The sequence below is a fragment of the Vigna umbellata genome, chromosome 9, assembly GCF_029865625.1.
Source record: "Vigna umbellata cultivar VRB3 chromosome 9, Vumbellata_1.0, whole genome shotgun sequence".
NCBI classification, from domain to species: Eukaryota; Viridiplantae; Streptophyta; class Magnoliopsida; order Fabales; family Fabaceae; genus Vigna; species Vigna umbellata.
The window spans coordinates 23,930,998-24,003,086 of record NC_142173.1 but is presented as its reverse complement, the minus strand read 5'-3'; the positions used below and the strand labels follow the sequence as shown (position 1 = coordinate 24,003,086).

At 36.7% G+C, this 72,089-nt stretch overlaps 4 protein-coding genes across 8 annotated transcripts; 1 reads left to right on the top strand and 3 right to left on the bottom strand.

Annotated features, from left to right (window-relative positions):
* Window positions 1-14,774: 14,774 nt before the first annotated feature.
* Window positions 14,775-22,404, bottom strand: LOC124829109 (uncharacterized). Of its 4 annotated transcripts, none has more exons than XM_088098864.1 (4): window positions 18,920-22,403; window positions 18,700-18,769; window positions 16,873-17,243; window positions 14,775-15,562 (listed from the first exon to the last, which is right to left on the bottom strand). In XM_088098864.1, exon 1 carries the CDS (start codon window positions 21,917-21,919, stop codon window positions 19,292-19,294), a length of 2,628 nt encoding a protein of 875 aa, XP_087954990.1. In that variant the 5' UTR covers window positions 21,920-22,403; the 3' UTR covers window positions 14,775-15,562; window positions 16,873-17,243; window positions 18,700-18,769; window positions 18,920-19,291. The 4 variants fall into 4 exon arrangements, with proteins under 4 accessions (XP_087954990.1, XP_047158531.2, XP_047158532.2 ...); XM_047302575.2 differs by lacking the exon at window positions 14,775-15,562 and having other exon boundaries at window positions 16,505-17,243; window positions 18,920-20,085; window positions 20,176-22,404; XM_047302576.2 differs by lacking the exon at window positions 14,775-15,562 and having other exon boundaries at window positions 16,505-17,243; window positions 19,666-22,404.
* A 9,755-nt stretch (window positions 22,405-32,159) lies between these two features.
* LOC148192985 (uncharacterized) lies at window positions 32,160-34,790 on the bottom strand. Its single transcript, XM_088099328.1, has one exon. The coding sequence runs from the start codon at window positions 34,788-34,790 to the stop codon at window positions 32,160-32,162; it is 2,631 nt and encodes an 876-aa protein (XP_087955454.1).
* A 7-nt stretch (window positions 34,791-34,797) lies between these two features.
* On the top strand, window positions 34,798-38,908 carry LOC148192984 (uncharacterized). Of its 2 annotated transcripts, none has more exons than XM_088099599.1 (6): window positions 34,798-37,394; window positions 37,478-37,737; window positions 37,818-38,081; window positions 38,184-38,232; window positions 38,315-38,410; window positions 38,499-38,908. In XM_088099599.1, exon 1 carries the CDS (start codon window positions 36,801-36,803, stop codon window positions 37,284-37,286), a length of 486 nt encoding a protein of 161 aa, XP_087955725.1. In that variant the 5' UTR covers window positions 34,798-36,800; the 3' UTR covers window positions 37,287-37,394; window positions 37,478-37,737; window positions 37,818-38,081; window positions 38,184-38,232; window positions 38,315-38,410; window positions 38,499-38,908. Both variants share the same exon structure in this region, with proteins under 2 accessions (XP_087955725.1, XP_087955726.1).
* A 9,794-nt stretch (window positions 38,909-48,702) lies between these two features.
* LOC148192983 (uncharacterized) lies at window positions 48,703-50,693 on the bottom strand. Its single transcript, XM_088098487.1, has 2 exons — window positions 49,799-50,693; window positions 48,703-49,721 (listed from the first exon to the last, which is right to left on the bottom strand). Exons 1-2 carry the CDS (start codon window positions 50,691-50,693, stop codon window positions 48,703-48,705), a joined length of 1,914 nt encoding a protein of 637 aa, XP_087954613.1.
* Window positions 50,694-72,089: the final 21,396 nt, after the last annotated feature.

Genomic DNA, 72,089 nt, shown 5'->3' with positions numbered 1-72,089 from the left:
TACACAATTACAGATGAATTCAACTTATTATCTCCAGACAGATGGGTAGTTTGAAAGGATTATCTAGTCTTTTGAGGATTTGTTGAAGACTTGTGTGTTTGATCATCTCAGAGGTTGGAGTGAGATCTTGTCGTCGGTGAAATTCACGTACAACAATATCTATCATTCTAGTACTGGTATGGCACCAGAGATGTAGAATACCTTTATGTTGGTACAAGGATGGCGAACCAGTAACTGTGGGTCTTGAGTTATTACGACAAACAATAGAGAAAGTAAAGGTAATACAGTAACAATTGTGAGCAACTCATAGTAGACAAAAGTCTTATACATATCAAAGGAGGAGACCATTAGAGTTCGAGGAAGGAGATCATGTGTTTCTACGAGTAACGCCAACAACGGGAGTTGGAAGAACTATTAGATCGAAGAAGTTATCACAAAAGTTTCTTGGACCATATGAGATTCTCAAATGGATTAGGCTAGTAGCTTACGAGGTGGCACTACCACCTCAATTGTCAAATTTTCACAACGTGTTCCATGTATCACAATTGAGAAAATATGTTTCATGTCCAGATCGTGTGTTAGAAGTAGACGATATCTAAGTTAAAGAAGATTTAACCATGGAGGTGAGACTAGCACGAGTGTTGTATGTGTAGACCAAGCAGCTTTGTGAAAAAATATATTACAAAGGTGAAAGTGTTATGGGATGAAGGAAACTAGGAAGTAACTTCGAAGCTAGAGGAGTATATGAAGAAGGAGTATCCACATCTATTCTTAGGGTAAGTCAATTTTTGAGGATGAAAATTTTTAGAGTTTGGGAGAATGTAAGACTCGGGAAAATTTAAGAATATTTAGAAATAATAATTGTATGAATTTATCCTAATTTAAATAGGTCGAGTGAATGTATGTAATAACTATAGCAATGATTGTTAATTTTTATGATATGGAAGAGCTACCAAAAGAATTAGAACGAGATTATATATTAATTTTTGCGCTATATTTTAGTTGGGGCGTGCTTGCCTAGTAGTGGGAGCACTAGTCCAGGACTTCATGTGTGGTCCATGACTTGGGCCAAGTTAGCCGGGTTCAACCCAATTCATTTAAAAAGGGTGGCAAAGGGTTCCAGACATTAAAAATAAGTTTTTATTAATTAATATTTTTTGTTTTTGTTTATTTTTTTTAAAAAAAAGGCCCTAAGAACCATTAAGTATGTGTATTTTTAGGCTCATGGGCTAGAGGGTGACACTTTTTAGGTCTAGTTTAGGTGTATAAATACTAAATTAATGAAGGTTAGTCTCATAATTAAACCTAGCCACCTTGAGGAAATTTTCAGAGAAAGAGATAAGGCTTTCGGGTTTGTCACGCCAAGGTCTAGAAGTTGAAAGTGTTAGAGGTTGAGTAAGGATAAAGGTTTACTTGAAATAGAGGTAAGGAGAGCTAACTTTCTATGTCTATGTTTAAGAAATTATGTGTGAGTGCATGTCCCTTTTGTTTAGTTTATGTGTCGTGTAGGTGATGGTATGTCTCATGTGAGTCATGTTAATTGTTTTAACTAAATGTCATTGTGCTGCATGTGTTTTGTTGAGTTATGTGCATCCTTGTATTTGTAAATTATTATGAAAGATTTTAGGGTTTTAGGGTTAGTATAACATATTCTCTGGGGTTGTTGAGTTGTGTGTTTAATATTGTGTCACTACAACAAAGTTGTGCATAAATAACGCTTTTTTTAAAAAGCGATATCTATGAATACACAAAACAATAAACAACACTTATTTAAATAAGCGCAGTCTATTCAAATTCTAATAGACATCGCTTTTCTAAAAAAATGTTATCTATATTGTTGAAGTTTTTGAAAAGGTAAAGGATATAAACATCAAATTTGGTAAGCCTTTTGCAAGAGATATAGTCATAAGTGGGTGGAAGAAAAAATCAATATTTTTTTATTTGCCATATTGGAAGTCCTTGTATGTTAGACATTTCCTTGATATGATGCATATTGAAAAAAAAAAGTGTATTTGATAGTGTGATAGGTACATTGTTGAATGTTCCTAGAAAGTCTAAAGATGACATTAGTGCAAGGTTAGACCTACTTTAAATAGGAATTCAAATAGAATTGACACCAATAAATCAAGGTAAACGTCAATATCTACCTCTTGCAACTTATACTCTATCTAGAAAGGAGAAAATTATGCTTTATAAGTTTCTACAAGGAGTTAAAGTTCTAGAGGGATACTCATCAAACATCATAAACCTAGTATCTATGAAAAATCTAAAACTAATAGGGTTAAAGTGTTATGACTGTCATGTTGTCATGGAGCATTTGTTACCAATAGACATACATTCCATTTTGCCTAAAAAGGTAAGATGGACCATAACTAAATTATGCTATTTCTTCAGAGCCATACATGTAGCAAAGTTATTGACACTAGAAAATTGCAAGCACTAGAAAGAAAAATTATCGTAACTTTGTGTGAGCTTGAAATGTATTTCCCACCTTCTTTCTTTGTCATAATGGTTCATTTTAGGCTTAAATGCTTACTTCATCCCTATATTAAGAGGTGAATTTCTGTTTAGTACCCGATTTTAAAAATGAATCTATTGAGTCCCAAAGTTATAAACATTGTATAAATGAAGTCTCCTCCGTTCAAATTAGCATAAACAGAGTTAAGTCTGTGTTGACCTGGATGCACTTTTTTTCTCTTTACTCTACTGTTGCTGCCATTTTTCTATCTCTCTTTTACACGATTTATGCGAGATTAGATTGATTTACACGATTCTCTCTTCTCTCCCAGAAATGACCATGCCAGAAGATGGGAGTAGATCATCCCACCTAGCACCAAGCTTCCGAAGCAGCCCCTGAAGTGCATTATTTGCAGAGGTCTAGCTTTGATGCAAAATCCCCACACCACCTTCACTGTCATTATCATCATTAATTATTGACCAAGAACTGGAAAAAGGGCGAAATTGAGCCTACAATTTCGATCAGCAAAAACTGGACGTCGATTTTTGTAAGGCTTGAGCCTACAATTTCGCCCCGACTTCGGGGGTCCGACGCCCGGGCAGGCTAACCCGCCCGGGCGACGGGCGTCGATTTTTCCACGCCCAAGCTCCGTCTGGTCGCCCAAGCTTCGTGCGGTTCCTTCTTTTGGTGCTTTTCTAGGCCTTTATGAGCTCTATATCCTTAGCACTTCATCTCTGCTTCCTGTATTAACTCATTTTCTATCAAAACAAAGGGAATTAGTCATAAAATCATCAAATTAAACCTCAACTCTCTTCTTCAAACAATTTAATGGAAAAGCATGAATCCAATTCTAAGTCAAAAAGGGTGTATTTAATATCAAAATTACATCACAGATAACGGTATTTTAAACCGTTATCACAACCCCAAACTTAGAACTTTGCTTGTCCTCAAGCAAACAAAATGTAACTTAGCTCTCAACAAATATCACAGTGGTTCAGCAGTTTTTCAAAATCTTTTTCTAAGACAAGTAATCACTTAAATCAGCTCATCATAGTAATATCAGTCAAGATGCACAGATGCTTTCTCTCAAATAACTTAAAGTGGTACTCAAACAGTTCAACAGATGCTATCCTTAAGAGCAATCAATCAACCAAGCAGAGATGTAATCAGAAATTCAAAGAACTATTCCTCACCAAGGGAAGTGTTTCATTTAAGTACTCAAAAGTGTATCACTCAAGCATTCAAAAGTATCTCACTCCCTTATAGGTGGATAGTGTTGGTGCCTTTTTCACTCTGCTATCACACTGTCACACAAATTAAATTTTCTTTTCATTTAACCACAATCAAACAGAAGGGCTTTTCATGGCTTGTAGCTTGGCTAGGCTAAGAAGGAAATTGTTTTTTTTTCTGGTCAACAAAATTCCTTGAGTTAAGAGAGACATTTATGAATTTATTAATTACTCACAGGTTCTCTTTTCAAGAAGATCTTTCCCAACCTTTTTCCCTTGTAGTGAGCTCTATTTTCTTTTCTTTTTATTTTTCCTTTTTCCTTTCATTTTCTTTTCTTTTGATTTTTTTCTTTTTCTTTTTCTGTTGCTTTTCAATTGCTCACTACTTAGAAAAGTGGGGTCGCTTACCAGCAACCCCAAACTTGAACCTTTTTCAATACCTCACAAATATTCTCAACTCAACTCAAGGTAAAGAATTTAAAACAAGGTTCTCAAAACATGCTTAAGGCTCAAGGTTCAAAAGGTAGAGCGATTGGTTTTCTTTTCAGTGGAAAATTTATGAAGGCTAAAAGAATAAGGGAAAACAAAAGATGGCCTTGATCATATGAAACCTGCAAGCAAGTAGTTCAATCACAGAAAATTTGGGCAAAATCATTTATGCTTCCGGAGTAATAGCAATTATTCACAACAACTTTTAAGCCCAAAACTCACACAGGTAAACTCTCAAGTTCCAGAATTCAGAAAAACATCCTCCTTAGTATCTCAATTAAGTTTTACCTCAAGCACCTGTTTCACACATTAGAAGCAACCACCTGTGTGTTTTCACATCATGCATCATCTCAACCTCAATTCAAACAATAAGCATCAAAAAGTAACTCTCATCAAAACATAACATCAGAAGAACTAAACCACTATAATAAGATAGAGCAAAATACATCACTACAGAAAAAAAAACAATAAAAGCGGGAATATTAAAAGAGTTCAACAATAAACAAAATAAAAAAACAATAAAATAAAAGCAAGGAAAAGTAAAGAGAAATCCTGTCGGAACAAAGAAGTGTCCATCGGTAGACGCCAAATACAATCACTCCATAATCATCAGAGTCCTCCTCCTCATCAGCAGCATCTCTACCTACTACTCCAACATCTGCATGTGTCGGATCCTCTGGATATGCCACCCTGGCTGCAAACTCCTCCTGTGAAATGAACTCCCTATCAGGAAAGGCGGACGTGAGTGTCCTCAGCAGCTCTTGCTCTCCTCTGTAAAAAGCCATCATCTGGGCCTCCATTAGGGACATATACATGTCCCGCATCTGAAACGGGGCGGCTTCATGGGCAAGCCCCTATGCTAGTGGTGGTGCCCTCCTGTGCAACCTGGGAGCCTGCTGTGGTGGCCTAGCTATGGCTTGCTCCTCTGTAGAGAGTAGTAAGTGAAATAGGCCTCATCCAGCTCCTTCCTTAGCTACTCTAATGGTGGCACTAACACATCAACACCCATAATCTCACACAAATGTGTGATCAGAGAGGGGTGTCCTAGAGGGGTCCTGCTGCTCACAACACGTGCACAACTCTTGATTTCCTCAGCAATAATTGCCCCTAAGTTGACCTCCCTTCCACTCAAAATACAATATAAAAGGATACCCCTCTGAGTGGTGATATCAGACATATAGGAGCAGGGGTGGATGTTGGCCTGGAGAAGGTTATCCAATATTTGGCCAGTGGTATCAAAGATGCCCTCTTGATGTGGATAGGTACATCAGATCTGCTCCTCTCAAAGTACCCTCCAGGCACACATAGGGTCCTCTCTACATCCTCATAATCTACCCCTTCAGCCATAGCCCGGTCATACTGACACCACTCTTCTTCCCAATCAGTGCCCAAAAAAGTGTTGATGGTGTTAGTATCAAAGGAAATTTTCTTGCCCCTCACATAACTAGTATAAGTCTCATGCTCTCCTCCTAATGCCTTAGCATTAGCGTAGAAATCTTTCACAATAGGGATGCTACCAGGAGTAGGGTAAGTGGCTAGGTTCCCCCAGCCTCTGGCGCTGACCTCCCTTCCAAACTAGGGGGCCAAAGTAGGGATCATTCCCACCCTACATCCCATTAGCACCTTCTTGACGTTCACTGAGGGGAAATACCTCTCGTGGGCAGCCATTCTGAACTGGTGAGAGTAATACTGTTATTTTTCTTTTCTCTTGTTGCCTGCAATCTTTAGTCTCCTTCCTGATGAGGATGTCATTCATGCACACAGAGATTCACAAACAAAGTTAGAAAACATCGAACATTAGTTCCAAAAATATAACAGCCTAGTACCACTGTTCCCAGGACAATTACGGAACCATCAGTACCATCTACATAGGACCCCAGAGCCAGAAAAAGAGAAAAACCCATGTGTTGTTACAGACGTCCGTCGCCCGAGCGGCCTAGGGTGCTCGGGGGGCGAGCGGTGCTTCCAAGCGTGGGTTGCTTCCATTTTTCACTTTCCAATTCAGTTTCTAATCAATCTCAGGCAAAACTAACACACTTTAATCGGTCCAAACAGAGGCAAAACAGTTTTACACAGCCCCCATCAACAAAATCAATCAATTTCATCCCTATTCAACAAACCCTTTTTTCAAGAACATGCATCATTACATCAATTTAAAGCTTTAGGACTTATGACTTACTTGATTGGAGGCAAAAATCAGAGGAAATGCTCAAATAATGGAGGGAAAACTGTGATCCTAGCTGCCACCACTTCAAAACCCCAAACTTGGATCCTTGGGTGGTGCAAAAATGGTGAAATCTTAGGGTTTTGGTGAAATTGAAAGGGGGAAAGTGGAGAATGCTCTTGGGAGAGGTGTTTTGAGGAGCTAGGTTGTGGGAAATTAGAGAATGGAGGCTTGGGCGAAACCCTTAGGATTAAAAAGAGTGAAAACGGACCAAGCCCGCTCAAGCTTCAGGCTTTAAAAAAATCTGTAGCGTCGTCGCCCGGGCGAGCTAAGTAGGGCGCCTGGGCGGCGAGCGGTACTTTTCCCCCACTTAATTTAAACTGGTTTGGGTTTTGCCCTGCCCTAAGTTCTCATATTCAGCCTAAAAGTTTTTAGTTTCTTTTTCCTAGTCCTCACAATAACACTCAGATCAATTAATTAATCTCTCCTCACCCCTCAAACATTCAACTATTACAGAGTAGACACACTAGAATCACACACAAACAAAAAGAGAAAAAAATAAAAAAAATAAAAGTTTGTAGGAACATTGGGTTGCCTCCAAGCAAGTGCTTCTTTAACGTCACTAGCTTAACCCAGAGTAACCACAAAATAAACAGAAAACAATTGACAATAAAAAATTAAAAATAAAATAAACAAATAAAAGTCTGTAAAACACTGGGTTGTCTCCCAGCAAGCGCTTCTTTAACGTCACTAGCTTGACCCAATAAGCTCATGTCACATCTTTAATTTTGGTGTCATCTTTTCCTTTTCCACACCAATTGATCTTCAGCAACTTCCTGTTCACCTTTTTAGTTCTCCTTGAAATTGGAGATTCAATCTCTTTTAGTCCATCAGCTCTGAGTTCTTTAACAACCCAAAACTATTTGTTAAACCTCACTAGTAGTCCTGGTTTCAGTTCTTCATGTTTCTCCAAAGAATCTTGATGAACACTTACTCCTTTGTTGTCTTTTTCTTCTTGTTGTACCTGTGACAAAAAACAATTTTTACCTTCCTTACCTAGTTTGGCAACTTTAGTACTGGTCTCTGGAGTACCTCGCCTTGAAGTCCTAAGACTAGTCTTCTTCACCTGGACTGGCTGCTCAACATTGAAGACATTGAAAATCACCTCCTCTTCTTGGTCTTTAAGTGCTATAGTTCCATCATCCACATTAATGATTACCTTGGCCGTTTTCATGAACGACCTCCCAAGAATAATAGGGATCTCCAAATCTTTCCCCATCTCCATTATCACAAAATCTACCAGGAATCTGAGATTTTCAATTTCAATCATTACATCTTCCACTGCACCATAAGGCTTTTTGGTGGATCCATTAGCCATAAACAGAGTCATCTTTGCAGGTTTGACTTCAAAACCACCAATCTTTTCAAGAACAGATAAGGGCATCAAATTAATATTGGACCCTAAATCAATTAGGGCTTTCCCTATTTTATGATTCCCAATAGTACAAGGAATGGTAAAACATCCTGGATCTTCATCCTTAGGAGGGAGTGTCTTTTGTAAAATCACACTGCATTCTTTTTGTACCTCTGTTGTTTCCTCATTTAAATATTTCTTTCTTGTGAGGAGTTCCTTAAAAAATTTAGCATATTCAGGAATCTGTTGAAGTGCTTCAGTCATAGGAATTTGTGTTCCTAATTTTCTGGAAATTTCTTCAATGCACCCTAATTGTTTTTCTTTTTCTTTTCTGGAGCACTCTTCAGGGTGATTGAGATTTTTCTCTCCTTTTTCTTTTTTTCTCTCAACCTCTGCTTTTTTCTCTCTCTCACTCTCCTTTCTTTCTCTTTCTTTTTCTTTTTCAATCAAATTTTCTTTTTCTTTTCTCTCAATTTTTTCTCATCTTTTTCTTTTTTTTCACTCTCTTCTTTTTCTTCTTCACTGAAACTCTCCTTTTCTTTCTCTCTCATCTTTCATACTCACAATGGCCTTACATTCTTCTTTGGGGTTAACTTCAGTATTAGCCCCAAGACTTTTGATAGGCATTTCTTCCAACTTCTTGGCCATTTAACCAACCTGCATCTCCAAGTTTCTTATAGCAGCTTCAGTGCTTTTCTGAGTGGAAAGAGATGCCTACATGAATTGTTGGAGGGTCTCCTCAAGATTTGTAGTTCTGTCAGATAGAGAGGGTTGTTGTTGTCACTATTGTTGTTGCTGTTGTGGTGGTCTATTTAATTGTCCACCAGTTTGCCCAAATTGGCTTTGTCCTGTGCTTGGATGGGATTTCCACCCTTGATTGTAGTTGTTGGTACAAAACCGGTTGCCCATGTAGTTCACATTCTCATTGAGATTCTCGGGCACTGCACATTAACCATTAATATGACCACATAGCTCACAAAGTTGTTGTTGAACTTGTGAAACATTATGGCACTCCTTCGATGGTTGAGAAAGTTTTTTTGTCAAAATCTCCAACTGTTGAGTGATAATTTTATTTTGAGCAAGCAAGGCATCATAAGACTGTAGCTTTAAGACTCCCTTAGGTTGTGAGGAAGTTTTTCTTTCATTGTGCATATCATTGGTAACCATGTTGTCAATTAACTCATAAGTTTCCTCTAGAGTCTTGCATTTGATATTGCCTCCAGTTGAGGCATCCAGCATCAATTTGGTTTATGAACACAGACCTCCATGGAAAAGAATGACTATTGTTGCTTAATCAAAACCATGAGTAGGTGTCTTTCTCAGCAAGCTTTTGTATCTATCCCATGCTTGCCCTAATGATTCCTCAATGCCTTGGTTGAAAGAAGAGATTTCCTGCTTCCCTTTGTTGATCTTTGACTGTGGGAAGTATTTATTCAAAAATTTGGCATGCACATCTTCCCACCTAGTAAAGCTGTTTTCAGGAAAAGAGTTTAGCCACAATTTAGCGTTTCCTCCCAGTGAAAAAGGAAACAAACTCAGTCTTATAATGTCATCTGGCACTTCATTCAGCTTCACAGTGTTGCATATCTCATTAAAAGTGGTCAAATGCTCATATGGACTTTCATTAGACAGTCCATTGAACTGGTTGCTTTTTACTAGATGGATCAATGCATGCTTCATCTCCATGCTTATGGCGTTGACCATTGGCTTTGCAATGCTGTTAAAATGGTACAGGCCAACAAGAGTTGCATAATTTGCCAAAGTATGTTTGCCCTCATTGTTGTTCATGCTTTCCTGATCAGATTGTAGGACCTGTGAAATTCTTTCTAGAGAAGGTACTCTAGCAAGTCTCTTTCTCCGTGACCTCCTACTAGTCTCAAGTCCTTCAAGAAGAGGTTCAAAACTTTTGTTGCTCCTTGTTCTTACTATATCCTGCATAAACCAAACAAAACCCTAGAGAATATTGTTAGCACAAAAATAAAAAAAATATACGAAAATAAAATAAAATAAAATAAAATAAAATAAGGTAAAATAGAATAAAGCCAAAATTAATTAAGAATCACACAAATAGACTAGTTTAAACCGTGAGTCCTTGACAACGGCACCAAAAACTTGTTAACAGATTGGCAAGTGTACCAAATCGCACAAGTAATATAAAAAGGTAAGACCAAGTATCGTATCCCAGAGGACTCTCGGCACTAAACAGTCGTGTGATAACTTAATTAATTAAGACTTAAAATAAACGAGATCATTGGTTTGAGATGCAAAAAAATAGAAAATAAAATATGAATGCAAATTGATCAATAGGAGAGTAACACAGAGATGAACGGGTGTTGTTTAATATGAGATGAATATGTTGTTGGGGTTAGACTTCACCAAGTTCCCTCTCATGTATATAAGAATTCCTCTTTATGCATTAATGTTAACGTCACTCACTAAAGTACCTAGAACCCAATCCCTTGGCGCAATAAACCTGCCTTAATTCCTAGTTCGTGCAATTCCTAGCGTTCCTAGAAAATTAAGTCTGAAGATCAAGAGCTTAAGACAACCAAGTACTCATACCCTCATCCTTGAGAAATATTACCCTTGGGAGAATTCAACAAAAACCTGAATTGTAAAGAACCTCCCGACACTCATGCAATTCATAAATCATGTAACCAAATGAGTTAAATAGAGCAAGCATCAAAACAAATGAATTCCCTAACAATTAATGAATAAAGCATATATGATTAAGAATCAATTCAAATACATGAGAGTTCACAAGGTTACATCATTCCCCAACAACAAATAGAATTTAGTTCCCCATAGACATGGAGGAACTAGATGTACAATGGAAAAACATGAGATAGTAAAACCTTAAGAGTAGAAGAGGAAGCTTCCGCCTCTAGATCCGCCTTCAGAGAGTAGAAGAGTGTGTTGTTGTGTTGCTCCAGCCAGAGATACCAAACCTAGAGCGCTAGGGTGCTTTAAAAAGAGTTGGAACAGAGTAGAAATAGGGCCCGGTCCAAAAGAGTCGAAACAGAGCAAAAACTGGGTCAGATCAGCAACGCGCGACGCTCGAGCGCCTCATTTGGGCGCCCGGGCGGTGGACGTCAATTTCCGTAAGGCTTGAGCCTTCAATTTTTCCCGGGCTTCGGGGGTCTGACGGCCGGGTGGGCGTCGATTTTTCCACGCCCAAGCCTCCTACAAGTCGCCCAAGCTTCGTGCAGTTCCCTCTTTTGGTACTTTCTAGGCCTTTCTGAGCTCTATATCCTTAGCACTTCATCTCTGCTTCCTGTATTAACTCATTTTCTATCAAAACAAAGGGAATTAGTCATAAAATCATCAAATTCAACCTCAACTCTCTTATTCAAACAACTTAATGAAAAAACATGAATCCAAGCAAGTTTCTAAGTCAAAAATGATGTATTTAGTATCAAAATTACATCACAGATAACGGTATTTTAAACCATTATCAGGTAGACATCAGTATAATGTAAGATTTGAAGAAGTTGTTTGACATGTAAGAATATAAGTGTGATTCATATATATGTATACTTTTAGTTATATTGTTTTTGCTTATAAATATGCTTTAAACTTATGTATTGACTAAGGTTTTACAAACTTATCGAGCTTAAAGGGGATCCATGGTTTTGAAGTCTAAGTTAAACAATATTAAGTGGACACCAATAAAGGTACATTACAATTGTTTATTTCAAGTGATTAATGTAGTCTTCATGTTTCTATGTTTAGCATACTTGAGTGGTTACATTGCTTGCATGGCTATTGAATATGTTGAGCCCTTTTGGCTGATTAAGGGTTGTTAACACTTCAACAAGTACACCGAATCGTATCAAGTAATAATAATTGGTTAGACCAAGTATCGTTTTCCTAGAGACTCACGGCCTAAACATTCATATGGTTTCTTGATTAATTAGGACTTGTAAACGAAATCATTGTGTTTATATTACGAAAAATAAATATACATGCAAGTGTTGATCAATTGGATTGAAAGATGCAAAGGTGATTGATAAAAAATATGGAATGATTATGTTGTTGGGGTTTCCAACTTATCCTATCAACTCTCATGTATTTATGAATTCATCTTTCTTCATTAATGTTAATGCCACTTTCTAATTTCCCTTAAATCCGATGTCTCAGTGAAGAAAGCCTAATCATAATTACTAGTTCACAATGTCTTGTCTCCCTAGCAATTAATCATGCATTACATTCTCACATAAGCTTAAAGGCAACCAACCCTCCTATCCCTATGTCTAGGTAATATTGCTTTTAGGAGAATTTCCCCAGTTCTAGATTTACCTATATGTGCCCATATCGATAACATCAATGATCATGCAATTGAATGAGTTAAACAAAGCATGCATAGAGTATAGAGGAAAAACCCTAACAATTAATGAAGTAAAGCATATATAATCAAGAATCAATTCAATACATGAGAGTTTCAAAGGATTACATCGTTTTTCCAACAACAATGGAGGTTTAGTTCACCAAAGACATGGTCAAACTAGATGAAAATAATGAAAACATGAAGATCGGAGCTTCCGCATCCAAAATCCGCCTCTAAGGGGTGAAAGGAGTGTATTGTCGCCTCTTTCTGTCCAAAGATATGAACTTTAGGTCGACTAAACCCTTATATAGTTTATAAAAATAACAGAAAATTGGCCCAGGCCCAAGTTGACAGCGTTCAGCGCTGGAAATTGCGCTCAACGGTAGGTGCGACACTCAGAATGACGCTCAGCGATGGCACCCAAGCGTGAAATAGTGTACTCAACAGCAGACTCTATCGCTCATTGGTAAAAATGCCACTCAGTGGTGACTGCGATACTTGGATTAGCCCTTAGCGATGACACTTAAGCATCAGACAGAGAACTCAATAACAAGTTTGGCGCTCAGCGATGGCTGCGATTCTTCTTTTGTGCAATTTTCCTTCCTTTCCTGAGTCCAACTCCTTGCTACTTCAAATTCTTCATCCAATTCATCTTAATTTCTATCAAAACAAGGAAAAACAAGCATAAAACCCATCCAACTCTCTTATTTCCACAACTTAAGCAAAAGCATGATTTCAAGCTAGTTTCTAAATCATAAAGGGTGTTTTTAATGTCAAAATTAAGTATAAAAATAACGGATTTTCAACCGTTATCAAGGGTCTATTTTCCTTACGTGAGTTGTGTGGCAGTGTAGAGTTGTGAAGGATATAATTAACTAGTGTCATAGGTGTTGAATTTTTTTGGTATCTAAAGGTTGTTTTAGCAACATGGTTATGTGTATTAAGGCTTCCTTTTATATAGACTTTAAAGTGAATTAAGGCTTGTGCTAGTGGGGTCTTTGAGGCATGGTTCTTTGCTTAATTGGTGTTATGCAAATAAATAAAAGGATAATTACATTTCTTCTTGTTGTAATGTGTGTTTTTGAATTTGTATTTTTTGGTCCAATCTATGCCTCCCATTCATGAATATACATATATTCATACCAATTATATTAATGTTTTCTATTTTTGGTTTTTGAGTGTGCAAAACAACCCAACGACAATGGTTGCGTGGGTATTACATTTGTCGTTATATCAAGAAAATTATGACATACTGTGAAGGAGGGACAATCACAACAAATATAAGTTATCTTGATTATATACATAATTAATTGTAGTAGAATGTTAATTGACTAAATTTATGTTGTTTTCCTTTGTTGTAGTATTTTCCTAGTTGTAGATGTCAAGAATATTTTGAAAATCAAATCATTGAAGTTAGAGAAGATTAGTGTTTTTGTGTCATTAGTAACTGCTTATAGGGTAGTATGTTATGATTGTATATATGTTTAGATAACCATGTCATAGTTATATATATGCTTATAAGTTAGTACTCTGCGTGATTATGTATTCATACACTAAAGTAATGAGAATTCGTTTTTTAAAAAACTGTGTGTATTGAACCATAGTAATGAGATTGTACATATATATGCTTATAGGCAATATTACTATGAACAATTAGGTATTCATACACTAAAGTATTGAGAATTCATTTTTGAGAAAACTGTGTTTATTAAACCAATATATATGCAAGTTTGATAAAATTGGGTTTATTAAAAAATTAAATAAATTATTTAAAAAAATGAACAATAGACAATGCTTATTTAGAAAAGCGCTCTCTATAAAGAAATAAAAATAAATTAAAAGAAATTTGAATAATAAATCGCACTTATTTGGAAAATTGTTGTCTATTGAAAAATTAAAAAAATAAATTGGATCATAAACCGTGTTTATTTGGAAAAACACTATATTAGTGTTATCAATAGACAACGCTTTGTAAAATAAGCGCTATCTATTGACAGACACCAACCAATAGACAATGTTGTTTCAAATATTCAAATAAGCGTCGTCTATTGACAGACACCAATAAATAATGTTTTTCCAAATAAACGTTCTCTATTGATGCTTATAGATAACAATTTTTTTAAAAGTACTATATATTAACAGGCAGTACTTAATATCGTCTAAAAATTGTTTTCTATGAAAAGAAAAATGTTATCTTTGCACTTTTTTTGTAATAGTGCGTTTATTATTGTGTGTATGAACATGATTGTCTTGCATACATGATTTACAGTGTGCCACTAGAATTGTCGTGTTCTTAGTTTAATCACCTTCATGAGATGTTTGGTATTCTTTTCCTACTTATTGGATTATTATGACGCCGCTGCATTACCATATACTTGACCTGTGTACTATTATGCTACTGTGACGTTGCTGCATTAAAGCAAACTTAAGTTGTAAAGTAATAATAATTGAGTGATAAAATATGTAGCTTGACCCGATATACAAATAACTCATTCACTGTACATTCTTCAAAATAGACATTGAGTTATAATAATAATTGAATGATTCTTGTATTTGAAATAGATATTGAGGTCAAATTAAAATACATATTCTCTCCCTCCAAAAAGCTTAACCAAGCATTTTATAGTTCAAAAAAGCCCATTTACAAGACTACAAAGCTATTCCATGTATCAGAAAAAGGCCCTTTTCACCACTTTCAATTGAAAGTAAAACAAAAATTAATCATAGAATTTGAACATCGAAAATGGAATTGCAGATCACATTTATATAGTTATATTCAACACAAGACAACATAATATAATTAATCCAATAGATATGTGTCATACATGTTAAACAAAGCCTTCCGAACAAGAACCATGGCCATCTCCTCTGCTATCATATGTAAGCTTTAGTTAGCAGCCAAACCAAGTAGATATCACATATCCATTGTAACATCGATCCCTAGATTAATCTTCCACAATGGATTTACTTGCTATTCACCAGCATTGACCAATATTGGCACATAATTGTCATACTTAAACCAAATTAATAACACAATTGTTTCAGTCAATAGCTGTACCAGTAGCCAGTAAAGGCCTTCGAACGGGACATCACATTTCAAAAGATTCAGATTTTAGAGATGGTCTTGCAGGCTGAGGACCAATCATAAATAACCTTATTCAACTATTAGTGAGAACCAAAAAATAGTTGAAAGAAAAAAAAAATGAACCCAAACGACACTAAATAATTATAAAGTTTTGTTGTTCGCCAACTGCAGGCTGATATTGCAAGTTCACTCGAACAATCTCCACGAGGGCATAGGCCGAACTTATGAAAGCAGAAAAAATGAGATGATCAGTCCAGCATGTCCTAGACTATTGAGTATGCGAGAGAAGTCACAGAAATGGTCATAATTTGTTTGGTTCTAACGTTGCAGAATCTATTCGGAGAACAATCCTGTGCAGGCAATCAATGTTTTGACAACAACTGGTGCTGCTTTCACCTAGGCATCATAATGTCAACACTAGGTATATTAGTTAACCTTCTACTGAAGTATTTAGTAGAGTAACTAATGATTAGTTGTCATTTTCAATCAACCAATAAATCAAGAAAAAACTACCCTATACAACTGCGGATACAACTCCCTTAATTACAGTTGTACAATTAATCAGAATAGTTGCCCAGCTAATTTAGGAAACAACCACATATTAGAGTCTTCTAATCTTGGCCCCATATCCAACAAATCCCAACCACAGTATGATGGCTGAGCACAGATAGCACAAATGCCTCACTATGAAAGAGTGCGAAATAAATTGAGACGTGTGATTAAGAAAGGGGTTGAGGGTAAACAAATAATTCAATTATTTTTCTACAAAATCTCCCAAAATGAAGAAGCTGGGCGAACCTAAAGACAACATTTCTTTTATAACTTATTCCTTTAGTATTCTAGCAAGTATTGCCAATTCAGCATGCCAATGACAGAAGTTTCCTTTTCCTCCTGCTAAATATCGAACTACATTCCAGGTTCAACACAAGAAAGGCTTCAACACAAGCACATTTCTGTGTAATGCTCTTAGTAGCATGCTCTTTCACTAACAAACATGGTGAACATCTTCAAATATAATTGAAGGTTTAAATATATTTTTGGTATGAATCACTTTAATTTTGGTTTTGATCCGTATACTTTAAAAATTAAGTTGTTGGTACTTATAGTTTCAAAAATTTCGTTTTGGTCCCTACTACAAATGGTATGCCAAAACAGTCTTGTATGGTACAACCATTTTGGACCAATGTCTGGTTTACTCGAGAGAATTAAACCTAAGTAGAAAAAACTATAAGAATAGAAAACAAAACAGAATAAAACTAGGCACCAAGGTCTTGTTGGGTGAACTTCTAATAAGCAGTTATGAGTGAAGAAAATAAAGGTAAGCGAACTGAATTTCTACAAGTTAAAATAAAATAATGAACCCAGTTTTTGGAAAAGTTGGATGCGAGAGCTTCTATACAAATTGTGGCGCACAAGTTTATTTTTCTTATGGAATATGGAAGAAGTTTAATCCCATTTTTCTTCACCAATAAATTTTAATTGAGAAGTTTATCCAAACTAGATGCAAACCTAAACTTGTAAAACTATAAGGACCACAAATCAAACTTATTAAGTATAGGGACCAAAACCAAAATCAAGACAAATGATAGAGCCAAAAATATTAAGACCATAATTGAATTGTTCCAAAAGAAGTCAGAAAGAAGCTCAATAATATTTGACTCCACCATCCCATAAGGCTTTTTCTGGACATTCCCTTTCTTTCTTACCTTTTCTTTACCATTTCATGACAGTTACTTTGTTGCATCATGGTCACTCCAGATTCCAGCTATTTTATCTTGGAAGCTTCTTCCTCTTCTCTTTTTTTCTTTTGAATTTAAGTTTCTCAAACATATCACTTGAAGCCCACACCAAGTTTCACCTCTTTGACCTTGCAATATTAGGAGGGACTGTAGCCTCTAGCTCAATTCCAAACCTCTAAGCAGTACCCCATAATTCCAAGTATTCTCGTTTGATTCTAAACTTTTTCCTTTCATGATAATCATTCATTTAATGCACTCTCCTCCGATGAGCAAATGAGCATCAAGATTATCTCCATGGCTTTGGCCTCATTTTTCTCAGTTTCCTTGTCTTCATTTATCTGTAATGCAGAAAGGCCAAAGTGAAACTTAGTTCTGATATATGCCTTGGACTTCTATTAGATATTGCAAATCTGTTGCGAATTTTACTTTTAGACAGGAAGTATTCAAGTTGATCTCAAAACTTTTACTATACTGGATAAGTTACAAATTAACCACAAGATCTTTCATCATTTGCTAATCCAGAAATTTAATATAGCCTCAGTGATAAGATATAGACTTGAACTCAATTAAGAACAGATTAATGTAAAAGGGAGTACTAATTTTAGACAACAGAAAAATGTTGAGGACGTATTATTCTGACCCATTGGTAATCCTTAACATGTTATCAATTCTAAAGAAAGAGACAATATAGATTTTAAGGGAGACAGACAACTGTGAAGAAGATAATATTTTCAATGCATTGTGAACTGAGGACAATGGTTAGTGCCTAATATGTGCAGCTCACTGCAAAGTTCAAAGTAAAAATCCTGTTTAGACAGATTTCAGTGAATATGGCTTTGTGTAGAGGGAGCATGTGAGCCACATATAGCAGAGACAATTATTTAGAGCTTAAAAAACAATTTTTAAAAAGAAAAGGACAACCTGGTACTCTAAGCTATAAAGCTCGTGAAGGGAAGGAATGGCCAGACACATCATGGATTGAAGGCAGCCTTACCTAGCATTTGCAGCAGACTAATTCCATGAATTGAACCTATGACCCCCTAGTCACACTTCAACAACTCTAACTGTTGCACCAAGGCTACCCTTTCTCTTAAAAGGTTACTTAACATAAACTATCTCACATCAAGATTAGAAGCATAGCTAGCAAATTAGGTCAAAAGCATCTATAAAAGTCAAATCCAAATAGGTCAAAACATCAATAGAGGCAAGAACCCAAACAAAGCATGAGAAAATGGAAAATCCTCATGCTAAAAACAAAAAGCATATCAACAATAAATCCTTTTTGTTCTCTCTCTCTCTTTTTCACACACATGCACACACTCTTCCAGGAAGGTCTTTTCTTAATTTACATTGGCGAGATTTCTCTACAGCATCATAATGTGCATATTTTGATATATTTATGGTGAAAAAAATACAATTATAAGAAACTCTCATTTTTATCGTGTTAACTCCCACCTAATCTTTCGTTTGCCTTTCCCTGGCTCTGTAACGAACCAATGTGACAATTAAGATGCAAAAATTTGTTGTTCATTGATTACCAGATAAACTCTTTCCTCACCAAGGAAACCAAAGAAGCCCATTTTTTCAGTATCTCATTCGATCAGAAATTTTTTAACAGTGTCAGATCATTTTAGTATTTTTTTTCCTATCAAACACTAATAATAAGAAAAATCAATATCTTTTTTTTATATTTACATGCAATAATTTAGTAACAAGACAAGTAATAAACAGAGCAGGCACATGAGCTTCACCAAGACATTCAAGAGAAATATAAAATCATAGCTGGGCTTTCACCTTATGATTAAGCTTTTGAGAGATGTGCTTCTTAACAATGTTCAGTTTTAATTCCCAGATCAACACAAGCCTGAAAATAAAAATGAAACCAATCAAATCTTAAATCCGGACAGCGTGCAATACAAACTCAGCACCACATACTACAAACAAGACACAAACATACACAAGGAAGATTTGATATCACAACTCTCTAGAAGAAAAATAGATTTACTACACTTACAAAAAAACTCTCCAATCTCCATCACCGGCAGTTCAGTAGATTCAATCATATTTTAGACTGACAATGTTCTCAAGGCCTCGATCATAGAATCAAATTATGCTTCCTTTGCAGCCCTCTAAAAATTGGCTGTTATTATCCATTATAGAGAAACACGCATAAAACCCTCCAGAATGGGTAGTAATAACCAATGCATTTATCTTCAAAAGGGGTGATCAATCCCTCAATGGTTTCTTACAGTATATGACACTGTATTTTGATCATTTGTTTCATGTAATGCTCAAGTAGTCAATGAATGAGTCCAATGTACTGTTCTCACGATTACATAAAATCATGGCAGATTTCAAGGATTACTAGAAAGATGAAATAATAAGTTCACAAAGCAATGAATTGATTTTCAATTAACTCTACTCTATTTTCAATCTTCTGAGGTTTATTTCTTGAAAAATAGTCAAATGTGATGTACATGAGGAAATCCATAAAAAGGCCCTTCTCATATGTTTCTCTCACAAGTTCAATGTTATCTCGTTTCAAACGGTAAGCTTGATCCAGTATTCTATATGAGATTTCATCAAAACCAAAGGAAAACTCCGACAACTTTTGACCCCATAGTAATGCCTTCTCTGGCATCCCCTGCTTGCAAAATTGTGACAACAACATATTGGTTGTAATCACATTTGGAACAAAACCGATCTTAAGTAATTTGGCAGTAAGAATCATAGCTCGATCTAATATATCACTACAAATACCATTCATCATAGTGTTGTATGTCACTGTATCTGGAACAATGCCAGCGGAGATGAGCTCATCCAAAATGATAACAGCTTGATTCATTTTTCGCATTCTGCAGTAGCCATGCATTTGTGTATTATAGGTTGTGATATCTGGGTCAAGCCCACATGAGTACATTTTATTAACCATCTGACCTGCGCCAACCATGTCAAATGCCTTGCAGTACCCTCCTATTAATATGTTAAATGTGAAAATATCAGGCGGCAAACCAATCCGTTGCATGTCAAGAAATGTATCAGTTGCAAACTTCATTTGTCCCCGTCTACAATAACCATCAATGATGATATTGAAGGTGAAGGTGTCAGAAAGAATGCCTTTTTGCCTCATCTCTTTCTCCAACTTCAATGCTTCAGTCATCCTCCCACAATTGCAGAGGCCTCTAATCAAAGAATTGTAAGCAAAATTATTAGGAACAAAACCCATAGCGGACATTTCTAAGAACACTTCATGTGCCTCCTCGACATTACCTGCTTTTGAAAGCCCGTCAATTAAGGCTGTAAAGGCAACAGCATCTGGATACATACCCCTTTCTTTCATTTCCTTCCAGAGAAACTGAGCTCCATCCAAATCATTCATCTTGAAATATCCATCCAAAAGCACCGTGTAAGCCACTTTGTTGATGGGAAACCCCTTCTCTAGCATCCCATACAAAAGTATCCTGGCTTCTTGCAAGCATCCTTTCCTACACAAACTCATAAGCAAAGAATTACAAGTGGACGATGAAGGAGTGAAACCGCCCAAGACCATAATACGATAGGTTTCAAAAGCTTTGTCTTCTAAACCTGCCCTGCTATAGGCACCTATTACTGAGTTAAAGGCGACAACACTAAGAGTTAGTCCCTTTTCAAGCAGTTCTTGCAATAATGCCATGGCCTCATCAATTCTGCCAGTCCAACATAGCACAGACACAGTTACATCACACAGTGAACAATCTGGAAACAATCCCAATACAATCAAATCTTTCAACAACCTGTTCCAATCATCTTTTCTCCCATACTTATAATATCCCCCAACCAAAATATTAAAAGTCACACAATCAGGAGAAACACCCTTAGTCCTCATCTTCTCATAAAGCAAGCTAGCCTGACTAACTTCCCGTGCCTTGAAATACCCATCCATCAGTGTATTATACATAGCTGCATTTGGCGCAATTCCCATATCCTGAATCTCATCAAAGAGCTTCTGCGCCCTCCTCACATTCCCTTCCCGGCAAAGTGCATGCATAATGGTATTAAACGTAGCAAGACTCGGTTCAAGGCCACTTCTAACCATGAAATTTAGCCAATCAAACGCAACCGAAGTCCTCCCCCTCACACAGCACGCGTTAATAAGAATGTTAAACGCAAAAACATCAGGACTACACATAAACTTAGGCATCAAATGTAACAAACTCTCCGCAATCGCAATCTTCTGTTGTCTACAAAACCCATACAACATCACATTAAACGTGATATTCGAAGGGCGAGGCCCTCTGTGGATCATATCCTTGAACACCTTCCACACACTACCATAATCACCAAGCCTAAGCAACAACCTCATGAGAATAGTCAGCGAAGACAAACCAGGCCTAACTCCCACATCCCTCATCTTACGCAAAACCTCCAACGCCTCAAAACTCATCCCCAAATTCAGAAACCCCCGCAAAAGCGTATTCAAGACAGAAAAATCAGACTCATAAATAGCATGATTCTTCCACATAAACTCAAATATTTCGTTGGCTCTCCCAGCCCCAACCCTGGCAATGAGCCAGGAGACCACGTCCTGCGCGAGCAGGTGAAGCCCCTTCGCCGCCAGAACATGCGCCGCGACGCAGCTCAAGCGAACGGTCTCCTCGGAATTGTTCCCGAAGGCTAGCTTGAAGAAGGCAAACGCGGCTTGGCGGGTGTCTAAGAAGGTCATAATCTTGACGAGAAGGAAGGGGCAGAAGCGGAGGGAGAAGGCCTTGAGGGCGAAACCCTGGTCGGTTTTGATGGCGGTGGATAGGCCCAGGACGACTAGGCGACGTTCATGTGCGGTGATTGTGTTGAGGGGTTTGAAGGTGGAGTCGGCGAGAGGGAGAAACTGAGAGAGATAGTGAGAGGTGTGAGAGGGTGATTTGGAAGTGGAATAGTGGGAATGAGAGAAGGAGAGGATGATTAGGGAGAGGGGATTGAGAGAGGGCTCGCTTGAGAGAGAGAGGAGGGGACGAGAAATGTGGAACTTCGGCGACATTGAGAAGTCGCAGATGGAGATAAAGATGGGAGCGCCGCCACATAACACGGCAGCCAGGTCGTCCGAGCTTAGCTCAGGTCAGCTCAACAATGCTCTCCTTCCAAGTAAAAAAACATCGTTTTTTTTTCTTTTTTTTTTATCTCTAATGCCCGTAAAATTTAGGTTTAATAAAATTCTAATTAACTTTATAAATTTGAAATATTTTTAACTGAATTTCAATTTAGGTATCTGAAATATATTTTTTTTAGTATTTTGTTAGTTGAATTTGTTGCTTTTTTATTTTTTTTTATCTTTAATTAATTGGCTAACTAGAGTTTTTTCTTTTCAATTATTTCAAATTTATGACTAGTTGATTCAGTGTGTTAAGTTGGACTAGAAAGGAAATGAGTGGATTAATTGTTGAAATGGAGAAGAGAAGAGAAGTAACGTCACATCAAATCATTTAGTTGACAACAAAAAATAAATGAAAGAGTACTTAAGCAAAATTAAAAAGTATTTTGAACACTCACTGAAATGATTTTTTTTACGTTGCTCGTTGTTCTGCAGAACTTGTTCGTGGACAGTCAAAATTCTCATGAACTCTTCCAACAACATCTTCTCCAAATCTTTGGACCTTTAAGAACAATTAATTGAGCTCTCAATAAAGAGGAATAGGGATGGCAATACGGGACGAGCCCGTCTGTTAGCTTGTTAGAAAAAATTGTGGGGGTGGGCTAAAATTCAGTCCACTTAGGCTCGTCCCACGTAACCCCAAACACACAAGAGGCAACAATGAGAAAAGGTGGATTAACCCACGTTGTCCGTATTCACTCTTTCAATTGAATCCTTAAAATCCAACAACACCAATAACAACTCATTATTTTGTGTTTCTTCTCTTCTCTCAATCTAGTCCAAAGTAACTTGTTCGTGTTACTTCTCTTGTCTCATTCTAGTCTAAAAATGACCTACATCAGGGTGTTCACTATCATGCAAGTGTTGCCTCGTGTCAACACCAACACTATCATCTTCACTACTCACAACAAACAAGGTACTCCAATCTTCGTCAAGTTTCTATTTTTATTTGTGGTTTTAGTTTTGTGACATGTATTCTTTGTTTTGTGTGATTGTTTTGCTTTGGCATTTTATTTTTGTGATATGCATTCTTGGACATGTGCAATATTTCTTGTTTGAGTTTTATGGATTTGGCTCTCTGCAATTGTCTTTAGCTAGCGAGTTATTTATGTTATTAGCAAGCGTGAATCCAAGTCTCACATTGGATAAAAATGAGAAAATAGAGTACTATATAGAGGTGAAAGACTCATTAATCCATTGTCTTAAGATTTTGGGTAGAGAGTGATATTAATCCCTTATATGGTTGGGCTCATATTTGAATAACACATGGCTCTTTAGGTGATGGTTGTAACTTATTCTAGATGCATAAATACCATATTATGAAAAAAATTGTATATATTATTCCATCGTATAAGGAGAGAGTACATGTCTTAACAAAAGGACGCACACCATCTAATAATAAGCCTAATGGTTAATATAATTCTTCCCGAATTATAGCAGGAATGTGTTGCACATTTTACGTAAGATGTCACATCTCTGAGCCCAATATTATACGTTCTTTCAGTATTCGTATTTTATATAACTATTTAATAATGTATTCACAGATAATAATGATAAAGAAGAAAGATTTGTATACATAGCAGACTAAACCTTAATTTTAAAAGTTATTTGATTTTGTTTCTCTTAGTAGTTGGTCACCACTGAGAAGTGTTTGCCAACACAGTGCTGATACCAAAGTGAGTGAGTGAAGAATCTAGCAAAAATGTTAATAGTAAATATGCATATGTACTGGGAGAAATGCTTATTTCAAGTATTTGTTAATAGAATAGATGAACTGGTTCTGTGAGAGGTTAATTATAATGTACTAATGCAATCAACAATTTTCATGCTAGTTTACGAGCTTCCATAAAAACTCATGGCTGAGAAGTTCGAGAAAAGAAACACAGAGAAATTTTTAAAATAGGTGATGAACCAACTACAAGAAAGTATAATATTATATTTAAACAAACAACACAGATTCAATTTTATAATTAAATTAAAAAATTAAAATTATATTTTTTAAAAAAATTCAAAAATAAATTTTGTAGAACAAATTTAAAATATTTTTTAATTTAAAAAAGAAAAGTCTATTTAAGAAAGATTTATTCTGAAAAAAATTGATTAAATTAATTTCAATTCGTTTCATATTCACAGAGGATTCATTGAATTTTGAGAAATAATGGATGAATTATTGTGAGCGATAATAGAGAATTGTTTTGTTACTCCTTATTAGAAGTAACTCTTGTTATGATTGTAATATTCATGAATGAAAAACAAATAAGGGAATACGTGGGAAAAAAACGTAAAAGTAAGATGAAATACAAAGAAAAACTTTAAATGGTAAAGAAAATGAACGCTTGTCATTAGGAAATGTTGGAATCAATGTTTTCAGAATTCGTTTTGAATGAAATTGGTTATGAATAGAATTAATTTTAAAGTGACAAAATGATTATATTTAATTAAGAGTATGTTATTGCAAAAATAATTTAGTGGTAAAATTCATCATGAAATTTTAATTAATGATATATAAACACTTTATTATTCTAACTACTTTATTTCAATTAGACCGTATTACTTATCACATTCAAACCTTTCTCTTTTATGTTTGTGGATGTGAATTAAAGTATAATTATTTATCAGTCTTCTCTTAAATTGTTTTATCCATGTAAAAGTTATGAATTTGTAATGTAATTGATTGTTAATTTTTACATGATTCTACATTGAACATAAATTTCTTAAATTATTACAGTAGCATTATTCTACATTAGTTCCAAATAGAGATTCTATAAAAATTACAAAACTATAACGGAAAAAGATTAATTATAAGTAGAATCTATATTTTTTTATGTAAGTTATTTTTTCATTGGATTTAAAATACATATATATTTTACATATATATTATATTGATTAAGTTGAATTATCTATAAAAATATTAAATATAAACTACATTCTACATTAATTATAATTATAACTAATATAAAAATTATACATTCTAGTTAATCATACCAATGCATAAAATAATTTTCTTTAATGTTTAACCTCTAAAGTGAAAATTTGTGGTCTCAAATATAATTTAAATTTTGAAATAATCATAAATAACATTCAAAGATAATAAAACACTAAAGTTATGTTATTTAGGAGGAATGTATCAATCATTAAGCACACCATTATCATTTTATTTTTGAGTCATGTTTATATAAGCAAGATAGATCTCCTTTGTAAGATAACTTAAAAAGATTAATTGAATATTCTCTCCTTTTTTTAGGTAAGTACTCAGCCTTAAAATCTTATCTTGAGTTTTCAAAATTCAAAATTATGATTTGCACTTGTCTTTCTTATAGAGAAAATGTTCTTTATATCTCTTTCCTTTCATTTTTGTGATTTATTTTTTCTTGTTCTAAATAATCAAACATTCAAACTTATATAATCAATTCGTGAAATTGGTGTCCAATGACAAGATTCAAGGATTTTGTATGTGTTTAGTTTTAGGTCTAAATTCTATATTGAATTGTTAAGAATGTTCTTCTTTCTTTCCATCAGTGCTGATTTGTTTAGAGTTTTTAAACTCCTACTATTAGGTCGAGATCGATACAAAGTCATCCATAGACATTCAAGCAACTTTAATCACCTAAATCACTTGTTCTTGGTCTTTATGGATTAATCTATTGAGGTACATTTATTTCAACTCATTAATTTTGTTTTATTCCATGTTTACATAAATTCTCACTAGTGCAAAATTTGTCTTTCACGTCACCTAATAGACGTCCGTCCACGAAAATACCAACGTAAATAATTGACCAGTGACATTTTCATAAATAAGTTTGATTTTAGACGTCCGTTGTGGAGGGCCCCCGACGTGTATAATATTATAGACGTCGGGGCCCCTCCACAACAGATGTTTAATCGGCTGACAGGGTAGTTGAAGAGTTAACTTTTTCAGCCACTTAAACGTCCGTTGGAGGGGGCCCGATGTCTATAATATTATACACGTCGGGGCCCCTCCACAACGGACGTTTAAGCGGCTGACAGGGTAGTTGAAGAGTTAATTGTTTCAGCCACGTAAACGTCCGTTGGAGGGGCCCCGACGTGTATAATATTATAGACGTCGGACCCCTCCACAACGGACGTTTAAGCGGCTGACAGGGTAGTTGAAGAGTTAACTTTTTCAGCCACTTAAACGTCCGTTGGAGGGGCCCCGACGTGTATAATATTATAGACGTCGGGGCCCCTCCACAACGGACATGTAAGCGGCTAACAGGATGGTTGAAGAGTTAACTTTTTCAGCCACTTAAACGTCTATTGGAGGGCCCCGACGTGTATAAAATTATACACGTCGAGGCCCCTCCACAACGGACGTTTAAGCGGCTGACAGGGTCGTTGAAGAGTTAATTGTTTCAACCACTTAAACATCCGTTGGACGGGCCCCGACGTGTATAATATTATAGACATCGGGGCTCCTCCACAACGGACGTTTAAGCGGCTCACAGGGTAGTTGAAGAGTTAATTGTTTCAGCCTCTTAAACGTCCGTTGTGGCGGGCCCCGACGTCTATAATATTATACACGTCGGGGCCCCTCCAACGGACGTCTAAAAGCCCCCGCGAATATCAATATTTAAATCCAAAACACGTCATATTAGTTATGTCCCCGACGTCTATAATATTATAAACGTCGGGGCCCTCCAGTACCGGACGTCTAGTTCCATTTATACTAAAATGGCAAACCCGCGAGGATTTACGCTAACTGTTCATCGTCTTCCCCGCGATTTCACTCTGCGTCATTGCATTTCCAAGTGCGTTTTCTCTCTTTTGGACCGTTTAAATTTACTTTTAATCCGATTAAATTGTTCTGTGATGAAATATCTTTGATTTGAACCGATTAAAAATCGTTTTCGGTGTGTTTTTGTGCAGTTTCTTGCGTGTTATTGGGCGGCGTTTTTGAATGTTTTTGGCCTACGTTTTAGGTCATGCACTCCTCGATTTCCCTCCATTTCTTTTGGAATCTGCTTTTCAGGTTAGCTTCTTCGTTGATAATTTTTTTGTATGCATGTTATTGGGTTTTGTGTATGCATGTTTTTGACTTTAAGGTCTGCATGTGTTATTGGCTTTTGAATATGCATGTATTAGTTGTGTTATTATAATTGTCATGTTAGATTATAAGTATCAAATCATTGAGTGACACTTAGCTCCCGTTTGAAATTTAACACAAACGATTAATCTTTTAATCGTTTGTGTTAAATTTTGAATTGTTCGATTGGACAGTTTGAGAAAATTAATTTTCATAATTTGCAATAACATGTAAGTTGGAGTTTATGGATAAGATTGATAAAATTTCAGTTCAGTATTTGTGTTGTTCTCCGGATGCATATTTGATTGTGGTCATCGTTGACTACTCGCATTTCGTGTATTTCGGAGACCAATGCGAAATGCTGCCGAAATCTTATCAAATTTATGATGTAGACTTCTTTTCACGTGTCTTAGCAAATTATGAAAAATAATTTTTTTGAATTGGTAGGGCCTAACCTTGTGAGAGTTAAAAACTTAAACTGATGATTTTACGAACATAGAATGGATCGAAGCTGGATGAATGAACGTCGCATCAGTGAAGAATATGATAAGGATGTTTTGGAGTTCTTGCAAATTGAACAAAATGCTAAGTCTGTGAACGAGACATATTTTTGTCCTTGTGTGCATTGTCTTAATCAAATACGGCAAGACTTAGGCAATGTGCGTGACCATCTATTCATGTTCGGCATCATGAGGACTTATACCTTTTGGACTTTGCATGGAGAAGTATTGGACCAGCCTACCACGTCACGAGGAACAAATTATGTGGAAGAATGGATGAGTGATCATTTAAAGCAAAAAACATGCATGGACATGATGATGACGATTCTCTTGATATACTTGAGACAACATCTGTTGCATCTAGACCCATTGAAGACCCAATTGATGACGTTGCCGATGTCATCTAGGCAATTCGTAGTGATCACAATGAAGGGATTTGGGAGAAAATAATATCTTAATAGGTTGTGATAGTTTTTGTATTGACTTTATATTTATGTTCATCATAATTGAATTATTACTAACCTTGTATAATTTTTCAGGTATGTCGGCCTTAGACTCAAGATCGGGACAAACCAGACGTGGTCGAGGCGTCACTGTTAACTCTTTGGCAAGTGTACCAAATCGTTCAAAGTAATAAAACCGGTAAGACCGGATATCGTTTCCCAAGAGACTCGTGTCACCAAACAATCGTATAATTTCCAACTAACTTAGACTAAAGAATGCTTCATAATTTGTGTTTTTATGCAAATAAAGTAAACATGAAACATAATTAATAAAAGTGATCTTAGATACTCAAACACTTGGAAATGGAAAGATTAGAAATGCTATGGAATGGTATTGTTGGGGGTATGATTTCACCTACTTCACTCTTATGTAAAGAAAATCACTTCCTCTTCATTCAAAAGCCAATGTCAATCTACTAAATTACTCAAACCCAATTCCTTGGTAGAGAGAGCCTAGACTTCCTTATTAGACTCCAATTCCTTGGAAAACCTAACAATTATTTCTGCATTAAGAATTGAGATCTTAAGACAACCAAAAGTCCTAGCTCTATCCCTAGATACTATTTCCTTTAGGTGTTTAATCCAAGTCCAGATTTACCCAACATTTTCCAATATCAAGCAAACCCTAAAATCATGTAATGGGTAGCAATTTCACAACAAGCATTAAGAAAAGGAATTAAACACTAACAATCAATGAAAGAGGCATAAATTCATTCAAAACATAGTATTTTACATAAGATTTCAGTGGCTACATCAATCCCCCAACAATAATGAAACTAGCTCTCCATGAATGGAGAGCTCAAGCTTACAACAATGGTGGAAATGGGAGAAGGAAGAAGACCCAAGGATGAAGAAGGACTGTTTCCACAGCTCCTAGCTCGCCTCCAAGAGCTCCAATTGAGAGAAATCGTGTCTGGGCAGCAAAAGATCCCTTCCCCTTCGCGTTTTAGGGTTAAATAAGCTGTCTGCCACATCAGTAAAAATCGCGCCCGGGCGCCCTCTGTCAGTTGCGCCCGAGCGCGAAGCTCTCGTAAAAATTCAAAACTGGCGAAAAGTCGCGCCCGGGCGCCCTCTCTGTTTCGCGCCCGGGCGCGAGCCTCTCGCATCTGGACGAGCGCCCTATTCTGGCTTGGACGAGCGTCCTCTGCCTGGGACGAGCGTCCTATCATGGACGAACGTCCTCTCCTCTGGACGAGCTTTCTGGACGAACGTCCTCTGCCTGGCTGGACGAGCGTCCACTTCTGCCTGGCTGGACGAGCGTCTGCTTCTTGGACGAGCGCCCGCTTCTGGGACGAGCGCCCTCGGACAAGCGTCCTCCTGGACGAGCGTCCTCCTTCCTGGACGAACGTCCACTGTCCTGGGACGAGCGTCATCCTTCCTAGACGAACGTCCACTGTCCTGGGACGAGCGTTCGCTCGTGCTTCCACTCTGGACGAGCGTCCGTTCTTCTGCCTTCTGGACGAGCGTCCGCTCTCCTGGGACGAGCGTTCTTGCACTGCTGATGGCATTTCTTCGTGCTAATTTCTTGGTCCAGTTCTATCGTTTGGAGAGTCTTCCAAGCTCATTTTTAGCTACAAAATAAGGGATTATTGATGAAAGTACATCAAGGTAGCCAAAAACACAAATATATAGAAAACAAGACAAAACAAGAGGACTAAGCAAGTTATAAGTTAGAAAGGAGTTGATTTTGCTACTAAAATGATGCTTAAAATATGGTAAAATTTAGCATTATCAAATACCCTCAAACTTACAACTTTGCTTGTCCTCAAGCAAAAGTACTTCTCCTAGCAAACAATTCAATCACAATGGTCTAGCTGGTCAAGCATAGTTTCAATCAAATAAACAAAATCAATCATGCTTGCTCAACTTATAAATCACATTCAAGAGACAATATAGTCTTAACAAGCTAAACTTCAATCATGGTGCTCACAAATTAAAAGTCACAAGATAGATGCAAATGATAGATCAACAAACATGGCAAGATGTTTTCAATGAGTGCATGGAACCAATCCTCACCAAGGAAAGTGTTTCACTCAAGCACAATGGTGTATAAGGATGTGTGTCTAACTCTCAAATATCACAATGTTACACAAATAAACTTTGCCTTTCGTTTCAACAATTTCAAACACATTACAAGCAAGTTACATCACAAGGACTTTTTGAAGCTTGTATTGTGGCTGGGCTAAGAAGAAAAATTGGTTTTTCTCAACAACAAAGTACCTTGAGATAAGAGACCAAACAATTTAATTCATGATACAACATAGTATCTCTTTTTCTCCAAAATTGAATAAACCACTCTCAACCTATTTCCCAACTCTTGGTCATTGAATTCATGTTTTTGTTTTTCTTCCTCTTTCTTCCTTTTCTTTCTTTTTAACTCAACTTATTGTTTTCTCAATGCTCCCCTTTTTACACTCCCCCAAACTTAGACCATTCTCCTCACTCTAATATATATGATCATCTCAACTCAAGGTAAGGAGGTTAAGGATTTTTCAATAAGCTTAAGGTTTCGGGAATGAGAAAGTTTTCTTTAAGGTTCAAAGGTTATACATTGGCTTTTAGGTTCAAAATGTAGAAGAGGTGGAAGAACAAGATGGCCTTGATCATTTGTAACAAGCAAGCAAATAGTTCAAATAGAGAAACTTAGGCAAAATCAACTGTGATTCCAAAGTAATAACATTCAGCAATAAACTCTGAGGCACAACATCTCACAGGTTTACTCAAAGTTCCAAAGTTTGATAAACATCATGCCAAGAATATTGATCACAATTAAAACCAAGCATCTATCTAAACAGATACAAGCAACCACAATCTCTGTTCAACAAGCTCAACCACATAATCTAAATCAGATTTTCAAAACAATTCTCATAGATAAAGAGCAAGCACAAGAGATTTGCATTCATTTCAAGCTTAACATATGATTCACTCAAATCACCAGACCAATTGCACAAGAACTATCCACAAGGCAAGTCAAAAAGAAATCAAAAACACAAATACTGAAAGCAAATAAGAACTGGAAATTAAAACTGAAAAACCGAATTAAAATTGGCTCTTTGCATCTCCAGCAGTGTAGGACACTAGCTTCACTTTCATCTGAAACATCTTCCTCCAACAGTAGAGTATACTCCGCAACTGCTCCACCTCCCCCATCAGTAGGGGCCTGGCCCCCAGGCCATGCTACACGAGCAGCAAAATTTTCAAGTCATAGGTTGGCCAATGGTGGTTTCAAACTTGTTAAGTCCTTAGGAAGATCTTATCCTGTAACAACAAAGCTCAAAGCAAACTTAGTATCTCATAGTCAACAACTGGAGAGAAGAATCCATAAAACAAACTAAAAGAAATATGCAAAAGAAAGCAAAAAAAAAACAAAACAATGAAAGCCAAAACAAACAAAGACAAAAGTACAAGAACAAAGAGGGAAATCTTAGAATTAAGCTTCCCAAAGGTACAACAACACAAAAAGGAATAACAACACATCAAAAGGAGTGTGTGAAAGAGTGCAAAAGAATGGGAAACTCATCATAAATCAAGAAAACAAAAGTGCAGAACCAGAATTTTTGGTGCTGGGCGCCCCTGGTGCAGCTCACGCCCGGGCGCCCCTGGTGCAGGGGGGCTTGGGCGCCACTCAGTCAATCTGGTGCAGAGGCCACTGGTGCAGCTCACGCCCGGGCGCCCCTGGTGCAGGGGGGCTTGGGCGCCACTCAGTCAATCTGGTGCAGAGGCCACTGGTGCAGCTCGCGCCCGGGCGCCCCTCAGCAGGGGGGGCTTGGGCGCCATATCAGTTTTCTGCATAATGCAGATTTCTGCGAAATTGGCCACTCACCATGTGATTTTTGGTTCTAGACCTTCATTCAATGCACTTACACACAAACCAAGCTACAAATAACATAAAACTTATACAAACCACAAAAACAACATTACAACTCAAAAATCACAACAATTCAAAACTACACAAACATGCAAAACATAAGCTACTAATACACAAAACACAAAAATCACACAACCACAAGTAAAAAGGGTAAGAAAATTGGGTTGCCTCCCAAAAGCGCTTGTTTAACGTCATTAGCTTGACATCATTAAGCTCAAGTTTGATTCTTGATGTTGCAGTGTCTCTTCTTGTCATGACACCAACATCCTCTCAGTAATTTCCTAGTCACCAACTTGACTCTCCTAGAATATGGAGCCTCGATCTCAAGTACTCCATTTATCTTGATGTTCTTGATGACCCATAACCTATTCTTGAATTTCACTGGTTTGCCATGTTTGGGCTCATCGCTTGCTTTCACAGAATTTTGGTGAACTAGTTCTTCTTCCTTTTCTTCTTCCTCTCCCTTTACTCTTGGGGATAAACAGCTGAGGCTCCTCTTGACCAACTTGGCAGCTTGCTCTGTTAGACTAGTGATTGATAAAATTTCATCAGTGGCTTCAATACTAGTCTCTTTTTCATGATTTTGCTGCTCAACCCCAAAGACGTTGAAAGTTACTTCCTCATCTTGGTCCTTTAATTTCACTGTTCCTTCTTCCACATGAATGACAACCTTTGCTGTCTTCATGAAAGGTCTTCCAAGTATGAGTGGTATCTCTGCATCTTCTTCCATGTCCATAACTACAAAATCCACCGGGAATTGGAGTTTATCTATTTTGACCACCACATCTTCCACGACACCATACGGATACTTGATGGATCTGTCCGCCAGCTGCAGCATCATTTTTGTAGGCTTGACTTCAAGACCACCAATCTTCTGAAGCATAGATAGGGGTATCAGATTGATACTAGCCCCCAAGTCAATGAGAGCCTTCCCTATATCATGGTCTCCAATGGTGCACGAGATGGTGAAACTTCCCGGATCTTTAAATTTTGGAGGGAGAGTCTTCTGCATGATGGCAGTACAATTTCCCTGCACTTCAATTGTTTCCTCATCTAAATACCTCTTTTTCTTGTTGAGGAATTGCTTCATGTGCTTTGCATAGGCGGGAATTTGTTGCAATGCTTCAGTAAAGGGTATGGTGATCTCAAGCTGGTTGAAGATATCCATAAACCGCCCCAATTGCTTCTCTTTCTCCTTTCTTGAGTAGATTTGTGGATAGGGAAGAGGCTTCTCAACTTCCTTTCCTTTTCTTCTCTCATCTCCCTCTTCTTTCTTTTTCTCTCCTCTAACATTTTCCTTTTCTTCTGACTCATCTTCTTTCAATTTATTATTCTCTCCACTAACTTGTTCCATCTCATAATCTTTCTTTGCTTTTTCCTCCATCTCTCTCTGAGCTAATACCTTTCCACTTCTAGTACTGATTACATTGCATTCTTCCTTCGGATTAGTTTCAGTATTGGCTCCAAAACTCTTATTAGACTTTTCCTCTAGCTTCTTGGCCAGTTGACCAACTTGTATCTCCAAATTCCTGATGGAAGCTTCCGTGCTTTTATGGTTGGAGATGGACACTTGCATAAACTGCTGAAGAGTATCCTCCAACTTTGAGGTCCTGTCTAATAAAGAGGAATGTTGTTGATATTGTTGTTGTGGTGGTCTATTTGATGGCCCAGCTTGTTCTTGACCCATGCTTGGGTGAGGTCTCCACCCTTGGTTGTAGTTACCTTGTCTACCTTGATTACCCATATAGTTCACCTCTTCTTGGGACTTTGCTTGCATGGCACACTGACCATTCACATGATCTCCACCACATAACTCACAACCTTGATGTTGAGCTTGAGAAACATTTTGGAGCTCTTTTGGCAACTGAGAGAGTTTGTTCATGAGAGCTTCAAGTTGTTGAGTCATTATCTTGTTTTGAGCTAACAAGGCGTCCTGAGATTGTAGTTGAAAAACACCTTTTTGTTGGAGTTGAGCCCTTTCATTTTGCACTTCATTGTCATTAGAAGCCATATTCTCTATCAGCTCATGGGCTTCGTCTGGAGTCTTCCAGCGGATATTTCCTCCTGCTGAGGCATCCAACATCAATTTGGTTTGGGATCTCAATCCTCCCAAAAACATGTTGAGAACGGTAGGCTCATCAAACCCATGAGTGGGTGTCTTTCTCAGTAGCCCTTTGAATCTGTCCCAGGCTTGACTCAGAGTCTCATTGACATCCTGCTGAAAAGATGAAATCTCCTGTTTCCCTTTGTTAACCTTGGACTGTGGAAAGAATTTGTTGAGGAATTTTGCCACAACATCTTCCCAAGTAGTAAAGCTATTTTCAGGGAAAGAATTCAGCCACATCTTCGCATTACCTCCCAAGGAGAATGGAAATAAGCTGAGCCTTATCGCTTCATCCGGCACTTGATGAATCTTTACAGTGTTGCAAATTTCCAAGAAAGTTGCCAAATGATTATAAGGGTTCTCGTGTGATAGGCCATTGAACTGATTACTCTGCACCAGATGGATGAGAGCAGGCTTCATTTCCATGTTCACAGCATTTACCCGTGGTCGAGCAATACTATTAAAGTGGAGCGGTCCTGCGAAAGTAGAGTAATCTTCCAAGGTGCGCCTTGCTTGTCTATCACCATTGTCATTCATATTGTCACCCATATCCCCCATTTCCTGATCAGCTGTAGGAGAGTTTGGTAGCTCAGTGGTTACAGGTGTAGGAGAAATGTCTCTTGAAGTCCTGTTTTCTCTTCTTCTTTTGCTATTGTTTCTTCTTACTGTCTTTTCAACTTCAGGATCCAATAGAAGAGGTTCAAGTGATGGTGTGCTTCTAGTACGAATTTTTGTCTGCATTCACTAAAAACAACAATACTAGAGCACAAGATTAACTTTAAGATTAATAAAAACAAATTTATTCACAGTATAAAGAATATAAGAATAAAGCCTAAGTTGGTTAAGAATTACACAACAGTAAAGTACTAACACCGAGTCCCCGGCAACGGCGCCAAAAACTTGTTAACTCTTTGGCAAGTGTACCAAATCGTTCAAAGTAATAAAACCGGTAAGACCGGATATCGTTTCCCAAGAGACTCGTGTCACCAAACAATCGTATAATTTCCAACTAACTTAGACTAAAGAATGCTTCATAATTTGTGTTTTTATGCAAATAAAGTAAACATGAAACATAATTAATAAAAGTGATCTTAGATACTCAAACACTTGGAAATGGAAAGATTAGAAATGCTATGGAATGGTATTGTTGGGGGTATGATTTCACCTACTTCACTCTTATGTAAAGAAAATCACTTCCTCTTCATTCAAAAGCCAATGTCAATCTACTAAATTACTCAAACCCAATTCCTTGGTAGAGAGAGCCTAGACTTCCTTATTAGACTCCAATTCCTTGGAAAACCTAACAATTATTTCTGCATTAAGAATTGAGATCTTAAGACAACCAAAAGTCCTAGCTCTATCCCTAGATACTATTTCCTTTAGGTGTTTAATCCAAGTCCAGATTTACCCAACATTTTCCAATATCAAGCAAACCCTAAAATCATGTAATGGGTAGCAATTTCACAACAAGCATTAAGAAAAGGAATTAAACACTAACAATCAATGAAAGAGGCATAAATTCATTCAAAACATAGTATTTTACATAAGATTTCAGTGGCTACATCAATCCCCCAACAATAATGAAACTAGCTCTCCATGAATGGAGAGCTCAAGCTTACAACAATGGTGGAAATGGGAGAAGGAAGAAGACCCAAGGATGAAGAAGGACTGTTTCCACAGCTCCTAGCTCGCCTCCAAGAGCTCCAATTGAGAGAAATCGTGTCTGGGCAGCAAAAGATCCCTTCCCCTTCGCGTTTTAGGGTTAAATAAGCTGTCTGCCACATCAGTAAAAATCGCGCCCGGGCGCCCTCTGTCAGTTGCGCCCGAGCGCGAAGCTCTCGTAAAAATTCAAAACTGGCGAAAAGTCGCGCCCGGGCGCCCTCTCTGTTTCGCGCCCGGGCGCGAGCCTCTCGCATCTGGACGAGCGCCCTATTCTGGCTTGGACGAGCGTCCTCTGCCTGGGACGAGCGTCCTATCATGGACGAACGTCCTCTCCTCTGGACGAGCTTTCTGGACGAACGTCCTCTGCCTGGCTGGACGAGCGTCCACTTCTGCCTGGCTGGACGAGCGTCTGCTTCTTGGACGAGCGCCCGCTTCTGGGACGAGCGCCCTCGGACAAGCGTCCTCCTTCCGGGATGAACGTCCACTGTCCTGGGACGAGCGTCATCCTTCCTAGACGAACGTCCACTGTCCTGGGACGAGCGTTCGCTCGTGCTTCCACTCTGGACGAGCGTCCGTTCTTCTGCCTTCTGGACGAGCGTCCGCTCTCCTGGGACGAGCGTTCTTGCACTGCTGATGGCATTTCTTCGTGCTAATTTCTTGGTCCAGTTCTATCGTTTGGAGAGTCTTCCAAGCTCATTTTTAGCTACAAAATAAGGGATTATTGATGAAAGTACATCAAGGTAGCCAAAAACACAAATATATAGAAAACAAGACAAAACAAGAGGACTAAGCAAGTTATAAGTTAGAAAGGAGTTGATTTTGCTACTAAAATGATGCTTAAAATATGGTAAAATTTAGCATTATCAGTCACACAATTGACCGATGTGACATCCGGACGCGTCGATGGGCAGAGAAGACATGGCCTTGATCTCACAAAGAATTGTAAGTTCAAATTCTAAACATTGTTTGATTGTGTATCTATCAAAGCATGTCTTCTAAGTAACTTGGTTTTTTTATGTGCAAGATGAGTTGGTTGAGCAGCAGACTCAAGGAACATTTGTTGGCCAAGGTAGGGACGACATTCTAACAATGGCCATTGGAAAGCCCGAGCACCCAGGACGTGTACGTGGAGTTCCTGGGGCGATTGGTCTTCGTGACTACTTTGGCCCTACACAGAAAACCACTCAATCAATGAGTCAGGAGGCATTGAGGCAGATGGATCTTCAGTGGGAGGAAAGACTTAACCAAAGCATGAGATCAATGGAGCCACGATTCATGGAGCAGCTACAAGAACAAAAAGAAATACAAAGAGCGCTTGAAGAGAAGCTGCATTTCATGACGCAGGGCAACACGGGGCCCGCTGAAACTCCCACGTCACCTCGTGTTAGCACTAGAGGATCATGCTCTACTGTAGAACCTACTCAATATAGCAGTCAATATGAGCTGTTGGTTGATAGGGATCCCCCATGCATTGTGGCTGTCGGACGAGTGCTTGAGGGAGGGCAGACTATTCATGGTGTTCCCATATTACCCCATCACGTGCGTGTGACGATTGACGAGATTCGGGATCCCTAGGCTCAGGTGCCTGTACCCACTCTAGAAATTAATTTTGTGGGGGAGGCCATAGGATCATTTATAGCCTGGCCTAGAGCATTGATCATGTCACACATCGCTATTCCACAGGTATAATGTCTTTGTTATTAGTATTTCTATGTTAACTTTAAAAATATTTGTTGATAACTCTTTGATGAAATTCTTATCTTCAGTTCACACGTCCTCAGAAGCAGCCGATTCATGATAAAGTCATACATGAAAATGATGACATGGCTGAAGTGGAGGATGATCCTCTATCAAAGCTAATGACAAGATTACCCAGGTTGAAGAGAGCACCATTAGAACTATACTGGGATTTGAGAGTATTTGGCCTGTCCCCCCATGTGCCAGTATATATCACATTGCCTGATGCATTGGAGGTGATTGGGGGAGACAGGATGTTGAATATTTCCATCATTCAACTGTGGTGCATGTAAGATAGTTAATTTTGTCTTCCATATTTCTTTTTGTTTGATTCCTATAGTTTCTAACAACTTAACTTTGTTGTTTTAGGTACATTGACACAATCGTTGTAGACCAAGGTCGGTCTTCCATGTACGGATTTGTTGAACCTCAGACCATTCAACCTTCTGGTAACACACTTGAAAACAGACAACATTATTTGCAAACATGGATGGATGAGTCAAAAAGAGACGTATACATTGTGCTATACATTGATGGGTAGGTGATGGTCATCATTCCCAAACAATATAAAATTATATGGTTTTGTTCGTTGCACAGGAAGATGAAAAATGATTTGAGAACCATGCTTCAAGGGTAAGTGTTTCTCCAAAAATGACTTTGAATTTGATGTTCACCTTAAACTTTTATGATAAATATAGTTATGATAATTTTACTTTGTGTTTTCAATCTGTACAGAGTTATTGGTAAATCTCGAGGTCAACTAGTTCAAATTTTATATCCAAAGGTTGTAAGTCATTTATAGTTCTAATTCAGTTTCTAAGTTATTGAATGATCTAAATTCTTGACTATTTAGTTTGTCATTTTAGTGTAACCAGCAGCAAGATTCATGGGAATGTGGCTTCTATGTCATGTGTTGGATTAAGACCATCATTCGAGTTGTCATTACAGATGAATGGAATGAGGTAATGATGCATACCTTGAATACATTACAAATCAAATTCATCTTTAAACATATATGAAACCATAATGAATCTTTCTTCAATTTTGCAGCGCTTCAAGAGTACATCTCCTATACCAAAGGACACAATTAGCCAGATAAGGCAGGAGTGAACAGTTTATCTTCTGCAAAGATGGAGTTAGGAACAAACCCCTAATCCCTAAACAACCCGTTTCAGGCATATAGACGTCGGGGGGTGTCCCTCGGACGTCTATATGGACGTCGGGAGTGTGCCTCGGACGTCTATATAGACGTCGGGCTTGACCACAACGGACGTCTATATAGACGTCCGAGGCACACCCTCGACGTCTGACTAACTTCACCCACAAAGACGTCGGTTATAGATCGAACGTCAAAAAGCCAAAAGAACATACGTCTAAAGCCCTTTCTGCACTATTGTCTATCAATTGGTTTGAGTTCTAAACTGATTTTATCGTGAGTTCTTGTTTTTCATTAAATTTAAGTCATATTTGAATTATCCCATTTGTCTTTGTTCATAAGTTGATCATTATTAGTTTTCATTTTATTTGGATACTTTTCATATTTAATTTTTAAAATTCCTAGTTTTTCTCTTTTCCATTGTTTTTCTTACAAGTTTTCTTTACATTGGGAACTACATTTAGATTTTAAAATTTTAATTTAGTTTTCCAATTAAAGTTTTTGATTGATTCATTCTTCTCCTTTATCTCATTACTTTTCTAGGTTAATTTTCTTATTTAATTCTTAATTCAAGGGTTGAGATTTAATTATTTATGATTCCAAATGTTCATATCTCAATGTTATTTTAATTGTAATTGATTTTTCTAATGAAACTCTTTCAATTACACTTTCTAATGAAACTCCTTTATCTCATTACTTTCCTAGGTTAATTTTCTTATTTGATTCTTAATTCAAGGGTTGAGATTTAATTATTTATGATTCCAAATGTTCATATCTCAATGTTATTTTAATTGTAATTGATTTTTCTAATGAAACTCTTTTAATTACACTTTGAATTGAATTTAGGATTATGTAATTGTTTTTCTTTAATCGAATCCATAACTCTAATTTGAATTGAATTTGGTGGATCAATTCCTATTTGTTATTTGGAATTTGAATGTTTGAGAAAGTCATATAGGTATGATTTTTTTTAAATAGTCCTAAAATTCAATGATACATAATTAACTATAATTAACTAGGTAGAAATTAGAGCATTTTGTAAAATTTAATCTTAAACATTAGAGTAAGAAAAGCTTATACAACTCACAAACTTAATTTTGAAATTGAAATTGAAAATGATGTTCATATAAGTGTTCCTTGTGAGTATGGTGTAGGTTAATATTTATCACATTATAAAGAAAAATGCATATGCCTATGTAGCTAAAGTGATTCCATCATGAACTCTCTTATACTTCTCATGACATTTGGGAGGAGACAGTGGAGGAACATCATCTTGCCTCGCCCTAAAAGTTGTTGTGTCCACCTCTTATAGCTTACACTTCTTTTTTGTTAACTTCTTTATCACTAAATTATACCCCTATATACAAGATTATCAGTACCACATTTTCAATTATATTTCTTGTGTTCTTTTTATATAATCAATTACATTGATATGCTACAAAAGTTATTAAGAATGATTGATAATAAACTAAAATTGTATAATTAAACAAACCATTCATTTTGCATTAGTATGAATCTTAACAAAATTTCCTTATCAGTTTCATGTTTTTGTTGTATGATGCATCAATAGTCCTAAAGCCTAGATGGGTCAATATGTTAGAATCAAATGATACATCACCCCATTAAGCGTAAATGGATACAAGTTTTGATTATAACAATACAACATTATATATTATTATATGCTTTACACTGCTTTCAAATGATACATCCTAATAAAGTCCTATAGTAAAGTGAACAAAGGCGGAAGATAGAATTTGAAAATATTACATGGTACAAAATAACCATCAAAGGATACAGGTTTTGAAGAATAAACCATTAGACAATACATGTTTTGAAGAAATAAACAATCAGATGATACACATATTGTAGTTATTAGACAATATGAGTTTGTGCTTGATCAGATGATACATGTTATACTAATAAGATTATATGAAATATTATACATATCAGAAGATACAAGTTTAACATGTGAAGTTTGAACTAATAAGATAATATGAATGTTAGTTAATAAGTTTACCTTGATATGTCTACAAGATTTCATACATTACATTTATCAATTGACATTATATTTTGATCTTTGCATATTAAAGAAGCTGATAAGCATTAGCGATTAAAATGTTTCTTAGAAAAAAAATGATCTGATTAGCAAAGATATCGTGTTGAGTTACTATAATTATTCATTGTCAAGGGTCATTTATCTCTATATATGAAAACGATCTATGTACTCTGATTCATGACTTATATTAAATATGATATGATCTTATCTACAAAAGAGTACGATCGGTTCTGAATTTGAATTCTCAAGAGGTACAACAAAAATAAATCAAAGAAGTATGTGAAATAAGACAAGGATGTGAGATGCCACAATTTAGCATATTGATAAGTCAAATGAATATTCACCATAAATATATTAATATTTTATAAGAATCAAATTTCTAATCCAAGAATTAAGATAATTCTCTCTCAAAGAATGCAAATACATATAATATGACTAAAAAGTGTCTACATGCCCTAAAGACATATATAAGAATAAATGTTTAAGTTGCCTGAGAAACTCCAGAAGAAAGCCTAAAGACATTGAGTCCAAAAATAACTTGAAAATTTAAAAACAAAAATGAATTATTTGTAATTAAAAGAAAATTATAAATACTTTTAATAGTATAAATTATTGTATAATTGTTCTCCAAGCCATGATCTTTATGTCATTTGAATTCCGATCTTCATGAAACATCATGAGCCTCGATAAGATTTTGTTCTTCCAAGTGTTTGCTTTTTAACCTTATCATATGTGTTTTAAATTGCAATTAATGGTTCTTCCTCAAGTTCTTCTTGTATAAGTTCTAGAGATAGTCCTCTATCACACTTCCTCAAATGAATCAAAATTCAATCATGAAGGACTTTAAGAAGTTATGGTCAAATTCTCTAAAAGAGGGACAAGATGATGAGTCCTTAACCCATGCCAAAGACAGGTGCCCAACAAAATAGATTGGTGCCCAATGCATGTGACGAACTCAATAGCTCAAAGTTTTTGGATTCTGCATCAACTTAGCCAATGAAGGATTGATTTGGACCATTTAAAGATAGTTACACAAGACAAGATAAAGAACAACCACAAAAAACACCTTTAACCAAAGCTTTGATGACCAAATAATAAGAGTTTGCCTTATATCTTTCAAAGAGCAAGGTCTTAGTGTTTAAATTACTTAAAAAATCCCCTAAGAAGGTTTGCATTGGACATTAAGATAATGAAGTTAACTAGATGTGAAGGTATGTGAGGGTGCATTTCATAAGACCTCAATGAGGTAGAAGGGAGTATAACTTCAAGATAATGAAAGGAATTATAACTTAAGGAAACAAAGAACAAATTTAACAAAGTATAAGCTGAATTAAATGAAACAAAAGATGAAAGGGAAGAAAATGGATATGGAAGCAAGTGGTCATGCCACTATAGATACTAAGCCACCAAAAATAAGTGGTGGTGTTGCCACTTGAACCTTAGTTCAAGATCAGACTCAGGAACCTTAGTTCATGCCAAAGGCTAAAATATAAATGTATTCTCTTAATTTTCCAATCTCTTTTAATCGATGGAAAGACTATTTTAAATAGGTAAATAGAGGGGTGTCCTAGTAATTACAATAAAAGGTAATGTTCTAAAAACTAGGCAACTAAAAATTCGGGCAACTAAAGGTGAGGTATGTTGATCCTTATCCTCCAAGGGTGAGAGACAATATTCAATTTTCCAAAAGTTTCATGCTCTTACTTAGGGATAACAACAGGTTAGATCGTATATGACTAGTGTCTACCCATTACTCGTCCTATCTAAAAACATCTTCCTCCTTACTTGCCTTATTACTCACATATGTATTAGTAAAAAAAATATCTACGAGTTTTTTATACTTACGGTTACCTATGAATACTTGTGGATATTTTTATATTTTATTTTAAATAAAATTATTTTAAAAAAATAATTAAAATAAAAAATTGAATAAAAAAATTAATTTTAAAGTACACTTCAAATCAAATTGTTTACTAAATTATTAATACAATAAAAATTTGAATGAGTTGGCCTAAAATATAAATTTCAAAAGAATTAATATTTTTTTAAAAATAACTTCGATTTGATAGACATAAATAAAAAATATAATTATATGAAGTCAAATTTTAAACAATACTTTGATAATTAATATTTGTTTCACTACTAACTTTATTTTGATGACTTAATTTTAAACAAAAGAATATTACAATGAAAGTCACTAATATTCAAGAAAAAAAATAAAAATAAAAATAATTATGAACAAGTAGTGAGTATCTATGAATTAGATACCATAATACTTGTATCTGTCTCATCATCAAATGAGTAATTAAATATTTATATTTATTACTTACGGTATCTATTAAGAAAATCCATTTAGTATCCGTCATGGATTTATTCGGAAATATATGTTGGTAAGTGTACTGTAGGATACCTAACCCTCCAACGGTCAACCAATAACAACCACTGAGGGTTATTGTAATGACGTTCGACCACACAGCTTGGTCGATCACTTGATGACCGACCGTAATAGATTACGATCACGTGGCGCTCTCGACCATTTGAGGCTCGACAGCCGCATAAGCGATGTCACGACATGAGACATACGTCCGACACGTCATCCACTTAGATCGACACGAATGATGATCGACATACAGAGGCTCGACAGCCGCATAAGCGGTGTCGCGACATGAGACATACGTCCGACACGTTATCCACTTAGGTCGACACGAATGATGATCGACATACAGAATGTGACACCGTGATCTAGCAGTTAATCAGTTACACACCTTGACTGAATAACGCCGCGAATCACGACCATATATCGTGGAAATAATTGACTCAGTGTCAGCGCACAATTCGACGGTTACAACTTCCACTTCAGTAACGGACCGAATTTTCAGGTAAACGGTTTATTATGTTAATTTAAATATACGAAGCACACCAGAAAAAAGGTACGTTTTTCCCCTAAGAGAAAATTGATTGAGATTTTCATATTTCGAACAACACCCCTGTTGACTTGAGCGTCGGAGTGCCTTTGCAGGTACCCAGCCCACTTTGCTTACGGGGATCAGAGAAGAGAGAGGGAAATACAACACAGTGGAACCAGCGCAAGAGAGAAGCGGAGCAAGGTTGTTAGGTTCGTATCTTGGTCTCCACACCCCTACTGAAACATTTTGGCGCCCACCGTGGGGCCCGAGATTACTATCCCAACAACGACCACCGGACCAATGGAAAATTCTGATACGCACGATTTGATCAGGCAATTGCAAGCGCAACTTGAGGCACAGGCACGAACCATGCAGGAGATTCAGCGTAAACACGCAGAGGAAATGGCGGCACTGCGAGCACAGATCCCAACGCCAGAGTTATCTGCTTCCAACAGACAGGAGGATAACGATGCCAGCCATCATGGGGAAGCCTCCCAACGGGCCGGTGGAGGAAGGAGGGGGCCTCCTCCAATGCGCCTCACTAACCTGCTTCCATTCACAGAAGTCATCATACAAGCAAACATGCCGGACAAGCCTCCTCCAACTCTGGAACGCTTCAATGGCTCCGAAGATCCTGATGACCATCTACGCAATTTTATAGATGCCATGGCGTTCTATACCGATAGCGAACGCGTCGTACAATGCTCTGCTAGGACGACCTTGCCTGAATGCGTTCGGGGCGATAGTATCTACTCCCCACCTCACCATGAAGTTTCCGACAATGTTATGTCGCCGGGCTGAAAGTCACCCCTTTTGTTCCATCCAAAAGGACAAAAGGAGTCGAGGCAGCAGCAGTTGACTTAGACCCCCGGACCAATGTAGACGAACGTCTTCATCCGCAAGGCGAAGTCAAACTCCTATCCCTGACGAATGACGCGTCTAAAACCACCAGCATTGGCGGAGACCTGCCCTTGGGCGAGGAACACGCCCTAGGTCATATACTGCGAACCAATGCAGACTTATTCGCATGGACAGCCGCTGACATGCCAGGAATCCATCCAGGTGTTATGGCTCACAAGTTGTCAATCTTCCGGGAGGCACGACCAGTCGCCCAGAAGAAGCGAAGGTTCGGAGAGGAAAAGCGTCAAGCCATCCAGGTTGAGGTCGACAAGTTGGTGAACGCCCGATTCATCAGGGAGTTAACATACACTACGTGGCTGTCAAACGTAGTTATGGTCAAGAAGTCGAACGGTCAATGGCGGATGTGTGTCGATTTCACTGACCTTAACAAGGCATGCCCTAAAGACTCGTATCCCCTGCCCAGCATCGATCGCCTCGTAGATGGAGCTTCGGGTCATGTCGTATTAAGTTTTCTCGACGCTTACTCGGGGTACAACCAGATCCCTATGTATCACCCCGATCAAAGCAAAACAGCCTTCATCACCGAACGCGCCAATTACTGCTACGAAGTAATGCCGTTTGGATTGAAAAATGCCGGGGCCACTTACCAACGCCTCATGGATAAAGTCTTCCATCATCAGATAGGACGTTGTATGGACGTGTATGTTGACGACATGGTCATTCGCAGCAATTCTGTGGAGCAGCACCTGTAGGATTTGAAGGAGGTCTTCGGCCAACTCCGACGGTACAGCATGCGCCTCAATCCTTCCAAATGTACTTTCGGCGTCCCCGCAGGAAAGTTCTTAGGATTCATGCTCACACGTCGAGGCATCGAGGCCAACCCCGACAAGTGCAGGGCGGTACTAGACATGTCTTCTCCAAAGACTCTGAGGGAGGTACAACGTCTAGTGGGCCGTCTCACCGCCCTATCCAGGTTTATTCCAAAGCTGGCTGAACACATCAAACCCATCCTTAGAAATTTGAAAAAGGGTTCCCCGCAACACTGGAACGATGATTGTGAAACTGCATTCAACACCGTCAAACACATCTTAACCAGTCCTCCAGTTATGGCTCGGCCGGACGAGGGATCCGACTTGCAGCTGTATATCTCAGCTTCCCAGCATGCCGTTAGTGCAGCCTTGGTACAGGAAACACCCTCCCTCAAGTTAATATACTTTACCAGTCGTACATTGCACGGGGCAGAGGAGCGATATTCTCGAATTGAGAAGTTCGCATTGGCCCTTCTCACCGCCTCTAGACGACTTCGCCCGTACTTCCAGAGCCATCAGGTGGTAGTCCGCACAGATCACCCCATAGCCAAGATCCTCCGCAAACCAGACTTGGCAGGAAGAATGGTCGCCTGGTCAGTCGAACTATCTGAGTTCGGACTCCGTTACGAGCCACGGGGGTCTATCAAGGGCCTACATTTGGCAGATTTCGCATCTGAGCTAATCCCTGCCCAACAAGACTCAACGACAACGTGGCTACTCAGTGTCGACGGCTCTTCCGACAAAAAGGGGGGAGGTGCCGGCATCGTCCTAGAAGGACCTGATGGTTCAGTTATAGAACAAGCCATCATATTCAACTTTCCAGTTAGCAACAACCAGGCCGAGTACGAAGCCCTGATCGCCGGATTATCCTTGGCCAAAGAGTTCTCGGTCGAGTATTTAGAGTGTCGGATGGACTCGAAGTTGGTCGTCAGCCATGTGAATGGAGTCTATCAAGTCAAGGACAATCAGCTGTTACGTTACTTCCACACGGTTCAGACCTTACTCCGAGATTTTGCTGAAATTAATATCCTCCATGTACCCAGGGAGCAAAACGCAAGAGCAGACCTTTTGTCTAAATTAACTCATTGTAAAGAGCGAACACAGTTATCCTCCGTCATTCGGATGACACTCGACCGTCCTGTGGTGGAAGCTTTCGTCACCAATGTGTCAACACCTATGACAGACTGGCGACAGAACATCAAACATCTCATGGAGCGGCAGGAGAAAGGAGATAACATCATCGTGGCTGATTCCAAACGCATTGCGCGTTTTTTGTGTATAGGTGACGATCTATATCGTCGCGGCCATAGCACTCCTCTGCTGAAATGCATCTCAGAAGAGGAGGCGGACTATATACTGCGTGAATTGCACACCGGAATATGTGGCTTCCACTCTGGCAAACGCACCCTGAGAGCACGTGTACTCCGTGCAGGGTACTACTGGCCTACGCTCGACCACGATTGTGAGGCTTTCGTCAAGAAGTGTTTCTCCTGTCAAGCACATGGTCACGACATACGTGCACCTCCCGAAGATTTGCATAATATTGTTTCTCCTTGGCCGTTCGCCCAATGGGGTCTCGACATAGTGGGACCTCTACCGATCGCCAAAGCGCAAAACAAGTTCCTCTTAGTGGCGGTCGATTATTTCACAAAATGGATAGAAGATGAGCCACTGTCTGTCATCAGCGCCCAACGAGTGCAGAAATTCATTTGGCGTCTCATCTGTCGTTTCGGTCTCCCTCAGAAGATCATTACCGACAATGGTCGCCAATTCATCGAACGCAAGTTGGAGGATTTCCTTAGCAATTTAGGCATTAAGCATGTCACCTCATCAGTCGAGCATCCTCAAACAAACGGCCAAGCCGAGGCCGCAAACAAAGCAGTTCTAACAGAGCTAAAAAAGCGACTCGGTGACGCCAAGAGTTTATGGGTGGAGGAGCTACCAGAAGTCCTTTGGGCATACAGATGCACTCCCCATGGATCTACCGGGGACACGCCATTCAACTTAACCTACGGCACGGATGCCATGCTCCCAGTCGAGGTAGGCGAGCCCTCATTAAGACGCCAAATCACTGATATGTCGCTTAATGAAGAGCAGTTACGGACGAATCTCGACGTCCTTCCTGAACGTCGAGAGGTTGCCACCATCCGCGCTGAGGCCCGGAAGCGCATGCTATCTCGACGATACAATACCAAGGTCAAGCCCATAGCCTTCAAAAGTGGCGATTTGGTGTGGCGAAAGCGGGGAGAGGCTCGGAAGAATCGAGCCCATGGCAAGCTTGCAGCTAACTGGGAAGGACCCTTTCGGGTTGCAGAGAACATGTTGAACGGCGCATATCGCCTCCAGCTTCTGGATGGACAACCAGTCCCCAATACCTGGAACGCCACCCACCTCAAACATTACTTTAGCTAACGTCCATGTCTTGTTCATTCTTTTTTCAGTTATCAAATAAAGCTTACATTACATCATGTTATTGTTCAGATTCATTTATTACTGTGCTAATGTCGAGTCCCAGGCTTGTCGTACCGGACCCTTCTACACACAAAGGGGTTAAGAGCACACTCACTGGTAGATGTTCACCCTTGAACACCCAGTCCGTTCGGGATACACCCCCATTGGTCGATGTTCACCCTTGAACACCCAATGTGCTTGGGATACACTCACTGGTAGATGTTCGCCCTTGAACACCCAGTCCGTTCGGGATACACCCCCATTGGTCGATGTTCACCCTTGAACACCCAATGTGCTTGGGATACACTCACTGGTAGATGTTCGCCCTTGAACACCCAGTCCGTTCGGGATACACTCCCACTGGTCGATGTTCACCCTTGAACACCCAGTCCGTTCGGGATACACCCCCATTGGTCGATGTTCACCCTTGAACACCCAATGTGCTTGGGATACACTCACTGGTAGATGTTCGCCCTTGAACACCCAGTCCGTTCGGGATACACTCTCACTGGTAGATGTTCGCCCTTGAACACCCAGTCCGTTCGGGATACACTTCCACTGGTCGATGTTCACCCTTGAACACCCAATGTGCTTGGGATACACTCACTGGTAGATGTTCGCCCTTGAACACCATACACTCCCACTGGTAGATGTTCACCCTTGAACACCCAGTCCGTTCGGGATACACTCCCATTGGTCGATGTTCACCCTTGAACACCCAATGTGCTTGGGATACACTCCCTCGGGTAGATGTTCAACCTTGAACATACGGTATTTCCTCACTCGACTATCGCACTCGACTGTTCCACGACACGTTATCAGTGTACTCGACACTCACACTTAACGATCACTACAATAAGTGACCGAATCACCTGAGTTAAAAAACAAACTACAATATCGCCAAACATGCCAAACGCCTTCTATTTCAACGTCAAGCATTCATGTGTTATCAAATTTCACGATCATAGTCATCAACAAAATATCCAAGTATGTATGTACAAATCCTTACTACATCCTAATCTATTACAATTTTAGATGTATCGCCTTCAACAGCTTCAGCACTCTCCTTAGCGGGCTCGTTCACCTCCTTTGCTCTTTCGGGCTCGTTGTTGGCGACCACCTCTTCATCCTCTTCCCCCTCGAGGACAGCGTCCTCCGGAATTTCTTTCAACGGCTTCAGGTGACCTTCATGCACATCCTTACGGACATCAAATTCAGCTCCCTTGGTCGATACCTGAAGCAAGTGCCCGACTTGCCTCAAAGCCTTCCTGAAGCCCTTCTTATGTTCATCCATGACCGCATCCTTCAGCTCCTCGATTAACTCCTTATGCTCAAAGATTTCTACCTTCAGCGCATTTCTCTCTCGGGCCACTATCATCATCGAGTTCTTCGCTTGATCCAGATCCCTCGCCATCTGATCGCGTTCTTGTTGGAGGACCACCCCAGCTTCCCGAGTCTTATTCCACCGTGCCTCACCCTCCTTCCACAGTTCTTCAGCACGCTTCTGCCTGGCCTCACAGCCAGCATGGACCTCGGCAAGCTCTTTCAGTTGGGCACGCACCTTTTCTAACTCAGACCGCATCTGACCCCTATCCGAAGCATACGCCAGATGCCAAGCCAGCGCTTGTGCTCGTGTATTCATCTCCAGCAAGCTGTCAGCAATTTGTTGCTCGCTCATATTCTCGATCACCTTCTTCTCTGAAGCATCCAGGTTGAGGTCCACTCTATGACCCGGCATGAAGGCGCGATCCCATATACCCAGCGGAAGGGGACGCTCAGTGTCTTCAACCACCTCCTTACTTTTCTTTGACGCCTCGCGGTTGGGGTCGACTGTCTTGGCTTTCCTTTTGCGCACAAGGGGCACATCAACTTGTGTTGTCTCCCCAACCGACGCCACTACGACTGGAGGTGGACCAGCTGGTGGCACCTGGGAGCGTTGTCGCTCAACGGACGACCCCGGCCGATTACCTTCATCCCTCTCGCTATCAATGGTCTCAAACCAACTGCGACCACTACCTTTCCTCCCCATGATCTCTGCAAACACAAACATCCATCCACACTGGTCAGCAACAACAGAACAATTTACAAATGTAGTAGGTAAAGACACATACCAAACACCCTCGCCCCCGCGTCATCGAACTCGAGGCAATCTATAATCTGACGTGAAGAGAAGGGGCGTGGCAACGAGGTCAACACACTCAAAGCCTCCAACTCTTCAATCGTCATCTTATCCTCCGGCCACGAGGTAAATTTCAGAGGCTCCTGTGTCCAATATAAGGGAAATCTGGGATTCCCCTCACCATCAAAAAAGAACCGTCGACCAGCATCGGTGATCGACACCTTAAAAAATTTTTCCTTAAAACCCCTATACGATTGCAGGTAAAGCTCTAACATTGCGTTACCTGGTTCTGAAATCAGTGACACCCACCCCTTCGTCGCAAGCGGGCGACATCTAAAGAAGTACAAAAACAAGCCTACAGTAGGCCTAATTCCTAACACCCGACACAACACCCCGAAGGCCTGTACATATCCCCAACTATTGGGATGCAGTTGGCTAGGTGCAACATTCAGGGTTCGCAAAACATCCATTTGGAAAGTGGTGAACGGCAATCTTACATACAAATCGTAGAATAACGCAGCATAACAGTAAAAGAAGTCATCAGCAGCATTCTCCCTCCCATGACAAACCCTCTCATCCTCCCGACACGCTACCAGTTTCACACAAGTTTGATACCCTAGGGTCCTCAACACACAACTATTCTCAATCCAATCCATAAGGATAGCCCTACTCCTAAATTGACTCCTCAGTTCCTTTACCTCACGCGCCGCCCAGGCGTATTCATCTCCGCTAATCAGAGATATCATGCGTCCCCCTGGACCCTCACCACATACGTTTCCATATACAAAGGTTCTCTCCCCATACGGTACTGTGGTAATTGCGGCACATTCCACCGTAGATGACGGCCCCGGCGTTTCGCCCCCAGTATCCTGCCCCCTCCCTTCCATGATCAACAGTAAGTACACTAAGACGAAAGAGATTTTAGGGTTACCTGGTTGATTCTCGTAGTAACGCAGGCACTGAGACTGACGGAAGAAGAAGCACTCTCGCTTGCGGTACACCCTCTCAATGTCTGACCTTCCGCAAAAGTGACACTAAACCCCTTCTGAATCGTGCTGAAGAAGCCAACACCGTTTAATCGTCAGGCGCCGTCGGATTCTTTTTGATCTAACGGCTACTAATTCGCGTCTCCTCACTTCCCTAAAGGAGCGGGAAAACCCTAAAATTCGTAACGCCATGCCCAGCTGTCATCCACGTTTTATCCACGTCTCCTCGTTTTCTCTACGACTCCTCGTCTACTCCACTTCCCCTCGATTCTTCAAACAATACTCAAAGTCCTTCGTAACTTTGTCACCCATTTACTCGGACTTGGGGGGCATGTACTGTAGGATACCTAACCCTCCAACGGTCAACCAATAACAACCACTGAGGGTTACTGTAATGACGTTCGACCACACAGCTTGGTCGATCACTTGATGACCGACCGTAATAGATTACGACCACGTGGCGCTCTCGACCATTTGAGGCTCGACAGCCGCATAAGCGATGTCACGACATGAGACATACGTCCGACACGTCATCCACTTAGATCGACACGAATGATGATCGACATACAGAGGCTCGACAGCCGCATAAGCGGTGTCGCGACATGAGACATACGTCCGACACGTTATCCACTTAGGTCGACACGAATGATGATCGACATACAGAATGTGACACCGTGATCTAGCAGTTAATCAGTTACACACCTTGACTGAATAACGCCGCAAATCACGACCATATATCGTGGAAATAATTGACTCAGTGTCAGCGCACAATTCGACGGTTACAACTTCCACTTCAGTAACGGACCGAATTTTCAGGTAAACGGTTTATTATGTTAATTTAAATATACGAAGCACACCAGAAAAAAGGTACGTTTTTCCCCTAAGAGAAAATTGATTGAGATTTTCATATTTCGAACAACACCCCTGTTGACTTGAGCGTCGGAGTGCCTTTGCAGGTACCCAGCCCACTTTGCTTACGGGGATCAGAGAAGAGAGAGGGAAATACAACACAGTGGAACCAGCGCAAGAGAGAAGCGGAGCAAGGTTGTTAGGTTCGTATCTTGGTCTCCACACCCCTACTGAAACAGTAAGAATTTTTTTTTAATCCATACTCTCGCTCTCCATGCATTTTGTGAACCTAATCTAATATTCAAAATGTGTTTTCCTTTCTCCCTCGTGCCCGTGCGGTTCCAAATTCTTTTGTAAGCAAAATCAATTTTTTTTAAAAAAAAAAACGTTTTTCTATCTTCATGCATGTGTATCCTCTCCCTCCCCATATATAAATAAATATGGGCCTAAATATGAGTTTTGATAAGATTCATCATCTCAATTAAAAAAGATTAAGCTAAAACAAAGAAAATTGAATCTAGTTTTTTTTTTAAATTCATCAAATTTGCTTTGACTTCAAAAAAAAAATAATAGAACGTTGTATAAAATTTCAAATCCAACAAATTGTATTCTCATTTTGAAATATAAAAAAAATGTTAGAATTCAATGCAACTAAAACTAACCAAAATTAATATCTAAAAAAAAGTTAAAACCAAAATAGTAAGTAAAGGCTATATTAACTGAAAATTCAAGATTAAAACAATTATGTACATGAAATTAAATTCATTGCTACTAAAAGAAAATTATCTAAAATCGAAGTTAAAGCATATTATAAATCTTTTTAATGTAAAATAAAGAATTAAATGTGCATAAAAAATAATTTTTTATCTAATTCTCGCAAAAAAAAAAATCGACAAAATCTCCTCAAACACAACATAGATCAACATGTTAAACATTTGCATAAATAATATACAATCAATCTTAAGCCCAATATTGGTCTCAATTTTGATTGTGAAACACAAATTTAAGATGAACTAATTTGTAACGCAAAGTTGATGGTCTATTTATCTAGCATTATGTTTATCCATTTCTTTCAATGTCCAAGATAGGAACTAAATCATCTTGCAAACCTCCTTCCAAATTAATACAGCTAGCAAGAACAAAAAAAGAGTATATTATTATGATATGAGACACTTCAACTACTTAATATGTCCATTTTCTTCATTCGTCAATTCCTAGGATAACTTTTCTAATTGACCCATATATGTAAAAATATAGTTGTATTTATTTGATTATTAAAACTTCACGCAAAAATAGAATAGTGATTGTTTATTAAAAATTAATATAAAAAATATATAAAATATTATAAATCTTTCATCCTATTTTATTATCAATTATTAAATAACTAAATATAAATTACAGTGTAATGAAATCAATATTTGAGTGATTCCGAATTATTTAAAATAAAGCCGAACGCACAAGATATTTATCTAAAATAAAACAACATTAATAATATTTTAATAATAAAGAGTTAATGATTGAATGAATTGAAATAAAAATGACAGAAGATGAAGCAGTGAGGTTGATCTGACGCAAGGGAGGATGAGTGTGCAGGCAGGGACAGGACAGGGTTTGGGAATTTGATGGCAAAAGCATGAGAAAATGGGCCCCCACTCATGATTGGGTCAAGCCCAATGTATAGCCACTTTTATCCAATGGTGGGGAACCATTAGGTACCACTTGTCTCCTTGTCCTCTGTTAACTCTACCCTTCATTCATTCATTCATTATTTAATTAATCTCTCCTTCTCTTGCAATCCTAATGAATGGCATGTGGACCCCTTTCATCCTTTATCTAATTTATAAAATAAATACTATAAGGTGGGAAAGTTAGGTTCATTCCCATCATAAACATATTACACATAATCACCAATTTCAAATCATAATTAACAAATTAATGTTCTAATGCGGCCATGTTTTGGATTTTATGGTTGCTTTCTTTTCTCTTTTATGAGTTAACTATTATTTTTTATTTAGTATTTTTCTCTTAGCATGTCACTTGTTTGTGTAATGAATTTGGTTTGTTTAAGATAATGAATCTCAATTATTAACCAAGTATAATTGTTTTAATAGAATCATCTGATAAACTTTTAGGAATATTTGACAAAAATCATAAAATATCTGCTTCTTGTACATAAATCAGTTGAGAAAAGTACATACTCTAAACAATATTAGTTAACATTCAGAAAACTGACATAAATATCTAACTAGAACTGATAAAGTACACATCTCAATAAACTCAAATATAAATGTTCAAGCTAAAAATCTTAAAAATTAAACAATGTACCTTTGAATTGAATAAAATTAAATTTTAGATAGTCACATCCATTATTTCATCTGAAGTTGGTATAATAAGCCACAACATTATTCAACATAACCATCGTAGAAGAATAGATGTATCACAACACCAACCCTAGTCTAAAATTGTCAATTATTTACGCATACATGTCCATTAACCTTTTTTCATTGTGTCCTCTTTCTCATTATTTGCACTTATAAAAGCAACAATCACATCCTTCAAACTACCATATTATCTTCAAAATCTGCATAAGCTGCAAGCTTTCCTTCAACCTAACATATTCATCTCTCTCATTCCAATGCATATTGTATCTATCTTCTTCGTATTTAAAATATTATTATTATTTGATAAGTCTAGAAACAACTTCATAAATAACGGATTCAAACGTACCTACCTTAATTATAATATGTATGAAATATATGATATTTTATATAAAAACAATATCCATTTATAATAATAGAATTCATTAATAATATTTATATGTTATTAATATGTTTAATAAGACTATAAATACATATCATCATAGGGATTGTGATAACTTAATCTCATAATTGTTTTTATTTACAAATATTTATTTAAAAAAATTTATCACTGATTTATAACTCAATCACACATCAACAAACTAATTTTGGAATGTGAGGATGCAGTGAGGTGGTGCAAAGATAAACACTCATAAGAAATGCAAACTAATTTTGTTGGCCTATTCTACATAATAATTGGCTCACGAGCTTGTGGGCTTGTTGCATGCATAAGGAATAATTATAGACACTGAGCTCAACCAACAATAACTGTTGGAAGTCCTCCATCGACTAGAGATAAGGTCAATTCATACTTTATAAGTGGGTGCAAACCTCACCCTATAAGTCGGTTTTGTGGGGTTGAGTTAGGCTTAAAACCCACTTTCTAACATGGTATCAGAAGAAAATTAATTCTTTCTCACGTTCTTCCGCAACCAATTCTATTACTGCCAAGATCTTCATCTTCTACCTTTTGTTCTTGGCCTTCCTACAATTTCTTCTCCTTCTATGGCTATTCCCTCTGTTACTCTCGCATCGTTATGTTTTATGTTTTGACTTTGCTTTCTAGGGTTTTTAATGAGAAACAATTGGGTGCTTTAATCACTCATAGCCTTGGATTGATTTTTGAGGAATCTGGAGAAGTTTCTAGAGATTCGGGTTGTGAAATTTTTGTCCAATTTTGTGATATTCAATGGCTTCTACAGTTGTTCCTTCTTCTACTAATTCTCAGGCGCAACCACATTCCTCAACTTTGGGACTTTCTCAAGAGCAAATTCATGGTCTATTGGCACTTCTTCCTCAATCTAATCCCACAGTCACACATTCTACCGATCTAGTGAGTTCTCATAATGTTTCCACTTCTTCTCAAGATCAAGGTAATATTTATTCCTAATGGATTCTAGACACAGGTGCTACTAATCATATATCCAGTTCTTTGTCTCATTTTATTTCTTATCATAGAATCTCACCAATTACAATATCACTACCCAACAAGAACTCTTCATTTGCTCATTATTCTGGCACAGTTTCTCTTAGCCCACACCTTACTTTACATAATGTCTTGTTTGTTCCTAATTTTTCAGTCAATATTATTTCGGTCACAAAGTTAACTAAGTCTCTATCTTGTAAAATTACCATTTCTGATTTTTCATGTGAAATACAGGACAAGTCAACCCTGCAGATGATTGGGAAAGCTAAAGAAATAGATGGCTTGTATATCATGATAGTTCCTGCATCCACACCCCTTGGTTCACCAGCTTCTATTACTCTTGAGAATTCCATTGCTTGTTCTACAATAAGACCTAACTCTATAGATATTTGGCACTCTAGACTAGGGCATGCTTCTTCTTCTTATTATATGAAATTAAGCACCATGTATGCCACTTTACCTGATACAAAATACACTCATTGTGATATTTGTCACTATTCTAAGCAAAGGAAATTGCCTTTTCAATTAAGTACTACTGTTTCAAAAGCTCCTTTTGATTTAATTCATGCTGATATTTCGGGGCCTTATTCTACTTCTTCTGTTGATGGTTTCAAATATTTCTTAACTATAGTGGATGATATGTCTAGACACACATGGATTAAATTGATGGCAAGTAAGTCAGAGACACAAGATCACAACTTATTGGCTTTGTTTCTTATATCAAATCACAATTTGGCATTGATGTAAAAGTTGTTAGATCAGATAATGGTAATGAGTTTGCAATGACATATTTTTATAGACAAAAAGGGATACAACATCAATTATCTTGTGTTGAAACACCTCAATAAAATGGAGTTGTTGAGCGAAAACATCAGCACATTCTCAATGTTTCTAGATCTTTAATGTTTCAATCCCATTTGCACATAACTTTCTGGTCTTTTGTTGTTCGTTATGTTGGGCAACTCATTAATATTTTACCTTCCAAAGTTTTGGCATATTTTTCTCCATCTCAGCTATTACACAATGTTAAACCTAACATTACTTACGAGTTTTTGGCTCACTTTGCTATGCTTCAACTCTTCAAGCTCATAGAACAAAATTTCAACCTCGTGCAAGAAAATGTGTTTTACTTGGTTTTAAAAAAAGGAGTGAAAGGCTACCTTTTGTTAGATTTAAACTCTAGGTAAATTTTTCTATCAAGAAATGTAGTCTTTTATGAAAACATATTTCCTTTTGTTACTAGTGACAAGCACTCACCTATTGATACACAAAATTTCTTGGATTTTGTCACCAAAATCATTTCCTCTCCATCACCTATTTTCTCAGAAGTTACTGATCAACCCTCTTTACCACCTACATCTCCTCCTTCTATTGTTCCAAACCCTGTTACTTTTTCTTCTCAACCTGTTTCTGTTGAACCTGCCACTGCTACTCCACAAAGGAAATCAACCAGGCCAAAACATAAACCATCTTATCTGCAGGACTATCACTGAAACATGTTATCTACTTCTTCCGCCACTCAGTCATCCACAGGTACCTTATATCCCATCTCTTCATATCTCTCTTATGATGCATTATCATCTCTTCATAAATCATATGTCCTTAATCTTTCCCAAGTTAGTGAACCTAAAACCGATAACCAAACCATCAAAGATGATTGTTGGAGAAATGCCATGGATGAAGAAATTGCAGCTTTAGAAAATTCCAAAACTTGGGCTTTGACTGATCTACCTTATGGAAAGCAACCTATCGGAGGTAAGTGGGTATACAAAATAAAGAGGCATGCTGATGGAAGTATTGAACGATACAAGGCAAGGTTAGTAGCCAAAGACTACACACAACAAGAAGGCTTAGATTACTTTGAGACTTTTTCACTTGTTGTCAAACTCACAACAGTAAGATTGGTTCTGGCTTTAGCAGCCTCCAAACATTGGTATTTACATCAACTAGATGTAAATAATGCTTTTTTACATGGGGATCTAGATGAAGAAGTATACATGTCTCTTCCTCTTGGCTACAAAACAGAAAAACCAGGGCAAGTTTGCAAGTTGTTGAAGTCTTGGACTCAAGCAGGCATCTAAACACTGGAATTACAAGTTGACAACTACTTTACTTTCTTTGGGCTACATACAATCAAAATCAGATTATTCACTTTTTGTCAAAAGTGATTATGCTCATATCACAATCTTACTTGTTTATGTAGATGATGTAGTCTTGGCAGGTGATGACATCCAGGAAATCCAAAATGTGAAGGCTCTATTGAATGCAAAGTTCAAGATTAAAGACCTAGGCCAACTCAAGTATTTTTGGGGCTTAGAAATTGCAAGATCTCAACATGGCATTAATTTGTCACAAAGGAAGTATGCTCTAGAGTTACTAGAAGATGCAGGATTGTTGGGATGTCAACTTGTTTCTACTCTCATTCAGCCAGTCACAAAATTTTCCAAGACAGAAGGGAAACCCTATTCAGATGTGCATGCCTATAGAAGAATTCTTAGCAGGTTATTATATCTAACCAACACAAGACCAGATTTATGTTTTGTTGTTAGTACTCTCAGTCAATTTCTTTCCAATCCTTTGGAAGATCACTATGCAACAACAATAAGGATCCTGAGATATATCAAGAACAATCCAGGACAAGGATTATTCTTTCCCTCCAACACAGAACATGTTCTCAAGGCTTTTAGTGATTCTGATTGGGCTGCTTGCCCTGACACTAGAAAGTCTGTGACTGGTTTTAATGTGTTCTATGGTGCATCCTTAATCAGCTGGAAATCCAAGAAGCAAGGTACTATATCTAGATCATCAACCGAAGCATAATACAAAGCCTTAGCTTCCACAACATGTGAAATTCAATGGCTTTTGTATTTGATCCATGATTTGAAACAACCTCTACCACAACCAGTTCCTCTGTTTTGTGACAATCAATCTACTATAAAGATTGCACAGAATCCAGCCATGCATGAGAGCACAAAACATATTGAAATTGATTGTCATCTCATAAGGGATAAAGTTCAAGTTGTTGTAAATAAGCTCCTGCACATTTCTACTTCAGCCCAACTTGCAGACATTCATACTAAAGCTTTGCATCCAGCATAATTTCAATCTTTGTTGTCCAAGCTGAGCATTAAGGATATATATGCTGCAGCTTGAGGGAGGATATTTGATTTAATTTATTTTCCGTTCATATTTGTGCATTTATGTTCATATATTTATATTTTGTTTTTATATTTATATTCCATTTTTATATTGCTTTAAATAGAGCTGTCAAAATGGGTAACCCAGCCCGACCCACCACGGGTTAGCCACTTAGTGAGCCAACCTAACCCGGCTCATTTATTAGCAAGCCGAAAAAATTTGAACCCGACCTGACCCATCACGGGTTGGTGGGTTAAACGTGTTGGCTCATTGGCTCACTTAACTTTATTTCATCCTCTTTTTCTGAGATTCTTATAACATGTTACTTTGATCGATCAAATTGAAATAGTAATAATTGGACCAATTGATATAAAAGAAAATGAAACAAAAGAACTCTATTGTTATATATTCTAAGCTATCAAACATAAAATTTTGCCAATTTAGTTTAATGAGACATACACAACCGTTTGAACAAGAAACTACATATAGTCGTTAACAAAAATATATAGCAGAGGAGAACTTTTTGATAGACAACAGCAGAACACAACATGAAAAGCTCTACTGCGAAGTAAAGGTTGTGCATTTTGAATAGATGTTGACTTGGCATACACTCTCAATAAATAGTCCATCGTTAGAGTTTCGATATAATGACAATTGACGCATCTTCGAAATCTCAGCACATATTCAACAACCCAGATAACACATCATCATTAAAAAATGAAATTAAACAACTTTAAGGACAAAACAAGATCTAAACTATAATTAAATCATAATTGAGCCTTCCTTAATCGTCCGTATAGATAATAGTCTGATAAATATAGTATAAATATAGGTGAGTTCCCAAAGTAAAAAAGTTAGCTATTAAAAACTTACCTCTCCAATAATGTCAAGTATTAACTTGAAGATTAGAGTATTTTTCATCTTGAATCCAAACATCTAGACTAAAGACTAAACACATGAAGGTTAAGGATATATCAAGTTGGTGGTTTTATAGGATTCACTCGGTCTTGTAAGTACATTTTGATACTCACTATGTGATTGGATATATTCGTTTTAAATATCACATGATAACTACAAGTAACATGACAAAAGTAAGGGACGCCACCCTAAAGAGAGACGAGATAGTCATATTGACCAAATGAAGTTGATGAAAAAGTTGAAAAAGAAGTTGAAAATGCTAAAGTGGAAAACATAGAAGAGATGGATGTGGTGAGAGTTGAGAACGTCATATTGAAGAAAAAACTAAAAGGGATAGTATAATTGTGGCACTCCAACCTAGTGAGGAGTCCAGATAGGGCATGCGTTTCGAGATTATGGAGTGTCATCATGTCATCACTTTTTCGTAGAAGAGATAATGGAAAAATCCTTCATACCAATTCGGAAGACTCCCACATTGTATATATACAATGGTACAACATATTCAGATGAGCACATCGACATCTATGTCATTAAAGTCAGTGTGTACACTTTCGAAGACACTATCATGTGCAAGGTGTTCTCCACTTCTTTGAAAGGAGCGATCCAAGGTTGGTTTAGTTGCTTACTACCTCAATCAAAATGTTACTTTGACATACAAGCCAGAAAGTTTTGAACACCATTCACCATTAATCAACCCAATCATCTTACATCGATAGCCTTCATGATTATTAGGTAATAACAGAAATAATCTCTTTGTGTATTCATGGTACAATTCGTGAAAGTGACACTTAATACTTGAAACCTAAGCCTCAAAGTTGCAATCATGACATGGTCATTGTCCTAAAATCAAGCCCATTCTCCAACAGCTTATGCAAGAAGCCCACATCAAACCTAGGCGAACTAAGGAAGAGAGTTGCAACATGTATACAACTCAAAGAACTCAAATTTAGAGTCGTGTTAGAACTAAAAAGGTTGCAAGAAGAAGCCCTTGGATAGAAACCGTACATGTCCACCTCTACGAAGACTGAAAAAGTCCTTATGGGGTCTAAGGTTCACAATGTACACCCTGTTGAATACCAACCATGCCTGAATACTGAGTTGTTACTAACAATGATGGAGGACCGTCTAGCAAAGTAGCATTGAATCTTTAATAAGAGCTATGACTAGGAGATTGGAAGAAGAAGAAGGGCTTCAAAGAAGTCTACTCTTGTGGAGGATAATTTACTAGCTTATCTTCATTTCTCTTGAGCTTTATAAATATGTACATAAGTCCTTGCTTTAGATATTGCATTTTGGCCAGGTTTTCATGTCATTTAGGCTTGTTTTTGGCCATTTTCTTCACAAGTGACTGAAATAATCGATTATTTCAGAAGCTTTGGCCTTTTTTTGTGTTTCATCACGATAATATTCAACTAGGGGGAAAGATAATCAATTATTTTTGTCAGACAATTATGGTACGCTAGTTTTGAGCCCTTTTGACTACCCTCTTGAATGGGATGCGATCTAACTCATTTTTAGGCTTGCTTGGGCCTTAAGAAACCTTTTGGAACATGGTTTAAATGAAGATGCTTCCATACATTACATCTACTCATGAGGAAGGTTCAAGAAGATCCCTAGTTCAGTGTACCTTGGCTAATTCATTGTATTCAAACTTTAGATGTATTCACTTCTCTATCCTATAAACAGGAGTGACCATATCTCTTGTAAACTTAACATGGAATTAATGAAAAGAACCTCTACCAAAATTAACAACCTCCTTTTCTCTAAGTTCAATAGGATTGTCTTCTACTTGACTTCTCCTAACCCTTTTCCCTTTATGGTTGGCTCAACCTCATTCAAGATGCATTTTCATACCACTCTTCACACATCATATCCTTGATCATCATATGCTTCCATTTTTAGAATTGCTTCTACATGGAGCCTTCAAGTTGCTTGAAGAAGGTTTCCATCAAACAACACATAGAATCCCAAACTTGTTGAATGTCGACCAGAGCAAGCATTATCGCTACCACCATAACTATAGAAACAACTCTAAAAAGTATATGACCCTAAAGGATAACATCAAAGTACTAATATAGGATGAATGACTACAACGTTTATTTGAAGGGAATACAAAAAGGACACTCGCAACCACAAAACAAACCGCCCTAATAAAAGATAACAGGGAGCATGCCCTAAGAAGAGAGGGTAACACCAACAAGAAAAAGGCTAATCAATACAATCTTTAAAGCGTTGTTGGTGATCAGGCATCGCTACTTTTACTTTTTATGACACTACTAGGTCGAGGTCGACATTACCTTCAAGCTATCAATGTAGCATTCCCATGTCATTTGGTAATCCACGTGGATCATCATGGTCTTACAACATTCAGATGAGAACTTCATATCTGATACGATCATGTCCAAGAAAGAGTATAATCGCTTCTAAATTTGAATCATTAAGAGGCACGACAAAAAGAAATCAAAGAAGAATGCGGAATAAGACTAGGATGAGGATGCCACAATATAGCAAATTGATAAGTCTTGTGAAGATTTGTCACAAAGATGTTAATCTTTGATAAGAATCATAATTTTAATTCAAACACCAAGAAAATCCTTTCTCGAAGAATGCAAGTGCATATAATATGACTTTAAAGTGTTTACGTTAGCTTTTGATACCTCTATTATAAGCACATAAGTTTAAGAAAACCTAAAAACTCTAAAATAAAGCCAAAAACACATAAAAATAGTAGAAAAAAATTACAGACGTAGACTTTCGCCTAGTGAGGTCTTCTCACCCAACGAACACAAACTGACTCACTTAGCGAATTTAACATTTTGTAAAATTAAAATAAAATTACAATTTATTGAATTTCCTAAATTATTCTTCAATTGTGCTCATGATCTTCATGTTCTTTAGGTTTTCTCCTTCATGGAACATTATAAGATTCAATGAGACGTGTTTTGATTTTAACATTCTCATAGATGCTTTGCATTGCAAATTTTCTTCCTCAAGTTCTTCTCATATATGTTTAGGAGATAGTCCTTTAACATACTTTCCTTCTTACATTTTTCAAGTTCATACCATTTGAAGATTACTTATCATTCTCCTCCTTTTGGAGAGAATTTGACTTGAATTGTAGAAGATCTTATGCACAAAAACATAAATCAAAGACTCAAATCTAAAACAATCCAAAATAGAAATTTTGCTAAAATGATATTTGGATCTTGAAAGAGACAAGTTTCTTATTATCAAAGGCTTTGGAGGTCTGCCTCTATGGTCAAATACACACCTGAACAAATTATCAAACATTTTTAAACTTAAGATGTAGTGCTCAAAGAAAATCAAAAGAATATTGTCCAATAAACACTTAAACTATAAGTATGACTTTGATTGTCCTTAGGTTGCTTAGAGATGGACAAACAAGCTAACTCATGTGCATATATTTGCAAATTTGCATCCTTATTCATAGATTGGTTAGCAATAGGAAAACAAACTAACTCATGTACAATTATTTTTAAATTTGTGTCCAAACTAAAAATATAGCTTTGAATTTCCAAAGTAATTAGCAAACAAGCTAATAGATTATCAAATATAAATTCATTGAATTCCAATCTTGTGCCTTTCTTTTATGCCATTCTTTCTTCCTTTCATTATTGTTGTATTGCTTCTTGATGAATAAATCTTTCCTAGGCAACAAAACAAAATGAGATGAATTATTACTTCCCTTCAATGACAAATCAGGATGGTTTTTTCTTTCTTTTTCTTTTTCTCTTTTTGTACTCATATTTCTTTTACTTCCTTTTTCCTCTTTTCATTCTCTTCTTTCTATTCTTTTTCTTCCTCTTCTTTCTCTTTCTTTTCTTTCTCTTTTTTTTGTCCTCTTCTCTCTTTCTTTTCTTTCTTTTCTTCCTCTTCTCTCTCTTTTATTTCTCTTCCTTTTCTCTCTTATCTCTTTCTTCACCTTCTCTCTCTTCTTTCTCTTCTTTGCCTCTATTTTCTCTTTCTTCCATTTCTATAAGTGTTTTTTTCTCTTATGCTCTTTTAAGCTTCTGTTATTGTTTTCTTTTCAATGCATCTAATTTTTGCAAAGTCATTTCTTCCTCTTATTTCAAATATGGAATGTAGTTTTAAAGGTCATATTAGTCATGGGACATGCATTCCAATTAAGACATTGCCGAGTTTCATGCCCATAGCCTTCAGATTTGGAACATCTTATAACACTTGATTTAACTCCTGGAAAAAAGAAATTCATGCTTGTGCTTCATTTTAATACTAGAAATTTTGCCATTGAACTTTACAATTTTGGACTCCAAGGCATTAATAATCTCCATCAAGGAATAAAGAACACACAACTTCCAAAAGGATGCCTATGTTGGAACATGTGGCATTGTTCAATATTCATAAATACTACAAAAGGTTCAAAAAACAAAATAAGATAATATATTTAGATCCTCACCACTCGTCTAAGTGTTTTATTCAAATTTCACTCGTATATCACACTTATAGGCTTTTTTCTTGAATGTACTTTCTTGCCTTTTATCATTCAAATTCCCTTTCACACTTGGCAAAGAACTCCAATAGATTATGAAAAGAGTGAATAAACAATGTGAAAAACATATAGATATCTAAATATTGACTCAAAAGGTCAAAGAAAATACAAAACATTAGAAAAAAAATTCAAGAAAATTTTAAAAGACATAAAATAAAAAAATTAGAGAATAATAAGGCTTCCAAAAACGTTAAATGAGACCACTAGGGAACTCTAAAATAAGACTAAATATAATTCAATAGATTAACTACCATAAGCAATAATGTAGCATAATAATTGTGTTGAACTCTACAATTTTTTTTCTAGTCTTGGATTCTTACTTCTCTTTCAATATATATATATATATATATATATATATATATATATATATATATATATATATATATATATATATATATCTGTTTTCCTTTTTCTTGGATCTATTATTCTTTCTTCTTTTTTTTTCAATTTTGTACTAACACAACAATAAAGAAAACTAACAAATTGCCCTTCAACCACAAAAGCTCGTGTAAGATCAAGGTAAATAATTAATTGAAACTATAATTAACAGAAAAATAAAATGTAGAAGTGCACAATTTAAATGAAGAAAACAAAAAATTAAAAACTCAATGTAATTGGATAAATTATTAAGGGTTTTACTACTTATAAAATTCTAAAAACAATTAACCGAACAGAATTGTAAAGCAAAGCACAAAACACAAACATTCAAGAATTTTTCAATTTTTTTTAATATGAAAGAAAAATAAGATAAAAGAGTATTTTCAAACTAGAACTTTGCTCTAGATACCATATGATATGATCCTATCCCAGAAAAGGTATGATCACTTACGAATTTGAATCCTCAAGAGACACAACAAAAATATTAGAGAAGAAGAGGAATGGGATAGGGATGGGGACACCATAATCTAGCAGATTCATAAGTTAAGTGAATATTTGTCACAAAGATGTTAACTTTGATAAGAATTAAAGTTTTAGTCCAAGAACCAAGATAATCCTGTATCAAAGAATGTAAATGAATATAATATGACTTTAAAGTATTTACATAAGCTTTTAGTACCTATATATAGGCACATAAATTTAAGAAAACTTAGAAACCCTAAAATAAAGCCAAAATCTTATTAAAATAATAGAAAACGAAAAATTGCAAACGCGGACTTTCGCCTAGCGAGGCCTGCTTGCCCAACAAACACAAACTAGTCCGCCTAACGAATATAACATTCTATAAAATTAAAATAAAATTAAAATTTATTTAATTTCCTAATTATTCTTCAATTATGATCTTCATGTTATTTAAGTTCCCTCCTTCATGGAACATTATAAGATTCAAAGACATGTGTTTTGATCTTTGACCTTGTCATAGATCATTTGAATTATAAATATTCTTTCTCAAGTTCTTCACATATATGTTCAAGAGATAGTCTTCTATCAATATATATATATATATATATATATATATATATATATATATATATATATATATATATATATATATATATATATATATATATATATATATATATATATGGGGTTGCCATTATTACTCTAAGTTTGTTTAGTGAAGGTCAACCGAGTATGACATTCTACAATGTGCTGACATTGATTATATGATAAAAAACCTTAATAATTTTGTATTTTTTACTTCCCTCTCTGAATTTAGTGTACAAATCGATATATCCTTGAGTGTTTATTCATTCTCCCAATAACCCTACAATCTATTTGTCATGAGGTGTGATAATGTCCTTAAAGAATCTCAGTCATTTGGAAGGTTTTCCAATACAATATACCCATCAAGTTGCCTTGATCTATTAAAGTCTTCATCACGAAAAAGTTAGCAAGTTTAACTATGATCCTTAATGGATCATCGTGGTCGGGTTCTATGGAATGAAATCATCACCCATGAAAGTGATGTTGGAGAAGAGAAGTCAAATGCACAAATTTTGAAGAAAAATGAAAATGAAAAATTACACACAATATTTTAAATACTTATTTATGTAAAATATCCTGTGGTAAAAGAAATCTCTTACGATTAGATATAAAAGAACTTATTTATGGTTATGTTGGTAATAAGATGTTTACTTCTTATCTCAAAAAAATCAAACATAAAAATATTATTCTTATTTATAAAAATATCACCACACTTATTTAACGTTTTGATTATTTATATCCAACATATATCATATAACTTAATTGACGTAAATTTCAATTATTCTTTAAAATTTAAATTATATTTTACGACATATGAAAATAAGAAATATTTCATTTAAAGTTATAACTTCACATCCGATAAAGTAAAAGTAATAACTTCTTTTGATTGATATATTATTCTATTTTTATATTTTTTTCGTACAAATTAATAAAGAATATAAATCTAGAAATATTAAATTTTTGTATGAAAAGATATATATTAGGAATCAGAAGTGAATATGCCTCTTTACATTATTATCAAATCGCCTCTTTTTTACGTCATCAAATCACTTGAGAAAGATAAAGTCTGATATTTTATCATATAAACATATTAAGCATACACTAGTGGAATATCTTAATCATAAAGACAACTGTTTCATATTTATTTTAAAAAAATATTATCAATAATTATAAAAGGAAACATAATTTTTTAAAATGGAATTTCATTTTCTTGTTATAATAATCTCAAGAAATATGTGAAAAATATATCTACATATTATTGTAATTTGAGTAATGCAAATTTACCTTATCTCATTATATAACCTTATCTTTAACAGATAAGTATAAATGAAATAGTTTTCAAATTTCCTATGTGCTATTCGATAGTCACAATCTTTATTACATTCCTAATAATAAGGAAATTCAATCACTTTAGTTGAATGATATTTTCACCTATCCATCTAACAAGTACATACATAAAAAGAAGAAATAGATGAGTGGGGATTCAATGATCTCAACCTACACTTACTTTCAAAAACACAAAACTTTGTAAGAGAAACCTAAAGTTTTCTAGTTTTACTTTTATATCAACCTTGACAATGATTTTCCAAGGATTATATTTTCCTTTTTCGGAATTACCTAGAGTACTTATATTTCTCTTAAATTGGTAACTAATTCATCACTCATGAATATCAATATATCAATATACCAAGAGTACTTGTTCTTATTAAATTCTCATTTGAAATGTTTAACATTTGTTGGAATTGTCAAATTTGATGAGATGAAAAATCTAATGCAGGTCATTATCCATCATTAACTTTTCATGCAAAACGATAGGTCAACACATATATCCTTTGATACCGTCCTCATCAAGAATACCCAGTTTGAAGATTTTATCCATCATTAATGCCTTTATAAGCTATGTCTATTTCATTATATTAATAGCTTTAATCTTATCATTTCTCAACACCATTTATTATAGAGGTATTTTCATCTCATTACAAAATTAGTGCATGTAAATACATCTATCTCTCAGTATAGAAATTCAATTATATATGATTAATATTAAATTTTATTTCATAAAAATTGAATATACTAAATATGTGAATTTTTTTTCTATACAATACTAAACAATCTCAAGCCAAATACAAATAACTCTTTTCGTAGATAATGCTCACCAAATGATATTGATATGGCGCGATATCATCAAACAATGCAAAACATATAATGCAATATATATTTTTTCATTTGAAATTTTTTGTTTAACAGAGCAAAGGATATCTAATAATTATGAAATATATATGGCTAGAAAGCTTTTTAATCTAGTTTCACAGTAATTATTTTTTCAATATTTTTTTACAAGTTGGTATGTACAATTAATTTATTAAATCAGGTTAAGAATTTCATAATATAATTGTCATATTTTAAGGATATTACTATTTGTTTCAAAGTCTTTTCAAATTCAAAGTGTAGTATTTTAAGTCTATTCGCTAAACAAATTTGTTTCATATAATTTCATTAAGTAAAACATGAGTCATGAAATTTGTATAATTTCATCCGGAGTTTGATATGGAAAATTAACTTATGTTCATAAATTCTAGAAAAATAGAAAATGATCTTAAAATATCTAATTATATATATTTGGATAGAAAATTGCATTTCATAGATTTTTAGAATCAAGAATTAAAATTTAATATTCTAGAATCAGAGAGATCAAGTTAAACTTTATAATTGAATATAAGAAATCAAGATAATGTATATATGAATTCAACTCAGACAGCACTAATAGAACCAACTGTAATTAGGAAGACGAGAAAGTGACGGTTTAAAAGGGTCACTAGTTTAAACTTTGTTTTCTTTTTCTTTTTTCTTTAAAATTAAACTCTCGAAATTATTTTAGTTCTTAAATTTTCCCCAAACATAAAATATTGGATGATGTATCCAGTCTTAATATTTCTTACAACTTTAAAAGACTTATAGGCACTAATTAATTTTTGTTGTTGTTATTGAATTCAAATATAGATGTATTATATTTACTTGTTTTAATATATATGTCTCATTAAATATGTTATTTCAGCTCTTTCACTATTCTATCTATCCTTTTCAAAGCACACAAAAATTACATGTAAAATTACATGTAAAATTTTATATATATATATATATATAAACTTTATTTGAGGATAAGTTCAGAAGATAAAAGAATAACTTGGATCAAATACAAAATGTAAATGTAAATATAAGGAAGAAGGTGGATTGGAAATTAGAGATATTAAAAAGTTGAACATAATTTTAGTACCTAATGGAAATGGAGATTAGGTTAAGATATGTGAAATATTTTATTAACGGATATTAGGCAATTAAATATTGTATTAGTTTTAATTTAGATATTATTATACCTTGTGCAGATTTGTGCACCTGTCATTATAGGATTCTTGTGTGTGTATATATGGTACTCTACTCTTTGAAATAATACATCATAATTATTCTTTAAACCTTTTAATATGGTATCAGAGCCACGTTGGAGCCTATCCTAGCGATATTTCTTGTTTCTTGGGCATTTCTATTCCACCCGCTATCAGGCTGTTATCGAACCACCCAATTTCTACTATCACGTACGAGATGTCTATACCTCGGCATAAAGGGGTGTGTTGGAAGTCCCACATCGATTAGAAATAAGGCTAATATAAGTGAGGTGCAAACATCACCTTACAAGCCGGTTTGTGGAGTTGAGTTAGACTTAAAAATCCACTACTTAATAGGGTATCAGAACCATGGTTAGAGTCTATCCTAGTAATATTTCTTGTTTCTTGGACATTTCTATTTCACCCGTTATCGGGTCGATTATTGTATGAAATCTACATGGATCAATTTATGTCATTTTCTTAATGTTATAAGTAAATAGAGAGGAATACTAACAACATACACTAAAATACACTTGTTTTAACACACATTCTATGGTTGATTAAAATTTATTGGAAACTACAAAATCAACATTGAGGTTCCCTAAACAACGGTATTAAGACTCATTTTTTATTTTCTGATTTCAAATAAATTTCAGTAAATAATAGCGTGTTTAAAAATAGTATACTGGTATGCTCTGGCTCTAATAATATGATCCTTAATTTCTAAAACCTTTTGATTTAACACTCTTCAAGGCTGAGGACATGAACTCTGATGATTTTGGGTTGCTCTTGGCATAGATTTCTTATCTTTCACTCATACATTAGCATCTGTCATTTTTTTAGAATGAGTGTGCCTGCCCTGATTATGTGTGATTGTTGTATTAAATATGTACTGTAAATAAAACCAAATTCAAATTCCGTAATCTTATTTAGAATAGTAAAAGTATGGATAATAAAAAATCCAATTTCATATCATGAGCATCATTTACATTACGGACAAAGAAATTGCGAAACTGAATGTAAAACCTTAACCACACAAGTGATATATCAAATAATTTATTTTTATTTTAAACCAACGGCTCATTTAACTATCATACACATGCATTTATATCTATTTTAAAACAAAAAACAAATCATGAATTCATCACAAATTTTCAGTTTTGTACATGATGTTAGATTCTGGAAAAAATAGCTAAATTATTAAAAGGTGTTTAGACGTCCTTATGGTATTTTAAAATAAATAATTGTAAAACTCCGGTCATTTTATTATAGACTAGTGGTCTTGTGTTTAATTATTGTGTTAAGAAGTGAATTTTAAGTCTAACTCAATCCCAGAAAACTGGTTTGTAAGGTGAGTTCTGCATCCACTTGTATATTCTAAATTAGACTTATCTCTAGTCAATGTGGGACTTCCAACACCCCCCTTCACGCCGAGGTATATAATCTCGAGCGTGAGATTAGACATTAATGAATGGTCCGATAGTGTCCCGATAGCGGGTGGAACAACATGCCCAACAAATCTCGCTAGGATAGGCTCTAACCTGGCTCTAATATTTGTTGTTTGTTGGGGATATTGTTTCACCCGCTACCGGGTCGTTGTCGGACCACCTATTAACGTCTAGTCTAACGCTAGAGATGTATATACTTCGGCGTGAGGGGGCGTGTTGGAAGTCCCTGGAAGTCCAACATCGCCTAGAGATAAGACCAATTTAGAGTATATAAGTGGGTGCAAACCTCACCTTACAAGCCGGTTTTGTAGGGTTGAGTTAGGCTTAAAATTCACCTCTTAACATTGTGCATGCATAAAATGTTTATTTATTTATTTTTTCTTCTTATAACCTTATTGTGTAAAGTAGGCTTATATGATTACTTGTGTGTGATTTTAGCATGTTGTGAACAGTGGTTGGTGTGGCTATCTTTTTTTTTTGCTTGCTTGTCGGTGTGTGTTCGAATCTTGTTTGGAGCAACTGTCACTGTGCAATATTTTTAAAGTTCTCTACATTCATTTTTCTAGCCAGACTCTCTTCTGTCGAGCTCGATGGAAGCCGACCAGCTTTTGTTGTGGACGACTAGGTTTGACAAAGGTTGGTCAGGCTTCGTAGTAGCCGACCAAGCTGTGCTGCCACTTTGTGTTGGGTTAAGGGTGGCTGACAAGAAGGTTATATAGGGTGTACAATAGTTTTTAAAGTAAACTCTCTAGGTTATATAAGTGATATTAGGGTCTAAAAGGTTTGCACAAGAAATAAGAAACTAGAGAAAAGAGAGGTTGTGAGGTTGTAAGGATAGAACCATGAGGTATGAATTAAAGAAAAGAATTATGAAGATGTTATAAGGCTAGAGTTGTGTGTTGTTGAAGGAGGAACAAGTAGGACTTGAAGGCTTGACTGGATTAGAAGTAATGGGAGCTAACCTTCACTATTTGTGTGTGATTTCCATGGTGTGTGTTGTTATTTGTTATGTATTGTAATTCCTTGTTGTGCTTGTGTATTGATTTGGGAGGTCTCGTGCTCTAAATGCCTTGTTGGTGATTGAACCTTGTTGGATGGTATTATTGTAATTGTTTGTATGAATTCCATGCCTTGTCTTTGTATGGTGTTGATAACAACCTCTTTGGCTAGGTTGGGCCAAAGCTAGAAGATGTGCATAGAAGAGTGTTTCCTTTGATGAGTGGTGCCGAAATGTGGCGGGAAGTGGTTTAAGGTTGACGAGCTATGGTAGGGAAAGGGTAGAAGCTCACGGCCTCTAAGAGATATGGTGGTGGTGGTGTAGTGTTTGGTGGCTCCAAGAGAGGTAAGGCCAACTCAAGGGTCGCTCTAGTGTTTAGTGACTAGAAAAGCCTCTAGGGTTGCTCTAGTCTTGATCTAGGAGATGTATGGCCAAGTTTAGGTAGCATAACATTACATAACATCCACAATGATTACAATAGAGGAGACACATCTATATATATACAAGGGTGTCTCTTAAAAACTCTAAAAGCATGTTCTTCCACCTTTACACACATTGGCCGAAACTGAGGCCTTCTAAGGAGTGGAAAAGTATCGACAAATCCTCTCCAATGAAGGGAGGACATGTGGTCATTCACAAAACACAATCATCTCCATTCTTAGAATGTCATGTGGTCACTACTAAAAGCAAATCCTCACTAATGGAAGTATGACACATGGCACATACTTTTCAAATTGGTTGGATGTCCAACTAAGAAAAGACCATACACTAATTAGGTCATAATACAAGCCTTAAACATTCGTAACTACTTGGCCGAAATAGATGGCC

Excerpts from the sequence above, each read along its gene's own strand:
- LOC148192984 (XM_088099599.1), top strand. The coding sequence starts at position 36,801 with ATGGCCATTGGAAAGCCCGAGCACCCAGGACGTGTACGTGGAGTTCCT.
- LOC124829109 (XM_088098864.1), bottom strand. The coding sequence starts at position 21,919 with ATGTCGCCGAAGTTCCACATTTCTCGTCCCCTCCTCTCTCTCTCAAGC.
- LOC148192983 (XM_088098487.1), bottom strand. The coding sequence starts at position 50,693 with ATGGAAGGGAGGGGGCAGGATACTGGGGGCGAAACGCCGGGGCCGTCA. Across the intron at positions 49,722-49,798 it reads CGCGGGGGCGAGGGTGTTTG|AGATCATGGGGAGGAAAGGT; the intron begins GTATGTGTCTTT and ends TTGTGTTTGCAG.
- LOC148192985 (XM_088099328.1), bottom strand. The coding sequence starts at position 34,790 with ATGCAGACAAAAATTCGTACTAGAAGCACACCATCACTTGAACCTCTT.